Source organism: Chenopodium album, chromosome 6, assembly GCF_948465745.1.
Source record: "Chenopodium album chromosome 6, dcCheAlbu1.1, whole genome shotgun sequence".
NCBI lineage: Eukaryota > Viridiplantae > Streptophyta > Magnoliopsida > Caryophyllales > Amaranthaceae > Chenopodium > Chenopodium album.
The window spans coordinates 8,173,774-8,245,862 of NC_137839.1; the positions used below are offsets into that span (position 1 = coordinate 8,173,774).

A 72,089-nucleotide genomic window follows, 5' to 3' on the forward strand; every position below is an offset into this window, starting at 1 on the left:
GGCACGAAAAGAGGAAAATAAGTTATGGTTTGGAGAAATGGGCTAGGAATTGGGTTGGTTTATGAAATGAAAATATGGATTTAATCACTCCAAGATTAAATACTCAACCCGACCAATAATGGCAGTGAAAGGTTGTTCATCATCGGGTTTGGTTTTGGGGAGACATTTTTAGGTGTCTACAGTAACATTAATAAGAAAAAAATCTGAGTTTATGCAGGTTATATATGATAAAATGACTGGAAGGAGAAGAGGGTTTGGATTTGTGACCATGTCCGATCCTCAGTTGAAGAAGTTGAAGCAACTGCTCAACAATTCAATGGCTATGTAAAATTCTTAACTATTTGAGCTTGAATTTTCTGATTATTTGTTTGAGAAATTTGTGTTTTACCTGTATGTTGTTTGAAGCTAATTGTATAAGATGTGTGTTTGTTTACATTACTTATGTAGGTAAATAGGGTGGTCATGTACTTCCTCTGTCCGGAATTAATTGTCACATTGATGGCGTAATTCGAACTATTGATGTGAAAACTAAATTTGGACGGAGGGTGTATATTGTACAATTACAAATACACCCTTTTGTGTGTCCTCTGTTTCTTGAACAATATGTGTATATCCTTCTTTGTTTAATGAAACCATGTAAAAGAGTAGTGAGTGCTGGACTACTAAGTTGTACAAGATATTACTCACTAGAATGGCCTTGTCCACTTCACCTTTAAGAAAGTAAAATTAAGGTTTAACAGTTTTAGATAGATTCATAAAGATAAGATGGGTTTAGATAAGGTTTATTAAGTTTGGTCTATCTCTTGGATTCCTATTTATGGACTTCTTTGTAAATATATTATCTCATCTTTAACTACTTAAGTTTTTTTATTTCAACTAATCTAAACTAACATGAGAACTTGTATTATTGTTTCCATTGTTACCGTACCGTCTGTGAAGTAAGACAAATTTTATTTGGAATGGCTAATGACATTCCACTTTCTTGCTTTTGTGGGTTAAGTATCTTTGTCAAAGTTATCAATCCTTCCATGAGAACCACATACTCTTGTTACGAATACAGTAGATATACATATTTTAAATTTCATATAATGGAACTCTTAAATTAAAAGATTGAAATGCTGTTATTGAAGGGATCATTTAAGTAGTAAAATGATTTTTTTTGTGATATGTATTTTATCTTGCTGGTTTATTATATGATGCTTTTGCCTTTTTTTGGGTTTTAATAATGGGTAAATTAACAATGATAGGTGTCGAGACTACTTGCTTTGGTTTATGTGGTTTCGGCTTCCAAGAAGAACTTCTCTTCTCTTATATCTTGCAAAGTGCTTTCAGAAAGTTATTGGGGCTGCTTGTTTTCATCAAGCCTCATGATTTGCAGCTACTTTCAGCCATTTCTTTGAAGTATAAATCGTAGTTGGTATCTAAAAATGAGGTATGTTGTCCTGTAGTGACTCCTTAAGGTATTACAGGTGTTTGGCTATTCGGGTGCTATAAACTGACAACTTATTTTCAATGAATGTGATGATGGGTTTACAAGTAACCATTGTTGTAGCTTAAAGCCTTAAAATGCAGCAGTTTGTAGGTTCAAAACCTAGGTACTTAATTGATAGGTTAGGTCTTTGTGGATAAAGTAATCTGACAATATGTTAGTGTCCTAGTTTTTTCCAAAATAGGTTCCTATGTCAAAAATGAATAGTGGTGGTACTTTTGATACTTCTGAACTTGAGTTAGTGAATTTCTGAACTTGAGTAATATATGTTGAGTTTATGCCTAAGGCTTATTGAACCCTCTTTGGATGCCTCTTCTTCAGAGGGAATTCCAGTGAAGTAAGTGGATGGAGTACTAGAATCTAGAGCATGTTGTGCACCAGATTTTATCTTATGCATTATGTGTATTTTATTATTAATTATTTTGCCCTCAACTTTACTTTTTTTTTTCCTTTCTATTTTGTTACTAATTGGAGCATGTTATTCAATGCATATACAGATTAGTCTGTTGAGATGTTGGCCTGGTGGCCTTTGTTTATCTCGATCCCTTGGAGATAGGGATGTTGGCGAGTTTATAATTCTAGTTCCTTATGTGAAACAAGTGAGGGTATATTGACTATTTACCAATATTCTTCTTTTGCTTGATTATCATTAGTGTCAATGCATTTTAAAAAAGCTTGCAGATCCTTATGTTTTTAATTACACTTTTACGAACTGCATATCCTTGACCTCTTTGAATTTTGATTAATAATTTACTTGTCTTATGTTGAAGTTTCTGAGATTTGGTCACATTTCCTTTTCTTTGCATATATCTTAGACATGGCTAAATTAGACCTTTCTTGACTACCTTGAGATGATTTCAATCATATATTAGAGCAAAGTTAATGATATGTAAATTTAGAGAAGTTAAGTCCACTGAAATTTTCCTTAAAAAAAAAAAAAGTCCACTGAAATCTTGTTATCTTGTTAGATGCCTTTTTATATGAAGTGTGAGTAGAAACGAAGACATTCAGTTAAGTTAAAGTTTTAGATAATGGCCTTATTTAGGTTTTGATGGGCAGTTGGAACTGACACTCATCTTGCTTAGTATGATATTATAGGCTTTCAAAGAGTCACTAAGGCAATGATGCAACTTTTTAGATATTTTGTGATACTATACCCTCTTACTATCGGAAGAAAAATAGTTTCTCTTATTGAGTTTGTAGTTGGTTAATGGAAAGGAAGCCCACTTGTAATGTATCCTTTGATTATACTGCCTGGACATAACACTTAACATACCCGTTGACTGCTTGTTGATGTTGTAAAAATGTTCTTTGAATTATAGGAACTTGGCATCATTGCTCTCCACATTCAGCTCCGTGCTACTGGAGGAAACAAGGCTAAGACTCTTGGAGCAGGTGCTTTGTCCGCAGACTAGATGTTGCTATATCCCTGCTGCTATTCTGCTCTACAGCTACTGCTGCGTTGCTACTAGGCTGCTGCTGTTCGGCTATTTTGGTCATTCTATATAATAATTTTTAAAAAAAAAATTGGATGAAAAGTGTAAAACTACAAGTTATTAATAAAAAAATATGTGTTTTAGGTATAATATGATTATATACAACTGTGTGCTGTTATATAAATGAAAATAAAGCAAAAAAAAATTTATTTTTTTTTGGCATTATTAGCACCGGTTCTGTTAATAACCGGTGCAAATAACTTTTTTTTTTAAAAAAATTGTATGCATTATTGGCACCGGTTAACCGGTGCTAATAACTATTTTTTGCACCAGTTCTGAACCGGTGCCAAAAACTGCATCCCTCAAATAAGCAACGGCTCAAAACCGGTGTGCAAAGCCGATTTTGAACCGGTGCGCATTTCTCTTTTTCTACTAGTGGAGGTAGCGACCTCACAAGGATTACCTAAAATGTCATAATCAACTGTTTCAGTAAACAAACTCAACGCATCCTCAAAAGCTTGACCAAGACCCACAATACCAGTACGACGCAGAAGTTGCGTCTGCAACCCAGCAAACTGCAACCGAGAAGCAAGAAAAGCATAATGACGAACATCACCTGCGGAATAAACACCAAGCCCTCCAAACGAAAATGGTAAGGTGGCAAGCCGCCACTGCCAATCACCAAACCCGGGCCCCGAAGCAATAACAATACGCTCCAAGGAAGATCGAAGAGCCTCGTCGAAAACGTGCTGAGCTGCCTCGAAAGCACCAGGAGGACAAGTACGCAAGGCAAAGTAGAGTTTAGAAACTCCAGTACATGCCCTAAGTAACAACAGCTCACACTGAGGATCATCCAGCATAACAACCTTATCCATAAGCGCAATGGTCTTGGACACCCTCTGCATCACAAGCTCGCCACTAAACCTGGAATCAGAACTAACGGGACCACCAAGCAGCTTAACACCTGTAGGGAATAGTTTCAAGCCTTTAAAAATCTCACTAGCTTGAACCCCACTGTGATCATACACTAAAGTACGGTGGCGTCCAAAAGGGAAGAAGATAGAGCAAAAGAGTCGCCAACAAGTTTTTAAGGAACTTGTAAACCGTTCATAGGATGAAGGTTACACCCCTTAACGATCCAAGAGATCGTCAACTCCATAAGGTCATGAACCAAATAAGGGTTCAGGGATGATGGTACAAATCCAACCTAAAAGAGATTGAACCTGCCCTAATAATAGGCCTCTACTTTATTTTGCTCGTATTCATGTGCGCTTTCTGACTAACATGCAATCAATAGGATTAACCCTAAACCTGTTTAATCTATGTTGGTTGAATTTAATGCACAAATAAACTATTATTGGTGATCACTTGAATTATAATCACAATTAACCTAACAAGATTATTAATTATCTTATTAAGCGTGATTACAAGTACCAATTCCCTTTAAACATGCATAAAGGTGATCAAGCAATAAAGAATATAAAATAATATGCATATCAAGCAACATAATAAATAATCAACAATAATCAATCATAATCATAATCATAAATATTAGGAAGAACATAGGAAGCATCATACTTTTAATCATACTTAATATTAAAGATACCCTAGACATGATACTAGGAATCATAAATAACAATCTAAGCATGATATCTACATCATGAAATCAATTAAACCATCAAAGTACTTACTTGGATGCCTCGTACCTCTTTCTAATAACAAAATACACACGTTAGTAACTTCAAGGAAAAATAATAATCAAAACAATTAAATTAAATAATTGAAATAGAGATTTGGGACCAAACCCTCAGAAATTAAAACCTTTCACGTCTAGGGCGAAGGCAACTTCGAATATGGCTAGGTGTTTCTAGATCTTGTGAATGCGGAATTTTGTGTGAAAAAGTAAAGTTTAGAACAGAATGCTAAAAGATTAATGTTATTGAAAATTGATGAATGAATGATGAATGAATGAAGAGAGTTGATGAATAATTTTGTGAATGAAGAGAGTTGATGAATAAAGAGAATTGATTATTGGTAATTCATAAAGTGATTGTTGATCCCTGAAAATGGAGTTTTTGATACGATATTTATAGAGAAAATCATCCAAAAAAGATAATTTATCAAAACAGAGTCTGAAGACCGCAAAACCACCTTGGCGCCAGCCCTGGCTCATTGGCGCCAGGACCAGTGGCTAGCGCCAGGCGCCAATGCTGGCGTCTGGCGCCAATCCTGATTCCAGGCGCCAAGGCCTGGGGTTGGACGCCAATTCGGAATTCAACGCGTTTTCGAAAATCTGATAATTTTACCGTACTGGAAGATAAAATAATATAATTTCAGTCGAAAATGCTATTTGATCTAATTAAAACTCTGACGAGTCCTAATTGAATTAAGAATGATAAGACCTTCTAGAATGTTCTAGAAGACCAAAACCATTCCTAATTACATTAGGAATGATAAATCATATTAGGCCCTCCCCTAGATCATTGGGCCGTACTTAAAGCTCAAACCGGGCCCAGTTTAGTAAATTGGCCATAACTTCCTCAATATTCATCGGAATTGGGCTTATAATATATCGTTGGAAAGGTCTTTGCAAGCCCCATCCAACTACACCACTATTGGACCCATATCATGGACCAACCAAACTGGATTGGTTGTTTTCTTAAAATAAAGTTTTCAAAAACTGAGAGAAGAGAAAAGAAAAGAAATAAAACTTTCCGCAACACCAGACCTTTCCACACTTTCGTTTCATTCGATTATGATTCGACGTGAAAGACACTCATCACCGGGTTTGGTTTTGGGGAGACTCAAATGGGTGTCTACAACACCATGCAATGGTCGAGCAATAGAAGGGGGAAAAACACCCACAAGCCTGCTTCGAGGGTCTTCTGTAGGCCAGAAAACTTAAGTTTTTTCCACATTGAGATGCAACCCAAAACGAGGTCCTTCCTCCATAATCAACTGTAGAACCTTTCCTACCACCAAAGTACAGTGTCTCCAATAATAGTGCCGTCATCTAAATACCACGCCTGAAGACATACCTCAAAAGCATCTTTGATTTTACACACAAGAGGTTGTAAAACCAAAGAAAAAAGGAGAGGACCAAGGGGATCACCCTGCTGCACCCCCTGAGACGACCATAAGGTGTGGTCCCCATAATACAATCTGGCTGGATTAGAGTAGCAGAAATCAACCCATCGCGAAATACCCGGTCAACGACGATGGACTTCACGTAACATGACCATACGATCAACTAGATTGAAAGCATTTTGAAAATCCACCAACAACATAGAAAGACCAACGTTAGAACCACGATCCCCAATCAATTGATTTACAGCATGAAGAATAGCCTCACCCCCTTAAGAAACCCCAACGCCAAATTGAAAACCATCAAAGTAACTGCCCAAAGACTGGCCAACCATAACAGCACCGACCTTCGAAACCAAACGTCGCCAAATAGTAACCACAGCTATAGGATGTATACCACCACCGGGCTTGATAAGTGGTGTGAGAAGAGCACTAGCAATATACTCTCCTAGTTCCATAGGACATCTGCCAGCAAGAAATAGATTAACTACCCCGGAAATAGAGGCAACCAACTCATCTGAGACAGCCACAACAGCACCACTCAAGCAATCCATAAGGTGTTGAGCACGTAAACCGTCCCTACCACATGAAGTACCACGCGGAAAACTCTTAATCCGATCCAAAACAACAGCAGAAGTAGCAACGAGATGAAAATCCCCATACGGGAAAAAGTAACGTCCGCCTCAGTATAAACGACCAAGTTAGAAGTAAGAGAATGCCCTGTGATATCCCGCGCACCAATACAACAATGGTGATCATGAAGATGCTTGATTAAAGAACTTTTAGTAAGGCCATTTATGTTTCCATCTTGACAGCCACTAAGACCCAAAAGGACAATGAAACTACACCATAGCAGTTGTCAAAGCTACACATAACCAACCACAAATTTGAAAGCAAGAACCCTAACAAAAACCCACAATCTGGTGGCACAAACCCGCCACAAACAAAGAGCACCAACACCCACCACTAGCCAAGAACAAGCCACACCAAAACAAAGAGCATCAAAACTATGCAAAAACCCCGAATACAGCCACACAGAGAAGCACAACAATATATAGCAACACCAAACACAAACTGAACAGTGCAAGAGAATAACAAAGCAATGCGATAAAGTAATACCTGATCGCATAAAAAGACCGAACACTACAACTAGAAGCACCAAGCACAAGCAGTTCGAACCAACTGATTGCAAAAAAAGCACCCGCGCTAGAACAAAAACTGACCACAACAACCCATAACAGAACACCAACAAGAAGCACCCAAAACTGCTACAGAATTGCACCTAAACTGCTACTGAAGTGCATCGAAATTGCTACTGAATTGCACCCCAAAACTGCTACTGAATTGCACCCCAAAACTGCACCAAAATGCGCCCTTAAAACTCTAGAAACTGCCACAAAATACGGCCAATAACACCAGAAAACTGAACACTGCCGCAGCCTGAGAAAACCCCTTGAATAGATGCCAGAAATAGCCTAAAAATTCGCCCATAAAACGCCTGAATTTCTGCCTGAAACCGCCTGAAAAAAGAACCACCGTCGAGTGACCTTCGCGGGACCTTTAAGGACGATGAAACCACCGCCTGAAAACCGCCAGAAGCTGCCTGAATTTCTGCTGGCAAACCGCCTGAAAATGAACGTGAAAGCGCCCTATTCGCCCCGTACCTAGAGAGAATATTACTACTACTACTACTACTACTACTACTACTACTACTACTACTACTACTACTACTACCCCCCACCGCACTTCCCACCCTAGCACCACCAACACCCACATTCTCCACCAGAAAACATCACCTTCGACACATCCGACCACCCTACCACCGCCAACACCCACATACTCCAGCAGCACGACCACCGCATGCCACCTTCGACCCATTCGACCACCCTCTCACCACTACAAGATCTGAACCATGCCTAAAACCCACCATACCCAACTCACAACCACCAAAAACCCACCGTGTAACTACCTTCTCAAGCACCACCACAAGATCCAAAACCACCAAAAACCCATCACGTTCTCACGCACCACCACCAAGATCCGAAACCACCAAAAACCCACCACACGTTCTCACGCACCATCACCAAGATTCGAAACCCCCACGCACCATAAACACCAAAACCCCACCCCACCTAAGTCGCAGCCACCAAAAACCCCACTCCACCTAAGTCATAGCCACAAAAAACCCCACCCAACCTAACTACCCTGATCCGAAACCCCATCACCATTTTCGCTTAGATATGAATTTCAAGGAGCACCGGCGACTTTGATAAGGAAAGCAAGTCCAAAACCCCATCACAATTTTCGCTTAGATCTGAATTTCAAGGAGGACCGACGACTTTGATAAGGGAAGCAAGAAGCCGGCGACTTTGATCAGGGGAGGAGAAAATGCCGGTGATTGTCATGAGTAAGAGGCGGCGAGTGTCACGAGTAAGGGGCGGCGACTGTCACGAGTAAGAGGTGGCGCTGGATCTGGATCTGAGTGGTGCTGGTGGAGTGTGTTGCTAGTGGTTGAGATTCTTGAGAGGGATGAGAGAGAAAAGTGTGTTGCTGGTGGTTGAGAGGGAGGAGAGAAAAGATGGTGATGTTGGTGGTGGATGTGGGCTATGAGGGAGGAGAGAGAATATGGGTTAGGGTTTAATTATGAATACATTAATTTAGGTTAATAAGTTAATATGTGGTTTATTGAAGTTAAGTTAGAGTTTGTTGGTAAATTTATACAAAATTTTTTTACTATATTAGGATTTTTTTTTTTTTTTTTTTGTTGCACATAATTTGTAGTTTCTGTTTTGGGAAATTGTTGCAGATTTTATTAAACGGAGATAGTACTATAAAAACAGACAAATTCATACAACCTATAAAATATAAATATAGATGAGAAGTCGAGATACAATCTGGACCCCACTCCTCTAGCTGTAGGAAAACATATCCTAGTGAAAATATGAGCAACACCATGATCCGCTTCAGCAACGCAACAACATCCTTATATAACTCCCCAAGAGAAGAGAAAGAGAAAGGAAGGAAGCCATATCCAATTGCTCGACAACTGGATTCGTACTTGACCTGCTTCCGATTGGTTGCATCAGTCACTACCCGTCCGGGAACAAAGTCAGAAAGCCCAGACTGTGTCAATGGAGAAGTCCTTGTCAAGTCAACACAGACATCGCGACCACAATTTCGTGAATAAATTAGTCGTCGAATTATTATTATTATTATTATTATTATTATTATTATTATTATTATTATTATTATTATTATTATTATTATTATTATTATTATTATTATTATAAAATTAGTCGTCAAATTATTTAATACTTCGTTTATTGTTGTTAAAATTTTCGATACAATTGACCTAATTCGCAATCCGACCAATTTGATCCGACATTTAAGATATTCAGTATGATTTTTTGTGTTTCGGATATTTTTGATCTGATTCGAATCTAATTTTTGAATTTCGTAAATCTGAAATATCCAAGTTTTGTATTTTTTTTAAAGTATTTATTAAAAATAAAATATTTTAAAAAATACTTATTAAAATTTTCGGATATTCGAAAAAACCTAGATCTTTGATCCGAAATATTATTGGATATCCGATCTAGTTTTTTTAGGTTTGGATATCCATATCCAAATTATTTTCAGATCAAATTTTTCTTGATTCGAAAATTTCAGAACGGGTATCCAATTTTGCCACCTCGTTTATAACTTATTACTTTATTAGGCTATGATTTGGCCCATTTGCGCATTACTTAAGGCTGGTGACTTGGTGAGGGTCGTTGTCCAAATATTTATGTGAATGAATTAGGGATGTCAATTCGGATGATCGGATCGGGTCTGACATAGTTAGGTGGGGTAAATTTTTAAAGTTAAGTCATATTAATTTGTTATGTCCACTCGAGTTCAAATCTGAATTGGATATTTTTTGGATCGGTTTTGGATCGGGTCGGATCGGGTGTGCTTTTGACAACTCTAGAATGAACCATTCAAGTTCAAATTCAAGTTCAAGTTTAAGTGTTGAGGTTCAAGTTGACGTATTCTTCCCGGCAAAACTCCGCCAATGTTATTTCGCTAGTACCGTCGTTTCTCTCTCTTACATTGTTGGAATTTCTCCTGCAATTTTAGGTTTGCGATTCTTTCACCTTTTCTCTTTCCTTCATGATCGAAATTTGTTGTTTTCGAACGACGACGACCTCATTTTATAGCTCAAATCATCGTTCAATTAATTCTAAAATTGTTGATTATTATTATCTAAAATCTATCTTTGATTCCCTAATTCATGTTTTTTGTTTCAATGCATTTTGAATTTTGATGTTAATTCTTTGTATCTTAGTTATTGCTGGATTAATTGTTTGTTTAATCTGCGTATATTGCTTTAATTTAGGTAACTGGCGTTATAATGGTTGATTTTTTTTTTTTTTTTGATATTGATACTCTAATTGCGTCTAGGTCACTTTTACTCTACATGCCTTTTAGCAATTTGTATCGAAATTTCGGAACTTTTTGCAGTTTCAATGCCATTGTTTGGTGTAATGGCCTTGTTGATTATGTTGTATATTTATCTTTTAATGTTTATTTACTACCTCCGTTTCTTATGTACTACCTCCATTTCTTATTATGTTTTCTTATTATGTGGAACAAAGGAGTATTATTTGTGATACATAAAATATTCCTTTGTTGCACATAATAAGAAACAGGCGTCATCCCTTTCACTCTTTCTTGTGATTTTTATGTCTGATTTGTGACACCAATGCTGATTTTATTTGGATGCTACCCTCTTAACGTTCTTTTGGTTTGTAAATTTGAAATTGAAGTTGGTAGTTAATTACTGGAGTTATGACATTCGTATAATCTTATGCCTTAAAGAGTCAGATTGTCATCCATAGTGCATAATAATTGTTGGACTTGTTATCAATCAATTTAGTTTAAACGCTTGGGACTAAGAAGTTTGATAAGTAAATATGTGGTAGAATTGGATGAGTTGGTTTGTAGTTTCTGTTTGGTGCAGTTTGTTTTTGCTGGTGATGCATTCCTTTCAATTCAATTTGCTCCTTTATCGTTTTCTATGCTTCTTCTGAAAACCTTTTTCTGATCAGTTCAAAACGTGTAACTTTTTTATTCACTTACTGGCCTACTGGGTCTTGTAGGTAGTTTTTGTTAATAGCTAATAGTGATCAATGCTGTGAAATCTTTGAACCTCTGAATACCAACAAATAACTGGTTACCCAAGTAAACTCCCGGAGTAGGTTATTCTGGTAAAATTATAGTACCATTAAGTTTCCCTATTTATAAATAATTCTCCATGATGTTTTGTATTGAAGGGTTCGAATCCCAGAATTAAAATGAAGAAATCACCATTACCTGTGCAAAATATATGCGGGACACCAAAGAATAAATATGGGAAGGAAGCTTTGGTCAAAATATTGAGATGGCATTTTGGGCATTCTGAATTTCGAGGCAAGCAGCTAGAGGCCATCGAAGCTGTTTTATCAGGTTTTAATCTTCCAGTTCAGTGTTGCTAATTGTGTTATGCTACTGAAGTACTGTATGCAATTTGACGATATATGATGCTCTAAGCATCAATTTGATGTACTGGTTACGACTTTTGATCCTTGTATACAGGAAGGGATTGTTTTTGTCTTATGCCCACTGGAGGGGGGAAGTCAATGTGTTATCAGATTCCTGCCCTTGCAAATAATGGCATTGTCCTTGTTGTTTGCCCTTTAATAGGTGAATGTCATTTGTCTTGTTTAATTGTTTTATCTTGAGGAGTATTGTATACCATATTTGATTTATGGCTGAATTGCAATTCTAGGACTAAAATTGATCACTTCCATTTTCGTGGTCAGCTTTGATGGTAAGGGCATTGTATTTGTTATAGAATTATCTATTTCTCTTTTATTATGATTGTCTTTATTACCATTTACCAGGCTCTGGTGTAACATACACATGAAAATTATCTTATTTAGGAAAACCAAGTGAAGGCCTTGAAGGAGAAGGGCATTGGAGCTGAGTTTCTCTCCTCAACTCAGACATCTGCTGTCAGAGAGAGGGTATGTTTTTGAGTTCTGTCATTCCATGTTGCCATTTGCGAAAGGTTGATTACAACTGAAAGTTAGAAACCAAACATTTCATCAGTGTAGGCACAATTGAATTTTGGCGTTGTCTCTATAATTATTGTATATCTGATTATCTGACACAAATTTTATATGCTTGAGGGTCAACTTCATAAGGGACTTTGTTGTTTCCAATATAAGCTCTATTCTTAGTGTTCTTAAACTGTGGTGGTGCTGTTCATTCCCGTACAGATTCTGTTGGACTAAGCTTAATGTATTATTTGGTATAAATTGATAGAGGTAACTCTAGGCATCCATTGGCGATTTATTTAAACACTGATGAATTAAAAAAAAAAACTTATGGCAAGTATTACTTTTAGACATTGCATTTGATCCAATTTCTGATCTCAATGCATTGAGTTCCTAGTGTTGTTCTAAGAAGTAAATATTTGTGGATTTTATGCGGTTCCCTTCTACTTGTGAAAGTTGTATTTGGTAGACCATTTGTATTTTTAGAAATTTACATGGTACCCTTGTAATTTTTACCAGATGTTATGTCATGACCGTTTATCATGCTCACCTCCTCTTTCTGTTATGAAAATGCTAGTCAGATTTTGTTAAAAATTGTCATTTGAAACAAATTGTTGGATGTAGCCTTCTTCATTAATGAGATGTTATGTTTGATTATAAATACTTGGATTATTTGTCTTATATCCAGTTTATCTTTAATTTCAACCATTAGAATTTTACATCTTCATTAACTACCCTTTAATTATCAGAAATGTCTTATTTTGAATGCTAAATAATACCCATTAATGGTACGTGATGCACCCCAATTAATAGTTGGTGGTGTTCCAGCTACTAGTCAAAGTTGGGTGCACCCAAGCTATGGTATAGGGTGTTAAGGCCAATTTTGCCTATATATACACATACATATATATATATATATATATATATACATATATATATATATATACATATATATATACATACATATATATATATATATATGTATGTAATATATATTATGTATGTATGTAATATATATATGTATGTATGTAATATATATATGTATGTATGTAATATATATATATGTGTATATATATATATATATATATATATATATGTATGTATGTATGTGTATATATATATTTCCCCCCTTATATACTAATACTATTATATGTATGTATGTAATATATATATGTATGTATGTAATATATATATATATATATATATATATATATATATATATATATATATATATATATATATATATATATATATGTATATATATATATATATGTATGTGTATATATATATTTCCCCCCTTATATACTAATACTATTTCTGTTTCATATTATGTGCAACAAAGGCCTTGACACGGACGCATAGAAAGATAGAGATGCACATGATAAGAAGAGAGGTTGTGGGAAACGACAACTTAAAAAGGGAAGAAGACATTTGTTGTACATAATGTTTAGCAATTGTTTTTAGTGAATGTTACACATAATATGAAACGGAGGTAGTAATAAATTAAAATTATCAACATGTATTATCTTCTCAAAAAATTCATTAGGAAAAGTAATATTTGATGAATAGGTTACAAAAGTAGTATTTTCCACTTGTGAAGGCTCTTATTGCTGGACAGTATCAGTTTGACTGTTTTTGGGGTGGTGGCCCTCCAAATGGTAACTAAGGAGTGCAAAGATTTTTTTGGGGAAACATGGATATTGGCAAAAGTATTGACTGCAAAACTCACCAGTTGATCAGGGTTGAAAGTCAGGTGTATATACCCAGATTACAAAAAGCCTAGCCACTTCAGAGGCTTTCTTCATGTGGATCACCAATCAATGTGTAATGAAGATAGAATAAATTTTAGATGATGATGGACTGATGGTAGTGGCTTGTATATGCTCTGAAATGGTCACTTGTTGGATATAATTATTATTCTGTCAATTTGGTGATTAGACCAAAGCAACCTTTTCCGTTAGGATACAATCAGGAGCTCACATGTGTGTGGGATCATTCAATCACTATTATGCACTTTGTGGATTCCAAACTGAACTACTCTTCTTATGTTTTTGCCTTACTATGTTTTCCTTAGCTTTGCTGTGCCAAATTATGATCAATCTTACCAGTTTTGTCTCTTTTATTCTGTTCTCTCCTTTTCCCTATAGCTTCCCATTTGCATTGATCTTGTTGTCTTTTTTCTAGATTTACGAGGACCTGAGCTCTGGAAAACCTTCCCTGAAGCTGCTGTATGTGACTCCGGAGTTGATAGCTACATCGGGTTTCAGCGTTAAGTTGTCAAAAATTCATGGCAGGGGGCTGTTGCATTTGATTGCCATAGATGAGGTGTGCTGTAATCTCTGTGTAGTGATTGGAATTCAAGAATTAATTACCTTGAAGTATTAACTGTGTGTGTGTGTTTTTTTTTTCCCTTTTTTTCTGTTCAAATGTTTCAGGCGCATTGTATATCATCATGGGGTCATGACTTCAGGTTTGTGCTATAATATGGGTTCACCTCAAGCAAATGACTTCACAAATGCGCTAGTTTAATTGTTTTTTCATTAACAGTTAATTTATCTTATAGACCAAGCTACCGGAAACTGTCTTCTTTAAGAGACATCCTTCCAGATGTCCCAATTTTGGCATTGACAGCAACGGCTGCACCAAAGTAAGCTGCACATATTACTCTTATTCATCACTTCTTTCAAAGTCCTCCAGTGGTGGCTAGACTTGCTACAATAAATCATAGTATTTCTGTATAATAATACAATACTCACACATGATGCATTTTTACAATAATACATGAATAAATAAATCAATACTGAAGGTTATAAATAAATAAATTCCCAAACATGGCTCGATTTTAAAATCAATAGCAATTGAAATATGTAAGTCTCTAGAGAAATTTAACTTTATAGTCAATTACATTAAATACATGAATAAATAGATAATGAAGTTCCTAGGCCAACTAATGATTCAGCCGGAAAAAAAATCCCTCCAAAAACTCCACTTTAGTATAGGTGTTAGTTGAGACGAACACTACAAGAGGGGTGGGGGTGAATTGTATGTGAGTTCATAGTGACTACTTTTGCGGAATGTAAAACAAAATGTAAAGGAACTTGCAATGCACATAATATTTTACGAGGAAACCTTCCGGGGCCAACTGGAAGTAAAACCTCGATCCTTCTAAGGGATTTCCAAAGCCAAATCAATTCACTATAATAGGAAAAACACACAAGTTACAACCTATTATAATCAGACCTACACAGTAGGACCCTATCCTACCAACCTAAGTCCCTGACTTAGATTCACTCGTACTCCCTGAGTGTGTACATCAACCTAGAAGCCTACAATACTGTATGCAAAGATTGATTACACACACACCCAAGAACCCAACCAATACAAAATATAGATCTTTAGTATATGATAGGTAAGCTACGCGTGAAACCCGAAACAAATATGACAAAGTTATGGACTTGGCAAACTTACACAATTAAGCACACTTCGATTTCTTCACGCATAATCTCACACAAAATAATGAAATGAGATTCTACAATTTATACAAGACTTGCTCATATAGAAACTAGAGTTTTCAAAAAATAAAAATATGTTATTTTACCAAAATCCCAAAACACGGATTTAAGTAAATCTATTTGAAAGAAAATCTTTTAGAAAACTTATCAAAGATAAATTATCAAAAAGAATAATATCTTTTTGATAATCAGTTTTTAAGAAGTAAATCATTTAGAAAATCTTTTCCTAAAAACTTATCTTTTTTAAACTTTCCTATTTTAAGAAGCTTGCCAAGCTTTTTGTCACGTTTCTAATAAGTCTCACGCGTAAACCTAACAATCATATTTTCAGCAAATCTACAAGATAAAAACTTAACAAAACTAATTTGCTACGCTGATATTCTGTAATGTAGGATACTTGGGCTTCACGTAGTCCAGGACTAAGTTCCTGCTGTCACTTGCACTCCAGTTCTACACTGGAACTTCGCAGGCCTAGTTCTTCCAGAACTTGCTGTCTTCAACGCAGACCTAGTCAACACTTTTAACTTGCTGTCTTCAACGCAGACCTAGTCAACACTTTTAACTTGCTGTCTTCAAGTTCTTGTTAGGGAACTCAGTTAGTTCCTGTTAGAGAACTCTTCTTCTATCTTGATTAACCTTTCCTTGGAATCTCTTCATGTCTTCTTAGATTAGGCTACTCTTCTACTTCTAAAGTCTACTTCACCTGTTCTAACTACAACACTTAGAAAAACCTTTATTAGTTGAAGTTTGCTTAGTTTGAGTTCATCATCATCAAAACCTTTAAGCTTCAACAATAGGTATATAGATACTTGAGTACTTCAACTGTTTGCTACATTGTAATCTATGATATTCGTCAAATGTATGCTGTATCAATTAATATATGTGGCCATCAGATCATGTTATTATGGGTTTCAGAGAAGCATTCTAGTAACAAAATCATGGTGGATAGATGCATTCAGATTAGAATAATTACTGATTAATGATAAAGTAAGGCATATGTACCTGTAAATCAAACATAGCTGCAAAATTAGATTGCTTGTAGAATTAATGGGATTGAATTTTCGTCGTGTTAAGAATTGTGTTGAACTTCTATCTATTCCTGACTACTACCTTTGTTTTATCCTTTATTTATATTGTTTCTCTTTCTTCTTTCGAGTGCAGGGTTCAGACTGATGTCATTCAATCATTGTGCTTGCAAAATCCTTTAGTCCTAAAATCATCCTTCAATCGCCCTAACATACATTATGAAGGTGAATTCCTTAAAATTTTGTTATTTAGTTTCTCATTCATTTGCTGGTTTTATCATCTGTATATCAGCAAAAGTAAGTATTATGAATTTATATTATTTCATTCAGAGAATAAGATTTTGAAAAAAGATAGAAAAGGGGAAAACTTAGAATCTGTTCCATGTGTGCTATCGGCCTTTTTAGAAAATTTAAAAAGCATACGGTGGTGAGGGGTATTATGGTTTTATGTATTTGGATTCCAGGTAGACCATATCACCATAGACTCTTAGTCCAGAGATCAAATACTTTCAAAGTTTTTATTAGTCATAGTTTTTGTGTATTTGTAAAGCATGTAGTTTAATTTAGTCTTAACTCGAAGTGATGCACATGATCATATATTCAAATACTTATTGGATTGTTGCTGATGGTTGTCAATATATTTTTTTAAACCTGTCACTTGTTGTGGTACTACTTCTTCCTTTAGGCTCGTGTATATCAGCATTATGTTTCTTCGTTTGTCGATATAAAACTTCTTTGAGTGTTAGAAGTTTTCCGTACATTTTGAAATTTTTGAATACAAACACGAAGTCACTATCACAATTTTATTTAAGTGCTTGTTAACCTTGAACCTTCTGGTGGATTTTATATCAGAGAAAAAATTGTGAGTGCTCATGTAATGATCTGAGAAGATAGTAATAAATTGATGTTCTCTTGAGTTGATGGCTATGGCACTATGCAGCCTATGCTTATTGAAATAATTAGTGTTTATGAGATGCTTCACAACAATCACAAGTTCAAAGTTTACGTGGTAATGTATCTGTACTTGAAACAGAAAATTTCTCCCATTTCTTATTTTTTTCTTCCCTCCTTACATACTTTGTTTTCCCCTTATTTTCTTTCTTTTAATTTTATCCAGATATTCTGATTGCAGCATCTGTCAGTTATTTTGTATGAGATACTCCCTCCATCCCTTTTTGCTCGTCCCATATTTCTTGTTTGGATGTCCCAATGTTAGCTTTATTTCCTAATATGGTTACTTTTTTTCTCTAATGTCGGAGCCCGCACACAACCATTATCCTTTTCTCTCTACTTTATACTTTCATTAAAAAAAACAAACAAAGATAGAGGGATTAGGTTATTGTTACTCTTGTATTTTGTATGTCATTGATTTGGTCATACTGTTGAGTAAGCTTTTATTGATGCAGTTCGATATAAAGATCTTCTAGATGATAGCTATGCTGATTTATGTGGGGTAATGAAATCCTGTGGAGATGTCTGTGGAATTATTTACTGCCTTGAGAGATCAGCTTGTGATGCTCTGGCTGTTCACTTGTCAAGTAATGGCATATCATGCGCTGGTAACTAATATGGTCTTTCTTGTGATGTTTTTCAATATATATCTTCTTATGATGTTTTCTATACACTTAAATTGTGATGTTTCTTTTGCCCTTTCCTTAGCTTACCATGCTGGTTTGAACAATAAATTACGAAGCTCTGTCTTAGATGATTGGATTTCTTCGAAGATACAAGTTGTTGTGGCCACAGTTGCTTTTGGGTATGATTTTCTTAGATACAAATATAGCATTGCACTTCAATGATTTCTGGGTTGGTGCTTATAAAAAAAATCAAATACGAATGTAAGCTGATATCAAGTGAGATTGAACCAATATAGTGTAACTATAGCAGCAATAGAGAAAGACGATTGGCTGAATATGCATTTGTTAACTAGAACAATAAAATTGGACAATAAAAAAAGAAACTACGCCACTTTCTTCTTTATAGTAGTATTTCAAATGGTGTCTGCCTACTTCTACATTTATATCATTTTTATTTTTACATGTATATTTATCTTTGGGCCTTATGGACGGCTTATTAGGCATTGTATGAACTGCTGCGGGGGTTTAGCACAACCTAGCTATCTTGGCACTTTTGTTCTTATCATCTCTACATGTACGTATTTGGCAAACTGATTTGATCTATGTTGGTGAATTTCATATAATTAAGAAGTGATGACTTAACTTAAAATCATTTACACTTGCATTATTGGACTATTCTGATTAATTTATGTCAATGTCCTCGCAAGAATTAAGTTGTGCTGTGTTTTCTTTTCTCATTTTGGCACAGCGTAGCTGTTAATATTTTAATACTTCAACGCTGAAACTTAAAGATAATTTTTTTATGCATTCACTGTATTACTTGCTGCAATTTGGGACGGAGCTCTGTAAGAGACTTTAAAGTGATAGAAGATGACATGTTTCACGCAGAATGGTACGTGTTTCTGTAAATATTAAGCAGGGGAATCACAACTATTGACACTTTACTATATTGTTAAAATGAACTCTAGCAGTAAGTAATTTGTGACTCTTTTGGCTGAACTTTAGGGAATAGATAGAAAGGATGTTCGAATTGTATGTCACTTCAATATCCCAAAGTCAATGGAAGCATTTTATCAAGAGTCTGGTAGAGCTGGACGTGATCAGTTGCCATGTCGAAGTGTTTTATATTATAGCATTGATGATCGCAAGAGGATGGTTGGATTTTATGTCCTGATTTTTTTTTTCAGGCTACAATAAGGCTACATAATTGCTGAAATCTTAACTGCAATAATTTCAATATTGCAGGAATTTATTCTGAAGAATCCTCAAAACAAAAAATTGAAGTCCTCAAGTTTGGAAGATGCATCGTCAAAGAAGTCATTTGATGATTTTAGACAGGTGGTTTTTTTCACAAAGGCAAGACGAGGTGAGGGGAAATAATGGAATAGTGAACTGATTTTGGCTGGTCGTGATTACAGATGGTTGAGTACTGTGAAGGTTCTGATTGCCGTAGGAAGAAAATTCTTCAGAGCTTTGGGGAACAGGTGTGCTGGGCATTTTTTTTTTTAATTAATTTATGCAGTTTGTACTTTATGTATATCATCCTTTTCACAACAAAGAAAAATTATTAAATTCTATATAGACTTCATAGTTTTTTTTGCTCCATTTAAACTGAACTCTTATTTCCTTTTGTTCTTTTCTACTCAAACTGTAGGCCCCTGCATCTCTCTGTAGAAAAACATGTGATGCCTGCAAACAGCCAAATTTAGTGGCCAAGAACCTGGAGCAGTTAAGTTCCTCAGCAGCTCGACAGAAAAACATGCTTGCCAGAGTTGTTATAAACAGGTAGTATGGTTTGTATTATTTGATAAATTTATCATGATATTGTCATTGACTAAATATTGTGGAGTCAGAGAGTTACTGAGTTTATATGGAAATTCCTTGAAGACACTACTGCTTTATCTGTGGTACTTAACCTGGGTTAATTCATTTACGAAGTATATTTTATCCATTAACAATTCTTTTAACTCCTAAACATCTTGCACATCTTTCTCTCATCTCTTTGCTGGTGTTTTGTAAGGCTTATGAGTTATGATAAAGTGCTAACTTTGTCAGTAGGAATCAGTCATCCAGTCATGTTGGAATATTTTTATTCTTTATTATATGTTGTCCTCTTTTTGCAATGTTCTTATTTGCTTCTTTTTGTGCTAATATTAATATGTTCCTATTTTTCTGTGAAGTTCTTCAAACAATGTTGATGGAGAAAGGTATAGTGAATTCTGGAATCGTAGTGATGATAAATCTTGTGATTCTGAAGAAGAAATATCAGATTCTGATGGTAATAACCTATCTGGTTTATTGGTTGAAGTTCACTATAGAGCCTTATGAGCTGGCAGTTTTTTGTGATTGAATTTTGATTGAGCTTGGTACAAATATACAATAGCCTTTTTTTTAGTTATATCACCATCTCATTATCATCACTGAATACTTTCTTAATTCAGAGGAAGGGGAAGCATTAAAAAGCCTGAGCTACTCAGGCTTGCCATCAAGATCTCGGTTAAGTGAAAAACTTGATATATTGCAGCGAGCAGAAGAAAAGTATTATCAGAACCAAGGCTCTCAGAAAGAGGTCTGTTTCTCTTTTATATATTATATTCTTATGCCTTTGCCAATGCATGTAGTCATATGCATTTAGTTGGCCTTGTGTCTCCCTTTCTTTTCTTTATTGTACATTCTTATATCCTATGTAATTTTATCACACTAATTACAGACTAGTAGAAAAGACAAAAATTTGATATCCAACACATTAAGAGAATCATGCAAGCAACGACTGGCAAATGCTTTAAAGGAAAATCAACAACGACTTGGCAGGTTTCATTTGTAGCTTACCCTCGATTTCAAACCATATGCTTAATTCTTAGTCTCTTTCGTTTAATCTTTTTTTGCCGGTTCCTTTCTCCTATAATTATTTTAAACTAATTTTGTGTCTCAAAATAACTTTCATGTGAACATTCCTGCTATATTCACATTATACCTATGAAGCGACAGGGTTTTGTTTGGTTCTTTGTCTTTTTAATTGAAGGATTGAGTCAGGAATGGGTGATACTCATGTGGCATAATGTGAGTCTAGGCAACTGAAGCCTTTATACTAAGATGTTTCTTTCATGTCCCTTCAAAAAAAGATTTGCCTTTCAACTGATACAAATGTTTTTCAATATATCTGCCCCAAATCCTTTGCTCTTTAACTTGAGGGCAGTGGTCACATTACTGTATTTTTTTCACTCCCTCGAGAGAAGCTACCTATTGCTTGTTTATTTCCATACCTTTGATAGAATGAACAGGAGGGGATAATATTAGCTACTTCTGTGTGGTTTTTTTTAATACTCGGGTATTACATCTTATTGATGAGGCCGATTCCTTCTTTTTCTGTAATACTATGAAGTAGTTATTTTCTAGTGGAATCTTGGCCAACTCTTTTCCTTGATTACCATTTTACAGTGTTGACATTGAATCAGCGGTCACAATCCTTGAAAAGGAATGCTACAAGAAATGTGAAAAAGGCGGGAAAACGTTTTATCTATCACAGATGGCTAGTACAGCAAGGTGGCTTTCAACTGCAAGTGTAAATGATTTAACTAACAAGCTGCAGTCCAGCACCCCAAATACAGATAACTTGAAGAAAAAGGACGTTTCCATTCTGGAACCAACTTCCTCAAATAATTCCAGTAAACCTGTGAAAGAAATTATCTATGAAAAAACTAGAATTGGTCCATCCGCAACTGCTCAAACATCGGAAAGCATAGCACAAAGAATAGTGCTACCGCCTGTTCCTTCCTTCTCTGACTTTGTGAGAAGCAACAAAGCGAAAGATGGTCAAGCCACTCATCATTCTAACTCAAAAAGGAATTCAGCAGATATTTCTGGTACTGCCGATAAGAGGATGAGGTCGCAGTAGTCTTACATTAGTAGTTCATTTTTCTCTTCATTTGCCTTCTTAAATACTGTACTTTATTTCTTCAATACCTCCGGTCATTGAGAATAAGTATTTATCTGATCTTCAGGCTGCCCTTCTATGAACTGAACTAAACTGAACTGAACTGAAATGAATATTTTATAAAGAAGGAAATTAGGAGCTGAGTTGAACTGAGCTGACTGAACTGAACTGAACTGAATTTCAACGTAAGAGAACATGTCCTTAAGTCATGTTAATGTTAATTCAAGTATACTCTGTCAAAAAAAAATGTTAATTCAAGTATTAGGGTCGGATCAAATTGGATTGATTCTGAATTAGGGCATCACCTCATTCTATACTTCTACATGTTGTCTAAGTCATTTGAGTTGAGATAGTTTTGTTATGTCTAGGCAAAGTTAATGGTTATAAAAACAATTCGAGTCACTTGAGCTGGGATATTAACTACTACTTTGTATTTGTTAATACCTTTAGCTATCATGGGTATTAGAGCTTGAATTCTACATGGTTAAGGGAAGAGGATACGATACTTTTTTTTATCATTTTTCAATTGAACAATCAATCCTAAAAATTATCAGGTGGAAGATGCTTATTTACTAATTTAGCCCTCAAAACCAAAATTACAATCAAGTGAAAGAAATGTGTTTTATTTTCACAACATTATAGATTACAAAGTGGTTATTCTTCAAAATTGACAAACATTCATGTTATAGGTACAGACCGGCCTACATGCTGTAGCCACTGCTCTCTAGAAGGCAGTAGCGTATCCAGGATTTCCGAACAGTGGGTTCGGAATAAAAAAAAAAAAAAAGGAACGCGAATACATTAATTAAATATTCAGTACATTAGTTCAAATTTCGGATTACAAATGAATTACACTTAGAAAAATGAAAAAAAAAATCTAAAAAAGCATTCTTCGAGTTTTCCTACTTTGGAAACGTATCAATACATCATCATCACTCACTCTAGCAAATAAGTCTCTCTCAAGAAAAGTGACTAAACTATCATTCAATAATTGATCGCCCATACTATTCCGCAACTTATTTTTTACATAAGTCATTGATGAAAACACTCGTTCCACACTTGCAGTCGCCACCGGAAGGATCAATGCTAGTATTGAACTATATAGAATTGTTTCCAAAAAGACTCTAAACTCATTTGCAAACTGAAATCAAACAACAATCATACAATAAATTAACTACACACTTACACTAAACACACAATTAAAATGGCTAAGAATAATCATCAATTTATCAATTATAAACCCCAACAATCTAAGTATTCAATATTTCAATCAATAAATCAATTATAAACACCACAAATTTACAATCTAATAAATGAATTAACATTTAAGTATTGAACTATATAGAATTGTAGAATACCTAAAAAAAAAATAGAATTGTAGAGTACCTTACTCCTTTACTCGCTGGGCTGTTGGGAAGGTGGTGGAGCCGTCAGGAGGAACCGTGAGTGGTGTGACTGGTGTCGGCGTGTCGCGGTGGCCGGTGGGGTGGAGGTGAGGAGACGAGGAGAGGTAAAGGCGCGCAAGGGAAATCACCACTAGGCTGAACATTGTTTTGTTGATATTTAGTGTAAAGATATTGTATTTAACCTTTTTTTTTTTTTTTTTTTTAAAAAAAAAAAAAAATTTAATTTTTTTTCAAAAATTCAGTGGGTTCAATGAACCCACTTGAACCCAACTTGTATCCGCTCCTGGCTCAGCTCAATTTAGTTCAGATGAGTTAAGTCAATGAGAACAGACCCTAATATAAGCAAAAATCAAATATTAATTGGACTTATTAAACCACAACTTCAATCTAATCCAATTTTGACACACAATTAAATCCAATTTAAACGACTACACAATAGTCAATACTCACTAAAAACACTCAACCAAACAACTCATTTACCACCTCTATTCTCGTCGATACTAAAATCACAAGGGCGGTATCGGTAATTAGCAACGGCATAAAAGCAAAGACGAGGCTGGCTTGCGCAAAAAGGCACCAAAAGCGCTACTACTTCCCCACTTTAAACCCCCAAAATTCTTTTCCTCATTTCCCAAACTCACTCTCTCCCTATTTTCTCTCTCCTAAATTTACACTTGATTCAGCAGAACAACAACAAACAAGCATGAGTAGAGGCAGCGGAGCAGGCTATGATCGACACATTACGATCTTCTCTCCTGAAGGTCGTCTCTTCCAAGTTGGTATGCTCAATTTCATCCTCAAGATCTATCATTTTAATCTCAATTTTTCATATATATTAGATCAATTTTTAGGGTTTATCGCTGATTTTATTTTTGTTTTTGGGTATCAGAATATGCGTTTAAGGCAGTGAAATCTGGTGGAATTACATCGATTGCTGTTCGTGGGAAAGATTCAGTTTGTGTCGTTACCCAGAAGAAAGTTCCTGTTAGTAATTTTTCTTTTTAATTTGATTTTTTTCCATTAATTTTTAATGTTTTGGGGGTGATTTTTTGATTGTTTTTGGTTGATGTTTGGATTACAGGACAAGCTTTTGGATCAAACTAGTGTTTCACACCTTTTCAAAATCACCAAGTTTATAGGGTTGCTTGCCACTGGAATGACAGGTGGGTGATTTGTTGTTCTTAATGATTTTGGTTTTCCAATTATTAAAATGGAGAACAAATGATTGAAAAATGTTGGGATGACAATATGTAAGTAGAAATTTGAAGGCTTGAGTCATGTTAACTTGAACTCATAGTGTTTATGGATTGAAGATAGTTTTAATTGAAATATTTTAAAAGTCTGGAATTGTTCTCGGTTCGAGTTCTTGGATGATGTTGTTGTGATGGGTTAGTCATGGTCATTGCTATATGAGCTTTGTTTTCGATGAGTGAATAGAGAAGCTATTGTGGATCATGTGTCTAATATTGTTTTTACTATAGAGTATTTATAATTAAATTTGATTGCTCAATGGAATTGGTTGAGGGAATTATTGATTTGACAATATTAGATTTAATGAATCGATTGTTTCAAAAGCTTCTACCATTAATGAGGTGGATTCTTTGATCAGCTGATTCTAGGAATTTGGTTCAACAAGCAAGGAATGAAGCAGCTGAGTTTCGTCATAAATATGGATACGAAATGCCAGTGGATTCATTGGCTAGATGGTATGTATTTTTTATTTCCTAATTTCTCTGGATATGGATGATCGATTTTTCATTAGGTGAGAAATTCTTGTTGAAATTTATAGGTTGCCTTTGTATTGTGTTTGCTGTTAAGGCTTGTAATTTGTAAGAATGTACTTATAAAAGAGGCTTTGAATAGAAAGTTGGAGGTTTCTGGTTTCATTGGTTACTTGGGTAAACTATATTTTCAAAATTATAGCACTGTACTTTGTTAGCTGAGGTGCAACATCTTTTTTTAGACCCTGGTTCTGTTCACTTGTCCTCCAGTTGTGCCACATGTTGCACAGAATCACTGAAATGAGAAATTATTTAACCTTAAATTGAACATAATTAAAAATGTGGTTACATGATGCATTTGTTCTGCTTCATGTCCAATGACTAATGGTGTGTGCTGGATATGTTTTCCTTGTCTATTAGCATGTTTATTTGAAATTTGTGTATTATAATCAAAATATTGTTGCCGGGTCGTTGCTTTTGGTTGATGACTTTCTGAATTTGTTAAATTTTTTGAAAAAGCCTAATGATGGAAAATCTATATGATTTTATTGATTTCATATAAGCCTCCTTTTCATGAGCTGCAGCTTTGGTTCTTGGCAATTTGGCAATGTAAACTACCACCACCTCCACCACAATTACCACCTTCTTCATTGTCGTCTTCGTCTTCTTTCTCATTACAATTATTATTACGGAGTATTATTGTTATTGTTGTTATTATTATTATTATTGCCATTGTCATCTTGTCAGTATTGCTGCTGCTCTGGAAGGGACTGGCTTTAGTGAAATGTGTAAACATAAGACCAGTTTGAACAAGTTCAATAAGAGCAAGTTCAATAAGAGCTGAGGGCTTGATTTTTGATAAACTTTACATATTTATCTTTTAGGATTCTTATTGTTGATCTTTTTTTGATCTTTAACTTTGCTAGAATTGTGATTTTAAAAAATAATTATTTATCTATTTTTCAAAGAAATAAGAAAAAATTTATTTACCCCCGTGTGCTCCCGTGCCTGCGTTCAAGCAAGATGCTTTACTTTCCTTGACTTACTGAGCCATGCAACTAAGTACAGTAATGAATTAATATACGGGTTCTGTTGATGTTAAGTCCCCCCACCCCTCCTGTTTTGGTTAATTGTTATTTTCTGGTGACACAATAGTTTTTTTGACTATTCAACTTTTGCTATGTGATTTTGATGTTATAACTCGTTTGTTGTTTGTGTATAGGATTGCAGATAAGTCTCAAGTATATACTCAGCATGCCTACATGAGACCTCTTGGAGTAGGTGTGTGCCAAGTCTGCTTCTGCTTGTCATAATAAATCTTTTTCCTCTGAGCTTTATTTTGTGATTTTACATTTGGCCTTTCCTAAATGCCTTTATATTTTCCTATACATGTAGTGGCTATTGTTATTGGAATTGATGAAGAGAATGGACCTCAACTATTTAAATGTGATCCCGCTGGACACTTTTATGGTCACAAGGTATTCTTTTTGGATAAATTAATCTGCGATATGCTCCTCTCATATAGAGATTTTTAATATCTATTGGTGAGTCATGACAACTTAGAATAGAGCTCATATGGTGTGGTCATTGCTTGGTGTTGGTGTTAACTTGAGCTGCAAAGTTTAAGTTAAAATAAACTTATAAGTAAGGTTGGAAAAAGGCTAGAATCTTTATGTTGCATTGAATTGAAGGCTCCCTCAAACCTATTGTGATTTTCATACATCAAAACGTCTACTTTCGAGTTTCTACTTGATGCAAGATTCTTAAACAATAACTACCTTTTGTTGAGGGGATTATTCTCATAACCATCCTTAAGGCCTTAAGTCCTCATTTGAATTCTCAAAGCCACATTTCACCATCAATCACCAAGTCTGTAATTAAAATCCCTTCTTCAACCCTAAATCCCTTTATTGAAGTCTGGTACTTGTATGATTTTGCAGTTTTGACTTAATTCGGAATGGATACAAAGCCCATGATTTCAAAAAGAGAGAAATATAAACATCATTTAGTAACAATCTAAGTTCTTCTATCCTCCCCTTTCTCTTAATTTCTTTCATTCAATTCATCAACATTTTGTGAATTACTCTTAAACAATTGTTCTCAATTTGCAATTTATCTCTCTTTTTAAGCCTGGCAATTTCCTTTTTCATCCGCTTCTGAATTTGCAACGTTACCTTATTTGATAATGAACCATTACTATTTTATTATTTTTCTTTCCCACCAACCCCTTTACACATTTTTTAGAAAAAATTTCTCACTATTAATTAAATATACCCCCACTATGGTGCTAACTATACTTCATATTACCTTTAAAAAAACCTAATCTTATGTTATAAAATTCACACTTTTAATTAAAGGGTCCAAACCCTTTAATTTTCCTAAACCTCTGTGCAACGCTTATTATTACAATTAATATGAAACGGAAGGAGTAAATTCTAATTGTTCTCATAGAAAGGAAAGTGGTGACTGGTTTGAGTGATCAATAACTGTCCTTCTTGGTGATCATAGATGCACACCATCATTTCTATCTGCCATATGACAGAGAGAGACTGAGATCAGGTTGTGTTATGTATTGTTCTTTAGATTTTTTGTTCACTTGGGTGGTCATTGTGTTTGATTTGGACTTTTGGTGGTTGAAGATGGTGATTGCAGCCTAAATTAAAGAGTAATGTTTCTAGTTTGATCAACATGATTACTTGATAGATAAAATGGGGCTCTTAAGGATTTTTATCTAGAGAAATTCGATCAGATTCCAATATAGGGTTTGTAGCCATTTAGTGGTTATTTAGTTGCTAATTGTTTGATTAGTGGTAGTTGGTGGGTATGAGAATACAATTAAAGACTTGAGGGTAGCGAATCTATGTTGGTTGGTTTTTTATTCCAAGTTAGGGATGATTTTGTGAATTGTGTCTAAAACTGGCACTTTTTTTTTTTGGTAGAAATTAGCCAGGTATAACTTATGTCAGTTTTATTGTAGCAATACTGCAAAAGTTTGGAAACAATTTTGATTATATGCTTGTTTATTATAGGCCACAAGCGCTGGAGCTAAAGATCAAGAAGCCATTAATTTTCTGGAGAAAAAAATGAAAAATGATCCTGCTTTCTCCTTTGAGGAAACTGTGCAGGTATGCAATCTAGCCTGCTTTTCTTTTGTATCCTCAATTGCTGCAACAATATGCGTCTTCTCTTTCTTACATTCTAGTGTGAAGGGAAATATGGAAGGGGGGAAGTGATTGTCAAATGTGAAATCAGCAGTGCTATACTGATTAATTATTTATTTGGAGGATCCACTTCTTTTACTTGCAGATTTTGTGTAAAATATGTCTTTGCATTGGGGCCTTGAGGCTAAGAAAATGTTTATTTCAACTAATAGTTGTTAGTGTTATGTTATTGCTTTGTTTTGTAAATTCTTATTTATAAGAGGGTGTTGTGCCATTGCATTCTTACTGCTTCATGCCATGCGCTGGGAAATTCCCGAGTTATATTGTTAAGTTGGTGAAAAGCTTGAATCTGTCCTGTATATATATGTTATGGTACTTGTAAACGTGGTAATTTATGTTTATGAAAATTTACCTACAAAAAGTATTTGTCACCAATCACCATTTGGTGCTGTTGACATTTACGGTGTTTACTAGTTAACGTCTGTGATCAGCCATTACTCATTACTAAATTTTTATTTGTAGATATGTTGATGGATACATCTTGTGCTAATAATAGACTATTTTTTGACGAAAACAATAGATCTTGATGTGACTGAAAGTTGTGTGTTTTTCTTCCTTGCAGACTGCGATCTCTGCTCTTCAGTCTGTTCTGCAAGAGGATTTTAAGGCCACTGAGATTGAGGTACATCTCATGAAGTTTGCTTTGTATTTATTGAGTTTGTTATGTCTGTTTATACTTTTGTTCTTAATGCAATACGTATCTTGGAAACAATGTTGGACATGGTTAACTAGTAGACTTGTAAACTGTCTTCATGGGTGCCCTTTGGGAAACAAAAATTCGAATTTTCATTGCAGAAACTTATTGCATTGGGAACTTCTGATGCAAAATCAGCTCATGAAATATGCTAGTCTGTTTAATTTTTAAAAAATTATGATTTTACTAGGGTTATAATCATAACAGAATGAGTTGCCAATTGTTTCCAGGTGGGAGTTGTTCAAGTTGGGAATCCAGTTTTCAGGTCGCTTGCAACCGAGGAGATTGATGAGCACTTGACAGCCATTAGTGAGCGTGATTGATTTGGATGTGTTTAACTAGGTGGCTGGCATAGTTTGCCAAGTGTGCTAGTACTGCTGATGTGAAAGATGTTCTCAACCTCCTAACCTGAAATTGCAGTAGCCGTTGGTAGAACTCTTTGCCTTTTATATTTACTGTAGCATCAGATAATTGTTGATGTTTCAAACTTAAAGGGATTATTATTGCAAAGAGCTTCTGTGCAAGTTGATGAAAATGGTTTAGATGCTTGGTAGCTTTGCACTAGTTTGCTTCCTTCTCGGCTGTCTCTATTTGGCAGTCAAGGCAGGTCATGCAGTAGGTCGTCCCCTTGGGTTTTACTTCGACAATCTTATTGTGCAATCTTTTGTATGAAACTTGAAGCTGCATCTTAGAGGTTGATTTTTCAATGTGTGAGATCATTTACCTCACTGTCCAAAATGCCTATTTTTCTAGCACTGTATTATAAGTAATTTCTCAACAGTTTTTCTTTTCTCTGTCTAGGGGCATTTGATTAAGTTAATCCATGTTATTTTTTTAGGAATTAATACAGCCTAGGAGTTAAAAAATTCTATACCTAAAACATTTCAATTGTCACAAACTAAATAACTCCCTAATTATTAAAGAAACCCATAAAGGGGCAACTTGCTAGTTCTTGTTCTTTTGGACTGAATAGAGTAATAAGATAATAATAAATAGTAAATATGTTAAGATGAGTTGAACTTAATTAAAACTGATTTGAGTTGAATTTAACTGATTATGATAAATAAGCCTAAAGGCTAAAAGAGTAGTATACTTTTACGTATACAAAAGCTTATACGTTGGGTATACTTTGGAGTCGTACAACAATTTCTCAAGAGGCATGTGAATCTTGTAATGTTTAATGCCCAACGTAAAACACTAAAACTACCATCTCGATGCGTGGTCGGAATCTAGAATGTGAGCCCTTCGTTTCAAACACCATCATTTCTGAAAAATGTTGGACCATCCCAACCAAAATCTGCTTCGTAGAAGGTATCCTACTCCAAGAATTTATCTAAAGATTTGGACTGGTAACATCGTCTGCCCCAAGAAGAAGAACCATAGGATTCGAATGCGATGCTAAGTAATCAACCAAGTTTTCGACATCTTGTATTCTTTCTAGTGTCTCATGTATTTTATTTGTAGTGTACCACAGCGGCTTGCTTTGCTTACAATGTCTCCTACTTTGGCAATACAAGCTGTGAAGAAGACTAAGTTGCTGTAATACCCTTTTGGTAGGGTTAATCGGTTGATCTTGCATCAATTTCTAACTTGCTAATCCACGCGCCATACATGCACTCCGACACACGTCTTGCTAACCTTGATCAGTTGATCTACTGATTTGTGCGATGTTGCTTCTAGTTTCAATGCATTAATTTGAGGTTTAGAAAGACCGAAGAGATCCTTAATAGTGATTGCCGCATCACCTGATACATGTAGTAATGCTAAAACTCCTCACCAAAAGTCCAAAACTATGAGTATGTGTTAGAATATATGGATATATATTCTTTGACTTTGTATATATTAGTTTAGCTACTGTAATTATCCTAGCGTGATATTAGTCTTGATCCTAGCATGATCTCAGCCTAACTTGTAGCAAATCAATCATGATCTTAGCCTAACTTGTAGCTAATCAATACCGAGTATATCTCGGATACTTTGTATATATAAACTCAAGAAAATCAATGACAAAGCATCGATCATATTACTTTCATGGTATCAGATTAAAGGTTTCGATCCTAACCTTCTTCTTTCCCTCTTACTCCCGGCCCATCTCCTCCTCCTTCCTCAAATTTTCTTCGTCTTCCGCTGCAACATTCCATGGCAGACACTCCAAAATATCACCCTGCTTTTGCTATCACAAATGTAAAATCTCTCCTCCCGATCACTTTGGACACCGCTGGAATGTACCACTCCTGGGCCGCCCTCTTCAAGGTGCTTTGTAGGGTTCACGACCTTACATATCACATCATACCTCCTACGAAGGCGACGGAACTCGCTACATATGAGAAAAACAAAACGGCAGACTTGGCCTATTGGAAACGCCTTGATGCCGCGGTCCTTAATTGGATCTACGGTTCTATTTCTCACAACCTCCTCACTGCCATCCTTCTCAAAGATGACACCGCTCAAGGAGCTTGGGCTCGTCTCGAGTCTATGTTCCAAGACAACAAAGCAGCCCGAGCTTCCCATCTCGAACAAGAACTTGCTGACCTTGATTTCGAGAATTTCACCTCCATTGACGACTATTGCAATCACATCAAATCCCTTGCTGATCGTCTTGCGGATGTTGATGCTCCGATTCCCGATACTCGTCTAATCCTAAAAATGATCGCCGGTCTTCCTGAAGCCTATGCCGGCACAGTTGATTTTATACAAAATCAAGAGCCACTTCCTTCCTTCGAGAGCTTCCGTTCCCGACTCAAGCTCGCCGAGCGCACCATCAAGAACCGCCTCGCCAAGGAGGGTGGTGCCACCAGCCGCCAGCAGGCCGCCCTCATCTCCTCCACCGGAAGTCAGAACCAAGCAGACACCTCTGGGAACTCATCTCGGGGGAACACCAGAAACAAGCAACAAAAGAAGTCTAATTCTAAGACTTCTAATAAAGGCCGCACGAATGGGCCAGCCCATCAGCAATCAGGCCCAAACCCAGGGCAGCCTTGGCCAATTTCCTCAAGGACCCTATTCATGGCCACCGTGGCTGGGCCAGTGGCCCAGTCCTCCATGCCCCTATCCAACTCAGTCGTGGGCTCCACGATCTGCTTCTTCTTCAACTGGTTCAAGGCCTAATGGGCCTGGTATATTGGGCCCACCTCCTCAAGCGTACAGTGCTCAAGAAAATGGTCCGAATCCTACCCCTACTCATATTGAAGCTGCTATGCAAATGCTTGCTAATCTTAACCGTCCGGATCCCAATTATTACATGGACACTGGCGCCACATCTCATATGACGGTCGATCAAGGTATTCTCTCTACCTATGTCAATTCGAGCATTAAAAATCATAACATTGTTGTTGGTAGTGGTGATTTAGTTCCAATTATTGGTCATGGTAGTGCTACTTTGCCCTCCCCATACCCTCCATTTACCCTAAACCATGTTTTGCATTCTCCTAAAATAATAAAGAACTTGATATCCGTCCGTAAATTCACGACTGACAATATGGTTTCTATTTCCTTTGATCCTTATGGGTTTTCTGTGAATGATTTACAGACGGGGGCCCAACTAATGAGATGTGACAGTACTGGTGACCTATATCCAATAGTTCCAACAAGTCAAGCCAACTCTTCCGTCACACATTCCAATTTTTCTGCTCTTTCTTCCGATCTTTGGCATAATCGTTTAGGACACCCCGGCGATGTCGTTCTTAGATCTTTAAGTAATCAGAAACTAATTAAATGTGATAAGGCTTGTAATTCTTTTTGTTCTTCGTGTCCTTTAGGGAAACAAGTTAAACTACCTTTTTCTAATTCTATGTCGCACACTTCTTTTCCGTTTGATATTATTCATAGTGATATATGGACTTCGCCTATTCTTAGTTCATCCGGTCATGGTTATTATCTCTTGTTTCTTGATGATTACAACAAATTTTTGTGGACTTATCCTATTGCAAGGAAATCCCAGGTTAAACATCTCTTTCAATCTTTTCATAAGATAGTCCAACTCAATTTGAACGTAACATTTAGACTTTTCAATGTGATAATGGCACCGAGTATGTTAATGGTACTCTTAAAACTTTTTTTGAAAATCATGGCATGCTCTTTCGTCTCTCTTGTCCTCACACATCTCCTCAAAATGGAAAAGCTGAACGCCACATAAAATCAATTAATAATATTATTCGGACCCTTCTTGCTCATGCTTCCTTGCCACATTCTTTTTGGCATCATGCTCTAGCCATGGCTACTTATCTTCTAAACATTTTACCAACCAAGGTCTTAGGCTATAAGTCTCCTACTCAAGTTTTATACCAATGTGATCCAATTTATTCGGCATTACGAGTCTTTGGTTGCTTATGTTTTCCTCTCTTCCCTTCCACTTCTATCAACAAATTGCAAGAACGGTCCACTCCTTGTGTCTATCTTGGCCCTGAACCTAATCATTGTGGTTCGAAGTGCTATAATCTATCAAATGGGAAAATCATAATTTGTAGGCATGTGAAATTTATTGAATACGAATTTCCGTTCTCAAAATATCACCAACCGAAAATTAGTGATTATGATTTTTTGGACTACAATCCATTAAATCACCTACACCATTTGCGCACCACTCAACCCCCTAATCCTCCCTCTCCAACCCAATTCGAGCCACTCCATGGGCTTTCTCCAGCCCAGTCCGTCCCATCTCATGGGCAGCCAAGTTTTCCCACATCTTCTGGGCCATTTCCCCCCTCTAGCCCATTATCCCACACTTTTGTCACAACTCTAAATGCGGGCTCCCAGCAAACCCAACAGCATACACCGGTTTTGCACCTACCCCATTTTGACAGCCCATTTCCCAATTCCTCACAATGTGAGGAACCCACCTCCCCACTGACTGCCAACAGCCACACCACCCACGCTGCCATTGACAGCCCCGCCTCCACCACCCACACTCTCGGCCAGCAACCCACCCAATCCCATCCTATGACCCACTACCCGAGCCAAAGATGGCATTGTCAAGCCTAACCCAAAATATTTTTCCAACCTAAACACGATGACCACTACCACCATTTCTCCTATCCCAAAGGACCCGGTTAGTGCTATCCGTGACCCTAATTGGAAAAATGCAATGTTAGACGAATATAATGCTCTTATTGATAATCATACATGGGATTTGGTTCCTCGGCCACCTAATGTGAATGTTATTCGTTCTATGTGGATATTTCGTCATAAACGAAATTCTGATGGTTCTTTTGAGCGGTATAAGGCTCGTCTTGTAGCTGATGGTAAGACTCAGCAGCAGGGTATTGATTGTGATGAGACTTTCAGTCCGATTGTCAAACCGGCTACCATTCGTACAGTTCTTAGCATTGCTATTCCTCACTCTTGGCCGATCCATCAACTGGATGTCAAGAATGCTTTTCTGCATGGTCATCTCAATGAAACAGTTTATATGCATCAGCCCATGGGTTTTCGCGACAAAAGTCGTCCTGATCATGTGTGTCTACTACGAGGATCCCTATATGGTCTCAAACAGGCTCCTCGAGCCTGATATCAGCGGTTTGCAGATTTTGTCATCTCTATTGGATTTTCTAACAGTAAATCTGATAATTCTCAATTTATTTATAGGCAGGGATCTGATACTGCTTATATTCTGTTATATGTTGATGATATCATTCTTACAGCATCTTCTAACCGTCTCCGGACCCGTATTATGGATCTTTTGAGCTCCGAATTTGCAATGAAGGATTTAGGTCCTTTGAGTTTCTTTTTGGGCATCGTTGTAACTCGTGATGATAATGGTCTGTTCTTGTCTCAGACACAGTATGCTTCTTCTATCATTGACAAGGCCGGCATGTCTAACTGTAGTCCTTGTCCAACACCTGTTGACACGAAATCAAAGCTTAGTGCTTCTCATGATGCTCCATATGAGGATCCTACTAAGTACAGGAGTCTTGCAGGTGCTCTTCAGTATCTGACTTTTACTAGACCTGACATTTCTTATGCAGTTCAACAGGTGTGTCTCCATATGCATGATCCGCGCAATGCGCACATGTGAGCTCTGAAGCGTATCATACGCTACTTACAGGGTACTCTGTCTTATGGTTTGCATTTGTATAAGTCCTCTATTAATAAACTTGTGGCTTATACTGATGCGGATTGGGGGGGATGCCCCGACACCAGGCGATCTACTTCAGGTTATTGTGTATTTTAGGCGATAATTTGATTTCCTGGTCTTCTAAACGGCAACCAACATTATCTAAGTCTAGTGTAGAGGCCGGATATCGTGGGGTTGCTAATGTGGTATCTGATTCTTGTTGGATCAGAAATTTGTTACTTGAGCTCTATTTTCCTATTCGAACAACAACTATTGTTTATTGTGACAATGTGAGTGCCATCTACCTCTCTGGAAATCCAGTGCAACATCAACGCACAAAACACATTGAGATGGACATTCATTTTGTTCGTGAGAAAGTCGCAAAGGGCGAGGTACGCGTATTACATGTCCCTTCCCGTTACCAAATTGCAGATATTTTTACGAAAGGGATTCCACGGGTATTATTTGATGACTTTCGTTCCAGTCTTAGCGTCCGTGATGCTCCCGCTACGACTGCGGGGGAGTGTTAGAATATATGGATGTATATTCTTTGACTTTGTATATATTAGTTTAGCTACTGTAATTATCCTAGCGTGATATTAGCCTTGATCCTAGCATGATCTCAGCGTAACTTGTAGCAAATCAATCATGATCTTAGCCTAACTTGTAGCTAATCAGATCAATATCGAGTATATCTCGGATACTTTGTATATATATACTCAAGAAAATCAATGACAAAGCATCGATCATATTACTTTCAGAATGTGTGGCATTCTATGTACACTTTTTATTGTGTAGAGATAGCTACAATGGATAAATGACATAGATGAGAATTGATTTTGACTTTAAATATATTCATGTAGGGAGAGAACTATATTTCAAGTGGTTTTATCTACTTCTATGCAGGAGAGTATTATGAAATGTAAAGAATGTGTGATAATGTCATAATATGTTTTTTTTTTTTTGGATAATTTTTCGGAAATTATACGGTTATTTCACCAAATGCCACTGACTACTTTAAAAATTCACCAAATGCCATCAGGTTTTTCAAAATTCACCAAATGCCACTGACAAACATTATATTATCATGGCGTGCCATTAATGAGGTATGGCCGTTAACTTTCCGTTACTACAATTCTTAATTCACCAAATGCCACCGACTACTTTTAAATTTTCATGAAATGCCATTAATTATATAAATTATTTATATATATTTTTCGTTAATTTTGTTAGCTTTCTTTATGATCCTTGTTTGAACACAAAATCCCCAACAAACAATGTGCTGTGTTTTTTGGTATCTTTTTTATGGACAGATTCTCTGTTATGTTTTGGGCATTTTGATGTAAACGATAAAGCAATTTTTCCAGCACTTGATTTAAACATTAAGCAATTATGCTTAAATGAATGTTCAATTTCCCACTTTATTCAATTTAATTGCAATTACAATAGTTTACTTTAACATTACGGTCACAACCATTACACACATCAGTACACCTAATTTAAAAACAGAATTGAGAATTTTTTGTTGGTGCACTAGTAGAAAAACCTCATTGGTAACGGGCACAATTAAATTCGTTACAAAAGAGTTTTTGTAACGGGCAATACTCATGATTATGCAAATAGAGGGCTACTTACTATGTGTGTTCTAAGTATCAAATTTATACAACAAATTGGGTGTAACGGCTAGTTTACCCCAAATAAATTCAAAAAAGTTGAAACTAACTGGTCGTTATAACTCATTAGGTCATAGTTATATTGTGTAATTATTTATATAAATAATGGCATTTCATGAAAAATCAAAAGTAGTCCGTGGCATTTGGTAAATTAAGAATTGTAGTAACGGAAAATTGACGGCCATACATCATTAATGACACGTCATGACAATATAATGTTTGTCAGTTGTATTTGGTGAAATTTGAAAAACCCGATGGCATTTGGTGAATTTTAAAATTATTTAGTGGCATTTGGTGAAATAGCCATATTAAGTCTTGGACAAACCCTATTTTTAAAATTGAATATTTATTTTTATAATCGTAATAGGCGCTAAAAATTAATGTATTTTTAGGATTTTTAGATCGGATCCAAATGACCGATTTTTTATTTATTCGGATTGGATCTAATAGGAAAATTGAAAACCCAATTATATTTTGATGCATCTTAACATGACTGAAAATTGTGTGCTTTTTGCTTGCAGACTGCGCTCTCTTCTCTTCAGTCTGTTCTGCAAGAGGATTTTAAGGCCACTGAGATTGGGGTACATCTCATGAACTTGCTTCGTATTTATTGAGTATATTATGTCAGTTTATACTTTTGTTCCTAATGCAATACGAGTCTTGGAAACAATGTTGAACTTGGTTAACTAATAGTCTTAGAAACTGCTGTCTTCAAGGGTGCCCTTCATATGAAACTTGAAGCTGTATCTTAGAGGAACTCGGTCTATAAATAGTAGGAACAAGGGTAGATGAGATTCGAATCCATGACCTCTATGTCACGTTGGCTCTGATACCATATTAAAAGATCATCTCAACCAAAAGCTTAAGCTAATGATTAAGGTACAAGAATATGTTTTATACTCTCTCAAGTTGAATTGAACTGATTATGAAAAATAAGCCTGAAAGAACTGAACAGGGTATTTGTACATATTATACAAAACCCTATACCTTGGGTGTACTCTGGAAGTCATACAAGTATTTCTCGAAGAGAGGCATATGAATCTTGTAAAGATTAATGCTCAATGTAAAACTACCATCTCCATGCGTGGTTGGAATCAAGAATGCTAGCCCCTCGTATCGAACACCACCATTTCCGAAAAACGTTGGACAACCCCAACCAAAATCTGCTTCATAGGAAGGTATCCTACCCCAAGAATTTATCAAAAGGTTTGGACTAGTAACACTGTCTGCCCCACGAAGAACAACCAATGGATCCGATTGCATTTCTAAGTAATCAACGGCTGATTTCAAGTATTCTACATCTTGCATTCTTACTAATGTCTCATGTATCATACTTGCTGTATACCAAAGCGGCTTGCTCACAATGTCTCCTGCTTTGGCAATACAAGCCGCGAAGAAGACCAAGTTTCCGTAATACCCTTTTAATAGTAGGGTTGGATCCTTTAATCTTGTTCTTGCATCGATTGGTATGTAGAGTTTTACTTGTTGCTCATTTGCTAATCCGCGCGCCATACATGCACTTCGCCACACATGCCCTGCTACCACCTCGAATGTACTTAGTGTGTAACCTTGGTCTACTACTTTGTGTGATACTGCTTTTAGTTTTAATGCATTAATTTGAGGTTTAGAAAGACTGAAGAGACCCTCCATATTCATTGCCGCATCACCTGATACATGTAGTAATGTTGGTTATTTTTCATCAAAATTGTGAGTTTGCGTATCATTTTATGTGCACTTTTTATAGTGTAGAAATAGATACAAAAGATAAATGACATAAATAAGATTTGATTTCGACTTTAAGTTTAATTTTACTATATAGGAGGTGAGCCATATTTCAAATGGTCTTTGCTACTTCTATTCGGGAGGAGAGTATTATAACAAATATGTTGATAATGTTGTTATTAATTCTCAATCTTGTATTGTACCTCGATTTTTATTACTTGTATTATAATTAATCATCACTCCCCATCTCACACTCTAACCTAGAAACTTTAAACTTTCTTTCTCACTTACTTCGTATCAAGCACCTAATCGTTTATTAATACAAAGTTACTTGTAAGCGAAGCATAAAGCATTGAAGAAACTTAATTAAGTCTCATATGGAATACTAAGTATCTCTGTTATTACTTAAGTGCCCTACTTTGACTTTTGTACTGTTTACATGCATCGCTTTGATCAATATTTGTTCATTATATATATAAGATAAACATAATCAATGAGTACTTGTTAATTGTCTCAAAGCATAGTTTCCAACTATCAACTTTTTATAAATTATACTTACTGATAATTCAAAATACCGTTTTTCAAACTTGTGCATTGACAAGTGTTAAAGTGGAGCACTTAAATATATAAAACTAGAGGGAGTACGATCGAATAGACAAAAGGTTATAATATGTGTTGATAAAAAATAAATTAAAGAAATTAAATCTCCAAGTATGAAATTGTTGCTAGCTAGTTCTTTCACACGAATTAATTTGGAATCCATATCTTAGTACTAGCAATCATACTAGTATTATATATGAGCATATGAGCACGCATATTCTCATATTGAATAAGCAAATGTGTGATATGGTGCAAATTTACAAGGAGATGAGTACTCCCTCCGTTCTTTTCTAAGTGCCCTAGCTATTTTGACTTAGCTATTCATTTGCATCACTTTAGCCAATGTTTTTACCTTATAAGTAAGATAAATTATAATCAATGAATACTTGTTGGAATCGTCTTGAAGCATTGTTTGCAAATATCAACTTTTTATAATTATAAATTTAAAGATATTATTAGTTAAAGTTGTCCATTGACAAATGTACTGAACAAACCAGGACACTTAAATAAAAATAGAGGGAGTAGATAACTATTATCGTCTACTTACCTGATGAACAGCCGTTTGGTGGTAAGGGTGGTAAACGTGGCTCAAACTCCAAGTGCCTAAACTTGACCTGTGGCGGGTTGCGAGGAGCAAGGTGGTGGATCAACGACCTCTCATGAACAGGAAAGACGGCGAGGTCAAGACCACGGGAAAGCCGTGCCCAAGAGCTAATGAAGTACGCATAAGCAATTCCATCACCAATATGATGATGCATGGCTACACCCATGCATACACTACCGCATTTGAAGCGGGTAAATTGCACCATTATTAAGGGGATTGAAGAGAGCCCTTTGGTGTAATCCCATGTAGGATTCACCATTTTACGAAACTTACCATTAGGCTTAAAGACTCCATCTTTATCTCCATCTACGAAATCATGAAGGGCATAGGGTGTTTCGACCTCTATGAATAGCACCCCTTCCGCATTGCAATCTACTTCAATTTCATCATTACCCTCATTCTTCCTTAACCTACCCGCTAACGGATAGAATGACACTAAGGCTCTACTTAGAGCCTCTTTCAACACGGCCGTGTTGAAAAAATTTGAGGAATTATTGTTTAGGTTATCTTGTGGCCGGTAAATGTATATAAAAGAGCTATGTGAAAAAGGTATACGTACCAGCATATCTAGGCGTGTGAGCCTAACAATTTGATTTGGGGTCTCCCCTGCCGGGCAAACCATGCTGCATTCTTGCACTTTCAAGCTCATATTTTTTTTTTCCTCTCTTCATTTTTTGTGGCTTAGGAACAACTTTAATTAGGAATGGAGTGATGATGATTCAGATCTAGTTTGGAAAATAACGCTATTATAGTATTATCTATACTTCGTACATCAAAACTTGGGCTACCTTTTTAAACTCATTTTAACATAATTAGATCTATTTATTAATTAAAATGTTTGATGCATCATTGAATTACGGAGTATACAAACTATGCATATTGTATAGCCTCTTATTTTGGACTCACTAAACTTATTGAACCCACGGAACATCATCATGTGATTTAATCCCGTTTAAATGCCTTCGAAAATCTTATCGAAAGAAGGAATATGATTTTGTAACAAAACAAAATTAGTCTATCAATTATTATTTTGTAAGTGTTTTGCTTGTCTTAAGCATAGTCCATATTGCTTAAAGTGTTACATTCACATTAATTACAAAGATTAGCTAACCATAGTTTCACTAATTAAAGGGTTATACCCTTTAACTCATCTTCCTTGACTAGACCACGGAACTCCACCACCAACACTGCATACAACAGATTCCACCACCTCAACCACTAGCACAAAGCACCTATTGTAACTTCTCTTTTTTTTTTCGACCAGAAGAAATAATATCATTAATGAATTGAATAACCATACATCTGGCATCCACAATAATAATAAAGATTTGTAAACTATAAATTTAGAGAAATTAACAAACTTTTCAATTAAAATCAAAGCACCTATTGTAACCTTATCATACTTAAAAGATGAACATTATAACATTATGAATATTGAATACTTATGAACATTATGCATACTTGTGAACATTATGAATAGTTGAAAGAAAAACATCATATCTGAATGTATCAATTCAGATGAAAATTATGAACATTATAAATACTTGAAAGAAAGCCATCAATAATTCAGCTGCCAAACTTAACCTCAAGAGTTGTCATAACTTGAACCAATCCAACTAATCCATATTGACTCATACCAATATTCGATCCACATGAACACATAGGATGAACATAGGATGAATCAAATTCGAGATGACCCAATTCGATCCACCTCTACACATCCAATTCATCAACATCCCAACATCGCCTCGACATTAAAAATAATTAACACAATCATAACCTGGCCATACTCCCCACATATGATTTTCATATTTTGGGAATAATTTTAAGCTCATTCAAACATTTCTCAAAGTGAGGCTTGTGAACTTTAAAAAGATTAATGCTCAATAAAAAGCTACCATCCATATTTGGGTTTGGACCCAAGAAGCCTAGACCCTCATATTTGATCCCACCATTTCCCAAAAATTTGGGCTGACCCCAACCAAAATCTGCTTTAGAAAAAGGAATATGAACCCAAGAGTTTATTAAAAGATTTGGACTTGTAACACTCTCGGGTCCACTAAGGACCACCACAGGTTCTGATTGCGATTCCAAGTAATCAACGGCTGATTTCAAGTATTCAATGTCTTTTGCTTTTTCTAAAGCCTCGTGAATCTTACTCGCAACATACCATAACGGCTTGTATATGATGTCTCCTGCTTTTGCAATACAAGCCGTAAAAAAAACTAAGTTCCCAAAATACCATTTTGGCATGGTTGGATCATCCTTTATTCTCGACCTTGCATCAATTGGTATGTAGAGCTTCACCGGTTGATCCCTTGTTAATCCGCGCACCTTACATGAACTTCGCCACACATGCGCAGCTACCACCTCGAACGTACTTAGCATGTAGCCATTTGCTTTTGCTACCGGCATTGTCGCTTCGAGTTTTAAGGCTTCGATTAGAGATTTTGTGAGACTGAAGTGACCCTCGATAGTAGTTACCATATCACCTGGTTCAGAGTAATTAGTTAATTTTACTTGTTATGTCACAGCAATATACCAATGTTTAACTACGTATTTGTAGTTAACATAAGACTATAAGTACCAACTTTGTTTCAATTAAACAGTTGCATAACACTTATCGATGACTATTAATTTCTTTGTTTATAAATTTATTAATACATTGTTTTACAGTGATTCAAATATTTCAATTCTTGAGATAAATTAAACAAAACCCTTGCCTCATTTATGGTGACAATACCATACTCCTTTTTGTTTTTTTTTTTTAAATGTTACACTTTGACCGCGACATGATTAATTAGGTAGTTTAATTTAATTGATGACTTTACTGATATAATACTACTCCCTCTATTTGTGCAAAGTTTTATGATTTGACCAAATAAGTATGGCGACACATAACTTTGATCATGAATGTATCTAATAATCTATTAATAAGACTATAGAAATTTGATATATATTATAAAAGTATACATTGTGAGTTTGTGACATGCTTCATCCTTAACTCTTACTAGGATGGCTAAAGCGCGCGATGCGCGCAAATAGCTAGCCTTGTTCGGGAATCTACTTCAATTTGGGTTTATATCACAACTTTAAAAGGTATGATTGTCCAAACACTCTTTATAAGAGTTATCTTAAACTTTTTAAAAGGTAGAGAAAAAAAGGCCAAAAAAAAAGTATAGAGCTACGCTGGTAAAAACAAAAGGAAAAAATAAATACCACGCACGTGATTTGCCCAATGGTTGGTTCGTACACCCGGGTGTACCATGTGCATGGTACACTCGGATTAAAGCAGAAAGAACATAGCTTATAAATGTAAAGAACATCATTAAATTATAAAAGAACACATCATTGAAATATAAAGAACATGGTAAGTTATGAGAATCTAATTTTAAAAAAATGTAATAGATAGTTACTAATTGATTTTTACCACGCATTTAATGTTAAATCATTTCAAAATATTGAGTTTTCTAGAATTTCTTTATCTAAAATTATTTTCTACCAAAAATAATTCAAGATTTCATTTTCAAATTTCAAAAATTCAAAATTTAAAATTTCATTTTCAATATACTTTATTTCAATTTTTTTTTAAAAAATATATACAAAAATTAATTATATTTTCACCATTACCAAAAAAACATAAGGGATAAAACAAGAGGGCGCAATGAAAAAAAAAAAAAGACATAATACCCGAAATAATACGAGGTTTAAAGAAAATGCATATTAAGAAGAACATACTATCTAAGTTAAAGAACATTATTTGTATTAAGGAAACCCAACAAAGAACATTTTTAATCTACATAAATTAAAGCACAATGTTTATAATGTAAAGAACATATAGTTCATATACAAAGAACATTGATCAGATTTAATGAACATATTACATTCCAATAAAAAAGAATATGTATCAAGAAATGATAACAGAACATTTATCATAATACGAAGAACATCATCTTCAACCTCGGAAAATAGCACGAAAACAATGATTTTTTTTTTTTAAAAAATACCTTTTCTCTCGACAATGAATTAATCAATTACATCATTAAGAGATTATATTGGAACGATAAAATCAACTCTATTATAACATTGAATCACTTAGAAATACAAAATTTACTATGGTTTCTCTCTCTTAACAAAATAAATGAACTTCTATTCATCAAAAGTATTCTATTAATATATAAAATATAAATAATAAATCAATTTTATGAATCAAAGAATATAAATAACAAATCAATACCTTAAATTAAGGAGGGAATCGTTTTGATTTTTTTTTTTTTTTTTTTACTCATGTACTTTAATTTGTATGCAATGTTCTTTCCGCGATTTTTAATAACCTTGTATTATAACTGAGTGTACCATACTTGTGGTACACCTGGGTGTATGGTGAAATTTTCAGATTTGCATGCATGCTTAAATAAGAATATTTATGTAAATAGCACTTTCAGGGATATAATTGACATAACACTATTCATAAGTGTTTGGTTAAACTTTTAATAAAGTAAGATAAGAAGAAATGCAACCATTTAATCTTTGCACTATTCATCTCTACTTATTAATAGTGAAAAAATCCAATTAAGTGATGTATTTAATAAAAAAAAAAAAAAAAAAGAATGAATAACACATGCTATAATTGCAAATATTAATAGCCAAATTTATGTCATCTTGTCAATGTCAATTACAGTATCATGTGAGACATTTAGATTCATATTCAAACGACAGATTTTCATGTACCACAAAATACAAAACAAATTATAGCTAATTAGAGGTGTCAATCGGGTTAACGGTTCGGTTTATAAGTTTTCGGTTTGTAATGGGTCGGTTTATAACGGGTTTAAATAAGTTAGGGGCCGATTCAGTTCAATTTTAAATAAAATCGGGTAAGTTCGGTTTGGGTTTTTTTAACTACGGTTTCTATTCGGGTCCGGTTCTAATCAGATCGGTTTGTAATCAGTTCGGGTTGAACTCAACAGTTTGAAAACGGATTTTTTCGGTTTTAAGCGGGTTTCGGGTCAAAACATATCGGGTCCTAATCGGTTCGAGTTGTAATCAGTTCAGGTCATAATCGGATCAGGTTTAACTTGGTCAGTTTGAAAACGGGGTTTTCCAATTTAGAACGGTTTTCGGGTCAAAACAGATCGAGTCCTAATCGGGTCGGATTATAATCGGTTCGGGTCATAATCGGTTCATTTGAACTCGGTCGATTTAAAAACGAGTTTTGGTTCAAAACAAATTGGATTAAATCCTACCTCACAAAGTTACAATTAATTAATAAGGGTCATAAAACAAGTTGGGTTGATTGAATAGTGAGTTAAACAAATCAAGTGAGTTAGGATATAATTGAAAAGGTTATGAAGAATTGGGTAAAATCCTAACTCACAAAGTCACAATTAATTAATAAGGGTCACAAAACAATCTGGGTTGATTGAATAGTGAGTTAAACAAATCAAGTGAATTAGGATATAATTGAGCAGGTTATAAAGAACTAGGTTTATTAGGTCATATTGTACGTATAACAAGTTATGACTCATACACGAATTCAAATCAAATGACTTAGATTACGACTCATACACGAATTCAAATCAGATCAACTTAAAATCGAGTTATGAGTTAAACAAGTTAGGTTAAATAGGTAACGAAAATTATTAGAACAAGTTGAAATTTGGTTCCAGTCATAAATATGCTCGGTTAATTAATATGAGTTATAAATAAGTTGGGTTAATCGAATAATGAGTTGAAACTAGTCAATTGACTCAAGTCATAATCAAGTCGGGTCATATAGATAATGGACTTATCAGGTAATAAAATATTAAAATGTATTAAACATGTCAAAATTGAATAAAGGTTTAAAGACTTTAAACAAATTACACTGATCGAGTAATGAATTAGAACGAATTGAGTTGTAAACTTGCAATTGGTCAGATTTTAAACACGTTATATACTTATAGTAAAAATTATAATTTATACTTTAATTTTATTAGTTGTAGACTTGAATTTATATTTTGTTTTAACTAGCAAGTTAGTAAGTTACAAATAACAGTAAGCTAGTAATGGTTAGTTAGTTATAATCTCTTTAATAGTATTAACTATTGAGTTATATTTCTCATTGGCCACTCGAAAAAATCACGGATTAGAATCCATTCCCCTCATCAAAACACCCTCACAACTGCTAATTAAACCCATCTTTAATCCAATGGCCTTATTCATCTTCCCAAAATACCTGTCCAAAAAAAAAACAAAAAAAAAAAAAAAAAAAAAAAAAAACCTTCCCAAAATCACCAATAATGAAACCTAATCAAAATCGGCAAACTTCAACTCTGCTTCAATTTTTTTCATTCAAACCCTATAATCACGGTCATAACCGGTTACAGGTTGTAAACGGTTCGGTCGTAACTGGTTACGGGTTGTAAACGGTTCGGTCATAACCGATTACGGGTTATAAACGGTTCGAGTTAATCGGGTTTTTGTCGGATTTTAACAGTTTCGGTTTACACTAGGTCGGGTTACTATCGGGTTCGGCAGTACTCGGTTCGGGTTGTTCTCGGTTTCGGGTTGCATTGGTTCGCTGGAAAATGGGTACGGTTTCTTAACAGTTTTCAAACATTTGGATCGGTTCAGTTTCAGGTTTTAAAAAATCGGGTCGGGTCAGTTTACGGTTATAACATAACGGGTTGTTAACAGTTCGGTTCCTTTTCGAAACAGTTCGGAGTCACCAGTTCGGATCGGTTTTTGACAACTCTATAGCTAATATATACAAGTACATTTTTTGTACCAATATATATATATATATATATATATATATATATATATATATATATATATATATATATATATATATATATATATATATATATATATATATATATATACATACAATTTAATTTAACACATAATTAATAATAAAAATATTTATGGTTAACAAACCTGTCGAACCGTTTGGTGGCAAGGGTGGTAAACTTGGCTCATACTCCAAGTGTCGGAACTTGACCTGTGGCGGGTTACGCGGTGCAAGCTGACGGACAGCCGACCTATCGAAAACGGGTGCTACCGGGATGTCACGTCCCTGTATAAACCTAAGAAAATAGTTGATAATATAGGTATGTGCAATACCATCAGCAACATGGTGATGTGAAGCAACACCCATGGCTACACCCCCACACTCGAAGCGAGTGAATTGCACCATAAACAAAGGGAATGAGGACAACCCCTTGGAGTAATCACACGTAGGAATCACCATCTTTCGTAGCTCACCGTAGTTAGGCTTACCTTCCTCAAGGTCAGTAAGCTTATGGGTTGTTTCGGCGTAGATGAACAAGGCCCCCTTCGCATTGCAATCGATTACAATCTCATCGACACCATTCATCTTTAACCTACCCGCCAACGGGTAGAATTGAACTAAAATTTGACTTAGACCCCATTTTAAAAAATCCGGATCAAGAAATGAGGCGAAATTGTTTTTAATGTTTTGTGCAGGGTAAACGTATAAAACAGAAGTGTGTGAATAAGGCATACGTACCACCATATCTAGGCGTGAGAGCCTAATACTTTGACTAGGTGTCTCGCTTTCGGGACACACCATGGTGCGTTCATTCACTTTCACGCTCATTTTTCTTCTGTTGTATTTTAAGTTTTCTGGTTGATGGGTGTTATAGTGTATGATGTGGTACTAAGCAAGAAGTTTAGGTGTTTAAAAGGTTGGCTATTTGCATTGCCTTTTATAATATTCCATTCGTCTTTAAAAGATTTTGCTCTTTACGAGCTCTCATTAATATATACATGCAGTTGCTTGAAAGAAAGCACATAGATTGAGTTGTCGTTTTATTTTTGTGGCCTGACCCTTGTGATGAAAAGACACTTAATAAATTATTTGTGTAAACCCTAATTTTTCCATAACTAGTAACATTGTCATCAATCTTTCTTTTTTTTTCTTTTTTGAGCCGTCATTAATGCATTTTTTTTTCACCATCATTAATGCATTTTTAATGACAGGATTTGACTTATACTCCCTCCGTCCCTTATTAATAGTCTCTTATGGCCAATTTTAAGTCTCAAAATAATCGTCCTATTTGCTTTTTTTCAAGTACCATTAATATTAATTTTTACCAAAATCCCCTCCAATTTTCAACAATATTTGTGTAAGTTAGTTTTTCCATGTAAATTTTGTTTTTTCATATACTTTTATTACTTTCACTCTCTACTTTTTTGCATACCCAATGTAAATTTACCTTTTCAATGTACTATACTTTTACTAGTTACTATTTATGTTTATTAATTTCCGTGAAAATTGTCCATAAAGGACTATCAATAAGGGAAATAAGGAGCATTGGAAAACTCCTATCGTATAGGGCCTATTTACAAGCAATGCATATAGGATGTCATTGTTGTAAATAATGGGAACATGAGGGTTGAAAATATGATGCATGGCAAAATTTACTATTACATGCATAATAGTACACAAAAAAAACTATTCAAATAACTTATGCTCTAATGGTACATTATACATGCATAGTAGTACACAAATTTGTACCACTGTACCATTATTAAGAGAGAAAAAAAAAAACTATTCAAACAACTTATGCTTTAATGGTACATTATACATGCATAGTAGTACACAAATTTGTACCACTGTACCATTATTAAGAGAGAAAAAAAATTTACCATCAGATCCCAAATTGCCTTCCTATTTACAAGCCAAACAAATAGGCCCTATGCGCCTAGGAGGACTCAGGAGTATTATATTAGGCTCTCATATCTATGAAAACAATTATGTGATTTGAAAAGAAAGGTGTACATGTGATGCACATTAATTAAGAAGGCAAAAGCTAACGATCGCCCCGGGGGCGTTGGATAAGTAGGTAAAAATAGAAAGATTACATTAAAATGAACATTAATTACACCGATCGACGCGAAATTTTGTCATGTTTTGCCAAATTAATATCATTTTAGGTAATATTTTAAATGCTTATCCAACGCCCCGGAGATGTTCGTTAGCAAGATCCAATTAAGAATACTTTTTTTAGAATTATTACTATTTTCCCTTAGCTTTCTCCTAAAAATGGAGGTATTGTTTGATTACAAATTTACAATAATATTTGTTGGTGGAAGTCTTATACGAAGTATCTTAAAAATTTAAAACAAGAGATGTTTGGTTGACAAATGAGCTTAGGATCAGTGGAACATCATCAGCCATAGCAAGTACAACGAGCCAATCGATCGACCACATATTCTCCGATCTCCATTATATATTATTAGAAAATTAAGAAAATTTTAATAGAGCTTATGTATATAAGCATACATAATCCGATCCGTCTGGCTCATATAGCTTGTTGGAAATTAATTAAATTTTATATGAAAATTTGCCTATTACAGCCATTTAATTAAAGTTTGTCTTTTACAAATTGCAGCCAAAAAGTTCTTATAAATTGTAAATTACATCCCGATTTAATTTTTTCATCGGTTTACGTATCGAAAAATATTCGTTTAAGGTTTTAGGGGTCATTTTAGTTGTTAAGGGTCCGAATTGAGTTCAAAATTAGCAAAAAAAAAAAGTAATAAGTGCCTCATTTTGTGTAACAAAAATGTATTGATTTGTAGGCAACTATTTTTTTGCAGTAAAAACGAGGCACTTATATTATTTTTTTACTAATTTCGAGCTCAATTCAGATCCTTAAGACCTACAATGGCCCCTAAAACCTTAATCAAATATTTTTTGACACGTAAACTAACAAAAAAAAGATGAATCGACCTTTAATTTACAATTTCTAAGAACTTTTGGGCTACAATTTGCAATTTTTTTAAAAAAAATGGTTGGAATTTACAAAGTACTAAATTAAAATATATGGCTGTAATTTGCACATTTTCCAATTTATTCTATATTCAGAATTACTTTATCAACAAAAGAATTGTCAGTGATTAATTTACTTCTAATGTAAAAATTAAAAATTTACTTCTAATGTAAACCAATGTGCTCTCCTAACTTCCTAAGTGATTAGTTTGTGCTAGTATATAATGATAGTGGGTTTAATGGGTTAATAGTAATTAGCTAGGCAAATGATTATCAGATCATGGGATCTTGTTTCCTACTTTTAGCTTAGTTTTGCATTTTATATACTTCCTCTGCTCTTTTTTATTGCACCGTAAGCGGTTTCACGCTTGTCAATGCATTACTTTGACTATTAATATCTTTAATTATACTTTTGTAAAAATTATAAAAAATTAATCTTTGAAAATTAGCTTTCAAGACGAATCTAACGAGATTTCACAGGACTATATATTTCCTAATTGATAAATCACAAAAGATGGTCAAAGAAGATTAAGTGAATAGTTGTAGTACTTTTTTCATTAAATTGAATACAAGTTTGGTTTTCTTTCCTCAATTTATAATTTCTAACTATTCTAGCCAGGAGTAGTTATCTACAAAAGGATGAAAAAGTACTAAGTAAAAAGTGAAAATGAAGCATAAAAAAGAACCGAAGATCTGCTTGTTTTGGTGGAAAACATGTTCTTGAAAAATGCTTAGTTTCAAATTAGCTTATTGACTATTAAATAAGCTAATTCAGGGTATTTGGTGGGAAGCTTATTTTAAGAGTTTATTCCACTAAATAAGTTCTTTTTCAAAAAGCTTCTTTTAAGAGCTTTTTTAATTAGATTTATTTTTTATGGTGAAATGACACTTATACCCCCATTTAATTTAAAATCCTATATGAACTACCTACCCCACAATTATCTTATTGGTCATTTCACATAATCATCCATCAGCTTTAAACAATCAGCTATTTACCAAACACTTTTATAGAATAAGCTAATAAAATATAAGTTAGTCAAATCAATTAATACAATCAGCTAGTTAAAATCAGCTAACACAATCAGCTTCAGTTTTCAGTTTTTCCCCAAATACAAACAATACAATCAGCTAGTTAAAATCAGCTAACACAATCAGCTTCAGTTTTCAGTTTTTCCCCAAATACGAACAAAGTATTTTCTTTTTTTAAGAAAAGTATGTTACCCTCGCTTTTCTATTTTCTCTTCTCTATCCTTTACCTTCATTTACTCCATCCCATTAACCTTTTTCTTTAAATATTCCACATGAAAGTAGGGGTGGATGAGTTCTTAACCTCTGACCTTTGTGTCATGTTGGTTTCGATACCATGTTAGTGGACCATTTCAATCAAAAGCTAAACTGATAATTGAGGGCCAGTGATATGTTTTATACTCTATCATTTTCTATCATAATAAACGGAGTCAAAGTATTGGTTATGTTTTCTACTTACACACACGGCATAATAATATAATATCACAAGCTAAGACTGCTTAAATGATGTGTTGCTGGGACAGTTCAAATTAATTGGAGCTCTAATAACTAGTTAGGGCGTATAAAATTAAAATTTGTAAAGTGACGAATTCACAAATTTTAAGCTACTATACAACTACCTCTATATCTCTCTATATGTGGTGTAACGAAATCGACTTTACCATATGCGTTGTCATTAGCTCACTATAGACAAAAAAAAAAACCTTACCAACCAATATATTGTATCTTCCAAATTATTAATCTTGTCAGAAGCTCCTCAATTGGATAACTGTCATTATCAAAATATTTGTTTCCAAAAAAAAAAAAAATAATGAATTACTCCCCCGTATTTAAATACTTGTTTCATTTCTATTTTTTGCATTTTTCATTTATACTACTTTGACTAATGTTTGTGATTTATACATAAGAAAACAAATATAGCCTTGTGGGTATTTGTTGGAATCATATCGTCTCAATGAATATATTATTAATTTTCAATTGTTATAATATATATGTTTATTGCAAAATTAAAAATATTATTGATCAAGGATTGGCACCAGCATACGTGCCCAGGAGAAATGTAGCAAGTATTTTAAAACATGATTATAATGATGAAGTGATGATAAGAGTCACGAATTTATTTTTTTATTTTTTCTTTCAAAGCCATTGAAAGGTTTGAACTTACAAGTTCATTAGTTCATTGTACTTCCTCCATTTTTTATTAGATGCATCATTTTTAAATTTATGGACTTCTAGGGAATTTTAGATAAAAGAGATAGAGAGAAAGGAAAAAAAAAAATGATGCATATAAATTGAAACTCTCATACATAGAATGTGATGCATCTAAAAAAAACAAAAGAAAGTACGGAGTATAAGTATTAAGTAGATTGGGCTTAGTTCTATTCACTAAAAATATAATTTTCAAGAGTGTATTTCATGCTTATATATAGTCTTTAGGTCTACATATAGCATTATAAGCATTACCCTTAATTTTTAAAATATGATTAGGTTTGATATTTTATGAATATTTTTAATTTAGATTGATCTGATCTGATTGGCTCATTTGTTTGAACTTTAGCCTTAGGTGTAGGTTAATTAATGTATGAGAAAAATTTATCAAGTTTAATTTTGTTGTTTTTGTCTTAACTAATGTGTAACTTTCAAGAATTTAAGTTTCATTATATTCACAAATACAAAATTAAATACTTGTATATGGCAATAAGCAAATGAAAAATAGATGAATTGATTTTATAATTGTTAATTTAACCTTGAATTTTTCTAGTTTGGTTTAATTTGATCTAATTATAAAAGGAATAAGTAACGAGTACAAAGTAATACAAATACTTCGTAACTTGTAAGATTAAACGGTTAAACCTTCCTCATATAGATGACTCTCGCGGCAAGTTAGTGAGTTGGAGATTGGGATCAAGGTTTATTTTATTCGATGTATGATTGAAATCTTTTCTTATTACAAAAAAATTAAAATAAAGTATAATTGAACTCTTTAATTTTTTTATTTTATTTTTTTTTTCAGTGAAGGTGAACTCTTTAATTTTTACATGAACATGTAACGTGAACCTAAAATGGCGTTGTGTTTAATTTATTTGAAACCTACCCAAACAAAATATATTGATAGATTTGCTAAAACTTGTCATATAAACTAGCACTAAAAAAATCAATTCACTAGCAAAACCTACAAGTTGAATTGAATGATCTTACCATTAAATTGTAGGCCACATTCATCATTAAGAGACAGCCTACTTCACAAATGCTGAATTAAAAAGATTAGTAAAGTGATTAACTCCCTCTTCGATCTTTATACTACCTCCGGTCCAAATTACTCGCAACTTTGGAATATTTTATATCTCACAAATAATACCCCAAAATTGCGAGTAATTTGGACCGGATGTAGTATATATATATCCACCGTGACACCCAATTGTGTCGTTTGGGAAGTTTATCATTCAATATTAACAAACGACACCACCCTTTTCAGACTTGTTTAGTGTTCACTAAACATTTATGAAGAAAGCCTCGAAGTCTCTCAAGAGTCTTCACTATCACAAATCTTCAACTACCTGAAAGCTCACATGATTAAAGCTGCAACTTGGATATATCTTGTTCCCTAATATGAATAATGCCTTTGAATCGGCTAGGTTGTTTATAATGTATAGTCTTTAGGTTTACGCCTGACTTTGGTCATTACTCAATAGGTCCAATCTTTATGTTCATTTACCCGGGAAACCTTTAATTTGCACTACCAACAAGAAGAGCCTTCACACGTATATAACAAATACTTCCTCTATTTTTTTTTAGTTGCATCGCCCTTTATATATTTAAACTAACCAATAATTATGACTTAACTTATACTAAGTATAACTAGTTAAATTGTTAATATAACTAAACAGGAAAAATGACAAATTTATCGTTATACTCTTACACGAAAATATCACTAGCAATGTTTTGTTAAGAGCTAAAAGCGTGCCTAATCTCTTGTATGAGTCATACAATTTTATCAAGCTGAATTATACTAGTATTAATTATACAGTTTCTACAAGTTGTTTAATGATAATTTACCAACAAAATTGGAATTTAAGCTTCCTAGGTAGAGGTTTCCCTCATACTCCACAGCTGAAGTCACGAAAGACACGACCGTGCCCTCAGCGTCGTCGAACCTCTTCAATATCTTACCGTCTTCTGATACCTTCATCACAGTAGCTTTGTTGTGAGAAGCTTGGACAAACTTTATCAATTTGGGAAATGTTGCTAGCAAATGTTTCACAATCTTGGAGGTGTGCACAAACTTCATTTCTTTGTTCGACAACTGCATTGAGTACCAAGGCAACATTATAAGCATTAGTTGCTAGTACGTTAACATGGTTTAGTACAAATTGTACTATCAAATATCTATACTAATTTATTAAAAGATCGATGTCACGTTTCACAAAATTAACACAATGTTTGTGCCTTCATTGATTGTTTTCCTATCATTTTAACACGACTAAAAACTTGTACATGGCATTTAACAACAATATTAAGGGTCCGTTCTCTTCAAATTATTTTCAGTTTCAATAAGTTCAGTTCAGTTATTAATTTTCTTCTCTCATAAAATATTCAATTCAATTCAGCTCTAATAAGTTCAGCTCAGTTCAGTCAATCAAAATAGACCCTAAGTTCATGCTTTAAACTTGTTTTTGTTGGCCTTATAATACTAACTCACATTACAAACAAGTTCATGTTTGGTAAGCATCATATATGATGAGTACGTACCTCGATCAATGCAATCCAAAACGACCCGTCTGGAGCAAGATTGATATTATCTGGTGCACCTGGAAGATTATCTATGAATATCTCAGTCGTTCCTTGAAGATCGCCTTGTAACCAATGTTTTAAGCATCTTGACCTGAAAATATTTAGTAGCATAGGCCACCATAATTAAGTTTAAATGATAGTTATTCTCAAAACTCCTCATTTAAATGATATTGTTAGGACAAAATATAAGGCAGGTTAGGACAATGTGACAGCTGACAAGAAGTAACTGATTCCAAACAAAGAGAATAATAAACAATATCGATAAACATTGATTTATCATGTATACTCACTTCCACGTTTCGCATACCAAAAGGTAGCGTTGGTCACTTGAGAGGGCTACTCCATTTGCAAAGTAAAGATTATCTAGCAATAATGATGTTTCTTTAGTTTGGGGATCAAACTTGAGAAGCTGGCCATTAGGTCTGGCTTCTAATAGATCAAAGTACCAATTGTGGAGACCAAATTTGGTGCTTGCTATGCTAAAATACAAGCTTCCATCTTCCCCTTCTATCACATCATCTGCAAACCTGTTTTCATTTGATAATTGCTTGGTTACATAAAAACAAATTAAATTCAGGATTTTCTTAAAGAGGTAATGATGGTAAAATAGTATTTAACAGTAAATATTTTATGTAAAAGCTTAATTTTAACACAAATTCTTATGTGTGGTTGGCCACACCGTGTAGCCGGTCATTATAAGGGTTAGTTCGTCAATGTAATAGAGATTAGTTGATCAGTGTTAAAGTGTCATCACGGTCCACACACAAGACACGGTGTTATGAAATAAACTATCTTAAAAATAAAAGAAAGCAACTTTTAAGGGTAATCATTGGTTGATCCGTTGATATCTAATTGGTTTTGCAATTGTATATAAGAAACATTTTAATTGGATAATTATTTGACGCGAATTCTAAGCCTTTTTAGGTATGCAAGGACCATGGGTGTTAAATAAGTCTTTTCTCCCATGCCATAGCCCATGGGCTTTGCGTATCAATATTTGTATTGGTTGTGCATCCTTTTCTTGATTTTAATAAATATACTAAAATAAATTATGCAAATCTACTTGTATTATCACAACATTATGTTGTTGAATTGTTTTGCTGTTATATGCATGATGTAACTAATGAGAGTTTTGTTATGAATTTACTTTTTCTATTCCAACATAGTTATCTAATTGAAGTCTTGACAATCATTTAGATTAAAACTAACAAACCTATTAATTAGACATCATTATCTATTTTCATTGTGCTTTAACCAACAACTTACTTTGTCTCTTTCCTAAGGAGGGATTAGTGGGCGGTAGTTCTTGTGTACAACTTGTATATATATAATATGTATCTTAATTAGAGTTATTTACCTCAAATTTGATAAAAGTCAACTTTTATCTATAAAAGAGTCTTTTTTATGTAATTTGAAGTGATTAGATTTAATGTATAAACCAAATTAATTTCAATATTCAATTATTGTATTGTGTATTCAAAACATATTCAGTTAGTAGACATACTGTATCTTCGAGCCGTTGAAGTGTGAAACTAGAGTTGTTACTCCATCTTCATCAACCTTAAGCAAACCCTACAATTAAAACATACATAGTATAAAGTAAGTTTATTGAATTCAACATTGACAATTAAATTCATACTAAGATAGAAGACCCTAGCTATATTTAGTAAATCAACCTCTTCTGTGTCACAAACAACAATACCACCCTTAGCCAAGTTAGCCAGTCCAAGTAATGTGGTACTATTAACCCACTTCCAATTTTGCAATGAACCATTATTTTTTAGCATTCTTTTGATCCAACCATCTCTACCAGCTGTGTATAGAGTCCCATCCTTATCCACGCACACATCTTCTGCATTCTTCAATTGCCCTTCTCCTATCTTTGTCACATCCTACATTATTGGCCCATATATACATGTCAAACACACATATTATCTTTAAATTTTTTAAGCTTGCACTTATTTTTTTGTAGTAACTTTACTTTATGTTTTTATACAAACAGTAAAATTTCAAGTATGCATACTATACAAATATAATACTCTGTATATAAAATGAATATTATCCTAGAGCTTATGAGATTTACGAGATTTAATTATAAACGAAGTATTGTTTACAAAAAAAAAAATAATAATAATAATAAAATAAAATATGTAGGTTTGATTGTTGGTTCAATGTTTTATAGAGGGATACCCAGTCAATTCCCCAGATAAACAAATTGACTGGAGGGGTATATGCGTCTTTTCATGTACTAGTTGAGGGGTACATGCGTAATTTCCTCACCAAACAGTAAAAGCAAAAGGCAAACAGTAATTGGACAGCTCACCAAAAGTACTGAATAAATGACCTTTAATTAAGAAATAAATTTTAGTTTAATTAATAAAATATGATTTTCAACAATTTTATTCAATAAAAATGACAAACTCACATTGTATAGTCATATACTCATACAAGTATAACAAAGCAAAACTATTGATTAAGTGCTTTATACTTAGTTTAATTGTATAAAATTATGTCTCAATCATTAAAAATCAATGTTAATTATTAAAATATAATTTAATATGGAATGTAAATTAATTCTTAACTTAATTACTAATAAAAGTCAAATGATTTGAAGTGTACGTACACCGTACAAGATAGCCCTACCTTATATTTGTAGTCAAATACCTTATAATTTTATTTTAACTATAGCATCCACAATGGTTGCATAAAAGGACATGCTTGCAATTTTTAAATAATGTAGAGTTATATGCTATCCATTGTGGAGCTATAGAGCTACATAAGTTGTAGCTAAGCCAAACTACATATCTCTATTACTATTAGAGCTGCTATCTAGTTTCACTCCGCCCGACACATATATATTGATTTGTTTAATATTTTTTTTTATGTATTTATTTGTTTGATTTTTTTTAATGGTTTATTTATTACAAAAGGACGTAGCTTATCATTGTAAAGGTTGTAGCTTAACTCATGTAATTTGAGGATTAATGATGTGACAATGCAAAACTACATGTACATGTAGCTAACCACTGTGGATGCTCTTACCGCCTTTGTCTTTTTTTTCTTTTGGAACTTGAAACGAAACATATGATAATATAAAGAACAAAGAGATCTAGAAACGGATGAAGTAATATCAAAACTTTAGGCATTAAAATGTTCCCAAACATAATAAGTTTTTTTTTTTTTTGCTATTTGCCAACGAGAAAAATAAAAAACAAACTGTTACCAAAGAGAATTTCTCTACATTAAAATCCATAATATCTTAGATAGCTACTTTTTGTCAATTCTCGTGGTTGGACAATAAAATATAAACTCCATTAATTCAGTTAATTATAAACTAACCTGTAAATGGTTGTTGGGAGGAAAGAGGGAATTAACTATAGATGGTGAAGGCACATCAAGTATTTGAGGTGATATGGGTGAAAAAAAGTAGATTTGAAGAGCCAATGCTACCACAATTCCTACGAAGAAAAATGATAGAAAGGTGAAAGAGTTTTTTGAATCCATTGTTAAAGAGAAAAATATGATTAAGTGATAGAAATCAATACAATGTATTCGTTGAATAATCGTGATCTAAAAATCTGTGGTGCACAATGAGATAAAGATAGTACGTAGTAATATAACATAAGAGGTTCAAGACACGAGCTAATTTGAAAGGTATAAATTTTTATGGGACCCATTTAAGTGTGTGTCATTTCAACCTTATAGTCAATATATTAGTATTTGGGCTTGGGCAATGCCTTGGTTCATTACATATGATTGATTATAAATAAACGTTTTAATTTATGACTTAATTTTCTTGTATTTAAATTTGTTATTCATGTTAATAATTTGGATTCAAAATATAACACAGAGTAATAAATATTACAAACCTTGATGGTAAAATAATCAATTCTAAAATTAGAGGTTACATGTTCAAATCCTTAAATTAGCATAAATGTCCATAATTATATATTAATTATAACATCACCTCTCGATCCTTCATTTTAATTTTATATGAACTCGCTGTAACTGCATATACCATACCCTTTTGTAGTGTTTTTCTTCCTCTATCCATCTTATCGACTGGATGACCGGTAATTAGGGAATGCTTTCAAATTTATGTCATCAAACCATTCTATATTTAAAATTGCATTATGTTCAAAAATTTGAAGGAAAAAATAAAACATACTTTGCAATGTCTACATACATACATATCCGCCAAAAAAAATATATACTATTTCCGTTACACATTATTTGCAACGATTTGACATAAAATAGAGAGGAAAAATGTCTAATCGTTGCAAATAATGTGTAACGGAGGTAGTATCGATCTAGCTATGCTATACTTGCCTGTAAAGGCGCAATCTTTCAAGAGACTATGTCAAGACTCTCCTTACTTAACAATGGTCAACGTGGCAGCTTAACACAAGCAAGTATTGACTTGATTTTCATGAATTGAATTATATCTTTTATGCTTAAATTAAAAACCATCAAGACAATCCATTATAAATAAAAAATAAATAAATAAGCTGAAGTGCACAGGACCTTAGTTATCGAATTATTCACATAAATAGACATGAGTGACATATTAAATACAAAATAGAAAAATAGATAAGTAATGCACGGAAACACACCCCTTAACGCTAGCATTGCACCAGCCACCAGGACCAGGCCATATTTAAACATGCATGCACTTTGTCCTCACCATGAGTCTATGATTTTAAAATTTGTGCACACAAATGAATTATAGTTTATTAACAGTCAATTTTCATAGTCCATACTTAGTTGAGTCACATTTATAATGTTGTACGAATTATACATAATGTCATTGATAGTAAGACAAGAATGGGGTCACACATGTTTGTGATGATCTTCCTTAAATTCAAGTAACGAAGCTTCAAGTGTTCACGAGACAATGATGAAAAACTAACGTACTAGTAGTATTATTGTTACTTAAGGATAGTCCAAATTATATATGTCTCATTTTTGGTGACATTATTCCTTAGAATTTAGCTACATAACCAACTAATTAATTAATCAGATGGACGTTTATTGTTTACAAAATACGTCACCCGAACAGTAAATAGTAAAGAGGGAATTTCCAGGATATTGCTCCAAAGCTTGGTAGTACAGTACTACTATGTTGCATGACCTTACATCCATGCATGCATGCATGACCAAGGTTCCAATGTTCCATCTATATAAAGGGACTCGTACTATAGCAAATTGGAAAATTTTAATTAACCATGCTAATGTACGAGAATATGGGGGATAGGTAATTATTAGTATTTTTGTATAATTAAAAATAAAATAAAAATAAATGCATAGAATTTGAGTATTGATGTTTTGGAGGATTGTGGTGAAGTGTTGTAAAAATGAACCTGTAATTATTAATTATATGGATTAGACCTTGTTTAGCTCATCTTATTTTTACTTATTTTAGAAAAAATAAGTTCAGATCAGAACAAATAGATTCAGATCAGATCATCATTTTATGTGCAATTTTTTTTTATCGCTAAATATCTTTAATTTTGTAATGAAAAAAACTATAAAAATCACATATTAATAAAATACACATTATTACGAATCTAACAAGATCTCACTTGATATATTTTTTCCGTATAGATTATCGTATATTTAAGGTCAAAGTTTAGTCAAATATGACATTTAGATTAGATCAAATCAAACCAGACCAGATCAGTGATAAGTTCAAATAAGCAAAACTAAGGTGAACCAAACAAGCCCTTACTTAATACTCCCTAGCTAGCTCTGTCCCATAATACATGACATAGGCAAAAGCTGCATACATGTCAATGCTCTAGTTTGACTTTACTTTTATATAATCAAATATTAATGAAATATATTTTAAAAAATATATTCTGAAACTTTATACCACCTCCGTTAATGGTTATCTGTAACTTTTGGAATTTTTTATATCTCCCAAATAATACCCCCAAAGTTTCAAATAATCATTAACGGAGGTAGTATTACGTATTAAAACCTATCTAACAACATATCTTATGATAAAATATATTGTTATTATGTTAGTAAAAAATTATGGTCAAACCTAATGCATTAATAGTGAAAAAAAAAAAAATCAAAGTCTCGTGTATTATGGGATGGAGGGAGTACATTATATTTAATACAGAGTACAACGCGTTTTGTGTGCTACTAACCACTTCATGTGAATATGTGATCGCTTGTAAAAGAATAAAATAATCCCTATAACACTGACTAAATAACCCTTGTAATACAAATGAGTAACCCCTGTAACTCTGCTAAGTTACCCTTGTAATATTGGTTGAATAACCCCTTGGCTCAGTGTGACCAACCACACATAAAAGTTGGTATTTCACGTATTCTTTCAACCCTAAGCTGTTATCATGCACGTACTTAACGCATTCCCATAATATTTTGAATAGTATCATTGAAGATAAGAAATTACTCAGAAGCTCACTTTTCTGTACTTATTCCAATCATCATGATTCAGTGATTCACTCACCCTTTACTTAAATTTTGTCAATTTTCTACGACAAAGTAGTACTTCATAAATTTTTTCTGGGGTTTTTTTTTGTTTTGGGTTTTTAAGAATTTTGAAATTTTGATGATGAACAACACTCAATTTCGAATTCTTTTTAATGGAATTTCAACTGTTGTGTTTCTAATTTTCATGTATAATTCAAACATTGCTAAAAAATGGAATTTGGGTAGTGGGGTTTATGATGGTGCAATTATTGCAGAAATTCATGGGGTTTCATCAAATGTTAGTAAAATTACTTTATCTGATTACCAAACTTGTTCCCAGATTTTTAATCATAAGGGTTATGAAAACAGCTGTGATTATGTTTTTGCTCACCCAGAATGTAATTCAGGTGGTTATTTCAATTACATCAAATTTATTTACTGTGATTGCAATAATTACACCATTTTTGGGTACTTAATTCTTGCTTCTTGGCTTGCTGTACTATTCTATATGTTGGGAAATACTGCTGCAAATTATTTTTGTTGTTCAGTAGAAAAACTTTCAGAACTTCTGAAAATGTCTCCTACTGTTGCTGGTGTTACCTTGCTTCCTTTTGGTAATGGGGCAAATGATGTTTTTTCTAGCATTGCTGCCTTCATGGGCCAGGGTTCCGGTGACGATGTCGGAATTAATAGTGTGTTGGGTGGTGCTATGTTTATTTCTTGTGTTGTTGCAGGGGTTGTTTCATTTTGTGTTGCAGATAAGAGGGTGCAAATTGATAAAACATGTTTTATAAGGGACTTATGTTTTTTTCTTTTTGGTGTAAGTTGCCTTACATTGATTTTGATTATTGGTGAACTTCGTATTTGGGGTGCTTTGGCTTATGTGTCAATATATGTGGTTTATGGTATTTATGTTGCTGTAACTGAGATTATTAACAAGAAGGGTAGGGGTTCGAAATTGGGCCAATTGACTCCGTTGCTTCCTGTAGTAGGGAGATTCTTCTCGCCGTGTAATGTTGAAGAGGAGAGCGATCAATCTGAAATGCCCTCGAAATTGCCACATTGGATATGGAATATTAATGTTGCAATCTATTCAGATTCTAAAAAGTCTGCTGTAGAAGATAGCTCTAGGCCTTTGTGGGGTTGGAATGATGATGGGGAGACAAATGTGGAATCACCATATTCGATTTCCAAATTATGTTCAATTTTGGAGATACCCTTAAGTATTCCTAGACGTTTAACAATTCCTATAGTAGAGGAGGAAAGATGGTCTAAGGTGTATGCTATTGCCAGCGCGTTTTTAGCCCCAATTCTTCTAGCTGTTCTGTGGAATACACAGGAAGGGCATGTTTCTTTGAGTGGTAAAATTGCTTATATAATCGGTTTTTCTGTTGGTTTCATCTTTGGTGTACTAGCCTTTTTATACACAAGCCCTGATCACCCACCTCGTAGCTTCTTGTTCCCTTGGGTTTTAGGTGGATTCGTCATGAGCATAACATGGTTTTACATTATAGCAAACGAGCTTGTTGCTCTGCTTGTTTCGTTGGGTGCTATATTTGGTGTCAACCCATCAATACTCGCCTTGACCATATTGGCTTGGGGGAATTCAATGGGTGATCTAATGTCAAACACTGCTTTCGCAATGAATGACAGAAATGGTGTGCAGATCGCGATGTCAGGGAGCTATGCAGGTCCTATGTTTAATACACTAATTGGTTTAGGAGTTTCATTGGTGCTTGCAACATGGTACAAGGGTCCAGAACCTTATGTAATTGAACAAGAAAGTGGTTTGTTCATAACAGTTGGATTCCTTGCAACAGGTCTTATATGGTCTCTAATCGTTTTGCCTCGAAATGATATGCGGCCTAATAAGATTTTAGGTGCTGGCCTCATAGCCATTTACTGTGTATTTCTGTCTCTTCAAGTCAGCATGGCCTTGGTTTCACGCTCTCATTCAATCTGAGAGTAAAACTCGCTCTAACCACTTGAGCTATCTCTTGTACTTCTGTGTTGCTGTTACATATAATTAGATAGTCTTAGCTATAATGTTTATCGCCACTTGTACAGTTACAATACTCACTATGTATTTTTTTGGACTTGGCTCTTCAGTTTCTGATACCAAGCCATTTAAATAAAAGGGATAAGTTGATTGGTTGTGAATTTGGGTTAATGATTCTACTATTTAAGTATCGTATTATATAAGCTCTAATAATGCCTCTAAATTCAATAAGTGACTGCCCTTTTCTTTGCAGTGAGAAGTTTCTTGACTATCAAAGTAAGGAACATGTTTGGAGTTTGTCATAAAAAAATTCATAATACTCAGTATGTCCAAAATAATTTGGCTTGGCCATCAACAATTTAGCCTTTGGTGGAGATTAAAGTGGCATAATAAAATCCAATGTGGGCCTATGGGTTCGTACATCATGGAGTATGAAGTATAATCCAAAACTAGTGGTTAGCCCGGGCGATGTACCGGATCTATAAGTTAAATATTCTTTATTTTGCGTTATAGTTTTCATTTACTATAATAGTCCTAAATACTTTTATTATAGATTTAGTTGAAGAAAATAAATTGTAATAAACTTTAAATTTAAAAAAAAAAAAAAAAAAAAAAAACATGGCCCAAATTAAAGATGGTATGACTTTTTATTCATTTCCTAAAGGAACCCGGGTTCAATTCTTGACTAAACATTTTTTAATTGACATGTACGTTAACGTAAACATTTTTCAATTGACATGTACGTTAATGTATGATTCTCCTTGGTGACATGGACACATGGCAAGGGCGTAGCCAAAGGGGGGGCTGGTGGAGGCCCGGCCCCCTGTGGCCCAATTGCTAGCTCTTATTTTTCAAAAGCTGGCCCCCTTAATATTAGTATAGATATTATTAAAGTGTCACATGTATATTACTATACATGTTATAGCTCAATGGTAGAATAATTATATTTGCATTTTGGGCTAGAGTGTAGTTCGATCCCTGATACAAGCTTTAATCCTTTCATTTTTGTAAATCTTACCTATTTCTTTTAATCCAATCATTCTTTTATTAATACTTTGGCTTCTTCTTTTTTTTTTTTTTTTTTTTTTTTTTTTTTTTTGCCAAACTACTTTTGCTTCTAATCCAATCTTTCTTTTATAAATTTTTTTAATATATGGTTTATGTTATATAGGGAGTAGAATAATACAGTTCAATCATCTTCGACCATTTTTTTATAATCGCAACATATTAAATTTTACACTATTTTACGCACTTTTTTTTTTTTTTTTTTTTACCTTTTTTGTGATTTGTATATTGGGAAACAATAGTCATGTAAGACGTTGTTAGAATTGTCTTGATATTAGTAAAATTTACTAATATATAAGTAAGGTAACATATTAACGCCAACGGTATATATATAAGATACATTATTGACAATCATGAAATTCCTAAAGTAATTTTTTTATTAAAAAAAATTAAATTTATATATTAGTAAAAAACTTATGGTCAAAGCTAATTTATAACAATCTTAAAGTTATTGTGTTGTGAAAAAAAACGTAGGAGATACAATACGAGTATTGTACTATTTTGTTTAATATAAACTTCGGCCCCCCTGAGTCTTAATTCCTGGCTTCGCCCCTGCACATGGTATATTCTTGGTGGAAGATAGAGATGGGTGACACGTGACGTGTATCCTTGATTAGGATCCTCTTTTAATATATAGTGTAGATAATTGGTCCAGCATCAACCTGAAAAATGATTTTAGCACATCTATTATGACTTTATGAGAGCAATGTTTTTTATACTCTTCACGTCTTCATACATGAAGGCAGAGGTACTTTAATCATGAAACAAGTTTTGGCTAAACAATTTTTCTCATCTCGGGCTGGGATAGACCCCACTTAAGGCCTAGAATATGTGGCCAAACTCACTATTTTGAACCAAAGTAACGGGCTATATGGGTCAAGCTGTCCAATACCAAGAAATAATAAAGTCTGGATAGAATTACAATTTGGGCCCAAAATTCCCAAACCCGGCCTATTTCAAGCCAGTTTTGTTTTTATCAAATACTAGGTTAAGTCCCGTGCCATGCACGGTCATAATTAAACCTTACATCAAAAACTATATAGAATGATGTTAATTCAACAATATTTTAACCAAAAAAAATATATGTAACAAAATAGTAGTGTCTAATTAAAGGTATTGATGGTCAAAGTTGTGTCTCGACAAATGTGCAAATCCAACTACTCTTATAACATATAAAAAAAAAACGGAGGAGTATAATATAGTAAAATGACTTTGTTCATTTTTTCTTATAAACGTTATGTACAATTTTAAGATTTATACAAAGTATACACCAAAGTAATTTTTTCTACTTTTAATGAAAATAAATTTTAAGTTGGAGGAAAAAAAATTGATGATATTATAATAATCTTGAATAATGATATATTTCAATACCTTAATTATAATCTATGTTAGTATATTTGTAACTAAAAAATTTCTAGTATGTAAAATATATATTAAAATAATAATAATAAAAAAATTAATTGAGTATGATTGGATTACATGTGTTGTCAAAATGGAAATAAGTATTATTATAGGATATATAATGAAAGTCATTAAAATTTGGCAAAAAAAAAAAGGCGGGAAAATTTTTAATGGCATCGTGACAAGTGTCATTTTAGGTTCGCTTTTAGTATAGGTTAATTGATAAGTAGAGGTGTGCCAAAATCAATGTCAATCGGTTTTCGTCTCATACTGCCATACTAGTGAGTTTATACTTGATACTTTAGGGGTGTATTGGTAAACAATGATTGTACATAACTACATACTAGTGAGTAGTGACTTAGTGAGTTTCCATCATATTTTTTATTTTTCTGAGCTAAATAATTCACTGTATTTTATAAACAACTTTTTTTTAATAAAATACAACTAAAGTACTCGGTATTGTTAGAGGACTAATTCAATCAAAAGCTTAATCTTTGTTGAAGCTAATAAGTGTGGGATTGGTTTATATACACTATGAGCATGTTGTCTTCAGCTTATTTTCAGTTCAGCTCAGGTTCAGTTCAGTTCAGTTCATCTCTAATAAGTTCATTTCAATCCAGTTCTTAATTTCCTTCTCTCATAAAATATTCAGTTCAGCTCCAATAAGTTCAGTTTAGTTCAGTTCAGCTCAGTTCAATCAATAAGAACAGGCTCTATATCATGCACCTACACGACTACACCCTCATATGAGAGTCTGTTGAGCTTGAAATGTGATGCACTGATGAAACAGGGGCATTTTCATACCCAACACAAAATATTCCACTTGATGATAGGAGGGGAAGATAAGAGATGAGATTTGAACCTGTAGTTAACCTCTTTGTCATATTGGCTCTTAATACCATGTTAGAGGACCAAATTTCCACCTAAAGTTTCGACTAGTTTTTGAAACTCGTGATTGATTTAATTCTACTCCGTATATCACATTCTTCTTATTACGTAGTATGTAAGAAGATGACAAAAAATTTGAATTATTCATGCATATTTCCTTTTAAATATACATCACCGTCCCATAAATATTTGGGTTAGTTGGTTTAATACAGATTTGGAATACAAACCTCAATCTACAGCTACGTCATAGCTAGATTAAACTAAGCGAGTAAAGAAAGCATGAGTAAGAGAAAACGAGTTATGAGAGCAAATTAAATTTAGGAAAATTTGATAAATACCACCATCTATTGTTGCCAAAATTAGAAATACCACCTCAAGTTTTGTTTTTGATATTTTACCACCTAGTTTTTTCCTAAACTTTTGAAACTCCCACCATGACGTCATTGTGGGTCCCACATTTGCGTTTTCCCTAACTTTCCCTCTCTCTTCCCTCGATTTCCCCTGTGCCTCATCTTCTTCTTCCCTCTCTTCCAATTTCGTTTCTTGAATTTGATGGCATGTACAAAAATTTGCGCAAATTAGGTTATAATTTATGCAATCTAACCTAAAACGAAGTGTATTGATTAGATTAATTAGGGTTTGGGTAATTAATTTGGGGGTTTTGCTAAATTGGACAAACTAGGGTTTATGAAGTTAAAATTGAATGAATAAGTGGACAATTAAACAAGTAATTACCACGAAAACACAATTAAACATGCAATTGGGGGCGAAAACACTAACATTGTTGAATAGAAAAGGAGAAAACAAATAATTACCACGAAAACACAATTAAACATGATTCTTTCAGATAGAAAAGGAGAGAGAGTGAAAAATGAGTGTTGAATGTTAGGGTTTAACAATAATTTGGGTGGGTGAGAGTATAGTAATGGGTATTGAAGAGGAAAGAGATGAAATTGAAAGAGGGAACTTGAGGAACAGGGAAAATCGAGGGAAGAGAGAGGGAAAGAGAAGGAAAACGCAAATGTGGGACCCACAGTGATGTCATCTAAGAAAAGAGGTGGGAGTTTCAAAAGTTTAGGAAAAAACTAGGTGGTAATTTAAAAAAAAAAAAAAAAAAAAAAAAAAAAAAAACTTGAGGTGGTATTTCCAATTTTGGCAACAATAGATGGTGGTATTTATCAAAATTTCCTTAAATTTATTATAACTAAGATTTATCTTTAAAATAAGTCATATAATAATTAAGATTTATCTTTAAAATAAGTCATATAATAATTAAGATTTACCTATAAAATAAGTCATTCAGTAATCTTCAAGAAACCATTAACTTTTGCATAACAATGTAAGAGCTTGTTCTCTTACGTTGAAATACAGTTCAGTTAAGTTCAGTTCAGTTCAACTCCTAATTTCCTTCTCTTATAAAATATTCATTTAAGTTCAGTTCAGTTCAGTTCAGCGCAGCTCAGTTCAGTTCAGTTCAGTTCAGTTCAGCTCAATTCAGTTCAGTTCAGTTCAGTTCAGTTCAACTCCTAATTTCCTTCTCTTATAAAATATTCATTTAAGTTCAGTTCAGTTCAGTTCATCTCAGCTCAGTTCAGTTCAGTTCAGCTCAATTCAGTTCAGTTCAGCTGAGTTCAGTCAATGAGAACAGGCCCTAAGTTCGAATTTTAGGTTTAACCTTTTGAATTAAGAATTGGTAAGGATTTAAAATAAAAATAAAAAATTGGGTTATTAGTCTAGGATATATTTCAAAAAAATAATAATTGTTTTTTTACAACATACACCACAAGTACACAACACATAATTATGTAATAAGCACATTTAATGTCCATTGATCAATAACAGTACATCTATACTTAGTATTTAAAAAAGCAAACCAAAAAAGACATATGTCATCTTTCTATTACACTTCTCTGTTATTTTCTTCAACTTAATGTGCCACATGTCGTTTTATATTTTTTATTTTTAATTATACAATTCTTCTTAACTCTTTCATTAAATACTTTATCTTCATCTCCCCTTTTTAATTTAACCTTTTTATTTTCTCTCTTTGATTTTAGTCCCTCCATCTTCTTTCTATTAAGTCTCATTTTAAATTAAAGTCCCAAGATTTTTATTTATTTAATTATGTTTTCAGTTACATATTACACTCATAATTATTTATTGGTATTTCCTCACTCATCTCTCAATGCAATTTTCTATGAACAAGTCGTGCATTGCACGGGCCAGAAAGCTAGTTTATAGTAAATAACTTACTAAATTTCTCGACCGTAAACTTACCATGCTAGTTATAGCATACAATGATACAAGTATGTATATATGCAAGAATGCAGAAGACTGGGTTGCATGATACAACTTCAAATTTATAGTATACTATAACAACGAATTAAAGCTTTAGTATAATTAAAAAATAATTCAAAATGACGTGGGTCCGATAACTTGATCAACAATAACGTATTTTTCAAATCGATCCACAAACATGACCAAGAAATGTATAGTAAGGACAAACATGACCTAATACTCTAATAGCCTATGATAATACTTGGCCACTTGAGTGTTTGTTTTATTGGGAGATATTAGAAATAGCATGCAATATCTTCTTGATTATGTGGTGAATAACATCTCTCCTGCATATGGTCATTATTTGAACCGTTTTTCTTATTTGGAGCAATTGGTATGGTATAAGATATACGAAATATAAATATGAATAAAAATATCAAATAGCTAGATAATAGAACAAAATAAGTAATGTATGGTCAACAATAAATGATGAAACATATTGGACATTGTCCACATTGAGGGAATTTTAATATTGTGAAAAAAGTGACGATCTCAATTAAATTACGATAAAACAATACAACTTACTTGTATTGTAGATTTGTAGTATTGGTACCAGTTAGTAGTTTAGTTTCTAACATCAATTTAGTAGGTGTCAAATCCGAACCGATCTGCGTCCGCTTTTAACTGTAACCGATCCGATTTGATCCGATGGATTCAAGATCCAAACCCGATCTGTAACTGAACTGAACTTAACCCGAATTCGATTTTGACCTGATTTGAACTTAACCCGGCATCGATTTGACCTGACTTGAACTCGACCCGAAACCGATTTGACCCGACTTGCACTCAAACCGAACCGATTTGACCTGATTGAGGAAATTTTAATATTGTAAAAAAAGTGATGATCTCAATTAAATTACGATAAAACAATACAACTTGCTTGTATTGTAGATGTGTAGTATTGGTACCAATTAGAAGTTTATTTTCTAACATCACTTTAGTAGGTGTCAAAACCTAACCGACCTGAAGAAACCATCCGCTTTTAACTGTAACCGATCCGATTTGATCCGATAGATTCAAGATCCAAACCCGATCTGTAACTGAACTGAACTTAACCCGAATTCGTTTTTGACCTGATTTGAACTTAACTTGGCATCGATTTGACCTGACTTGAACTCGACCCGAAACCGATTCGACCCGACTTGAATTGCACTCAAACCGAACGGATTTGACCTGATCTAAACTTAATCCGAACTGAAATTGACCCGACAATTAAATATTTGATTCAATCCGAACTGTTTTTTATTCGAATTGATATTAACTCAACCCGATTTTAACCCGACCTGATTTTGACTTGACATGATTTTAAACCAATTATAGTTTTAACGGCTATTTCACTAAATGCCACTGAGCACTTTAAAAATTCACCAAATGCCATCGGACTTTTCAGAATTCACCAAATGCCACCGAGTTTTTAAAAAATTCACCGAGTGCCATTAATGACTAACGGCAGTTAACTCCGTTAGTCATTAAGGCTAATTATGCCACGTGGTGGCTTATTATTGGTTGCTTATTAAATTAGTATATTAATTACTTAATAAAAAACTAAAAAAAAAAATAATAACCACCCACCCACCATGACTCAACCCGACCACCGTCTATCACTGCCACCACCATATCCCCACCTCCAACCAATCCCCACCGCGGCGGCGACCCACCCCTGAACAACCGAGCCGGCGACCCAGCCTTGAACAACCGCACCGCCGGCAACCCAGCGTAGCCAGCCCGCATTGACAACGCACCCAGCCGATTCACAAACTCTCCTTCTCCCTCGAAAATCCCTCCCCTCACCACCGCCGACGACCAAAGCCCCCCTCCCCACGCCGGAGAACCCAAATCAGTTCAGCCCCTCCGAGCTCCACCCTTTCAACCACCACGCCGGAACCCTAAATTAAAATCCCCAAAAATCGAAATCTAGGGTTTCGACACCTTAAACCCCAATATCGATTTCCCTAAATTCGTAACCCCCTCCACTCCATCCCTCCTGCTCCGACGAACCCAAACCACCTCTTTCCCTCCCATCTCCACCCCCTGAACCACCTTGCTTAAAATCGAAAACCAAATTTGGTTTTCGATTTTGGAGATTTCGTTTTTGGGGTTTTATTAGGGTGTCGAAGATGGGTGTTTAGGGGGGGAGTGGATGCAGATGGTAGGGGGCATAGGGTCAGGGGGAAGGGTGGTCGCCGACGATGTTGGTCGCCGGTGGGGGTGGAGGCAAGGGGTTGGGTTGTCGTAGGGGCGGTGGTGCGGTGGGAAGATTGGACGGGGTTCATTTTTTATTTAATTTTTTTTTAATTTTTTTGATAAATAAAATAATAATAAAATGAACCAATTAGAATATGCCACGTGGCATAATTAGCCTTAATGACTAACGGAGTTAATTACCGTTAGTCATTAATGGCACTCGGTGAATTTTTCAAAAACTCGGTGGCATTTGGTGAATTCTGAAAAGTCCGATGGCATTTGGTGAATTTTTAAATTACTCAATGGCATTTGGTGAAATAGCCGTAGTTTTAAACTCAACCTATTATTTACTTCTATAATTATTACTTAAACATATATTAATGACACGATATGGAACAAGACACGTGAATGAATTGATATCAACATAATAACAAAAAAAAAACCTCAATATTTACTCTAGTTTTAAAAATCTATATATTCAAAATATTAAATTTAGTCAACCCAACCAGATTAAGCCAAACATGAAGAGTATCTGAATCACAATTGGTCGAATACTAAATCAACCTTAATAATTAAATCAAGATAATGTATTGTGTCAGTCCGGACTGACGAAATGTTTCGTCAGTCCGGAGGGACAAGATGTAGATTTTTGATATATTCAATTGGCGGGATGATAACCTCTATTGGCTGGATGGTATCCTCTATTAATATCCTTTATTGGTTATATGATATCCTTTATTGGCAAGATGATATTTCTACTGGCTAGATGATATCCTCTATTGGCTGCATGATATCCTCTACTAACTGAATGATATCTTTTATTGTCTATATGATATTCTTTATTGGCTGGATGATATTTCTACTAGGTGGATGATATCCTCTATTGGCGGGATGATATCCTCTATTGGCGGGATGATATCCTTTATTGACTATATGGTATCCTTTATTGACTGGATGACATTTATACTAGCTAGATGATATCCTCTATTGGCTGGATGATATCATTTACTGGCTGTATGATAAAGCCAGTAGAGGATATCATCCAGCCAATAAATTAAGGATATCATAGACACAATCATAAACGATATCATATAGCTAATAGAGGATATCATCCAACCAAGATATCATATAACCAATAAAGGATATCATCCAGCCAATAAAGGATATCATAGACATAATCATAAACAATATTATATAGCTAATAGATCGAGGATATCATCCAACCATGATATCATATAGACAATAGAGGATATCATCCAGCAAATGGAGGATATGTATAACTTGTTTGAAGATATGTATAATTTGTTTGTATAACAATGGTGGAACCTCCATTGAAGTGCTC

General features: G+C 34.2%; 3 protein-coding genes, 1 long non-coding RNA gene and 3 pseudogenes across 4 annotated transcripts in view; 4 read left to right on the forward strand and 3 right to left on the reverse strand.

Moving 5' to 3' along the window:
- LOC145634485 (uncharacterized) overlaps positions 1–3,114 on the forward strand; it is a 5,233-nt gene extending 2,119 nt beyond the window's left edge. Inside the window, exons 2-4 of the long non-coding RNA XR_014113422.1 lie at positions 218–938; positions 1,248–1,432; positions 2,812–3,114. This is a non-coding gene — a long non-coding RNA (uncharacterized LOC145634485). The remainder of the gene's footprint in view (positions 1–217; positions 939–1,247; positions 1,433–2,811) is intronic.
- Positions 3,115–10,042: 6,928 nt separating this feature from the next.
- Positions 10,043–22,267, forward strand: LOC145634486 (ATP-dependent DNA helicase Q-like 3). Its single transcript, XM_081685912.1, has 20 exons — positions 10,043–10,128; positions 11,325–11,496; positions 11,626–11,733; positions 11,819–11,860; positions 11,973–12,056; positions 14,274–14,414; positions 14,525–14,559; positions 14,653–14,736; positions 16,763–16,851; positions 18,033–18,185; positions 18,286–18,382; positions 19,092–19,095; positions 19,209–19,358; positions 19,449–19,541; positions 19,622–19,687; positions 19,858–19,988; positions 20,384–20,481; positions 20,645–20,772; positions 20,914–21,014; positions 21,642–22,267. Exons 4-20 carry the CDS (start codon positions 11,858–11,860, stop codon positions 22,096–22,098), a joined length of 1,914 nt encoding a protein of 637 aa, XP_081542038.1. The 5' UTR covers positions 10,043–10,128; positions 11,325–11,496; positions 11,626–11,733; positions 11,819–11,857; the 3' UTR covers positions 22,099–22,267.
- A 1,845-nt stretch (positions 22,268–24,112) lies between these two features.
- LOC145635804 (proteasome subunit alpha type-6-like) lies at positions 24,113–29,907 on the forward strand. The gene is made up of 9 exons (XM_081687162.1): positions 24,113–24,322; positions 24,433–24,527; positions 24,625–24,706; positions 25,153–25,249; positions 26,487–26,545; positions 26,660–26,742; positions 28,294–28,389; positions 29,048–29,107; positions 29,410–29,907. The coding sequence occupies exons 1-9, from the start codon at positions 24,247–24,249 to the stop codon at positions 29,500–29,502; spliced, it is 741 nt and encodes a 246-aa protein (XP_081543288.1). The 5' UTR covers positions 24,113–24,246; the 3' UTR covers positions 29,503–29,907.
- Positions 29,908–37,885: 7,978 nt separating this feature from the next.
- On the reverse strand, positions 37,886–40,479 carry LOC145636616 (anthranilate N-benzoyltransferase protein 2 pseudogene; annotated as a pseudogene).
- A 1,157-nt stretch (positions 40,480–41,636) lies between these two features.
- LOC145636617 (anthranilate N-benzoyltransferase protein 1 pseudogene) lies at positions 41,637–47,433 on the reverse strand (annotated as a pseudogene).
- A 6,091-nt stretch (positions 47,434–53,524) lies between these two features.
- LOC145634487 (protein STRICTOSIDINE SYNTHASE-LIKE 4-like) lies at positions 53,525–58,016 on the reverse strand. Its single transcript, XM_081685913.1, has 6 exons — positions 57,769–58,016; positions 56,106–56,321; positions 55,934–56,001; positions 54,720–54,956; positions 54,388–54,520; positions 53,525–53,941 (listed from the first exon to the last, which is right to left on the reverse strand). Exons 1-6 carry the CDS (start codon positions 57,931–57,933, stop codon positions 53,669–53,671), a joined length of 1,092 nt encoding a protein of 363 aa, XP_081542039.1. The 5' UTR covers positions 57,934–58,016; the 3' UTR covers positions 53,525–53,668.
- A 2,981-nt stretch (positions 58,017–60,997) lies between these two features.
- On the forward strand, positions 60,998–63,015 carry LOC145634488 (cation/calcium exchanger 4 pseudogene; annotated as a pseudogene).
- Positions 63,016–72,089: the final 9,074 nt, after the last annotated feature.

Coding starts and splice junctions, on each gene's coding strand:
- LOC145635804 (XM_081687162.1), top strand. CDS start 24,247: ATGAGTAGAGGCAGCGGAGCAGGCTATGATCGACACATTACGATCTTC. Junction 25,250..26,486: donor GTGGATTCATTGGCTAGATG/GTATGTATTTTT, acceptor GTTTGTGTATAG/GATTGCAGATAAGTCTCAAG. Junction 29,108..29,409: donor TTAAGGCCACTGAGATTGAG/GTACATCTCATG, acceptor AATTGTTTCCAG/GTGGGAGTTGTTCAAGTTGG.
- LOC145634487 (XM_081685913.1), bottom strand. CDS start 57,933: ATGGATTCAAAAAACTCTTTCACCTTTCTATCATTTTTCTTCGTAGGA. Junction 56,322..57,768: donor CTCCCAACAACCATTTACAG/GTTAGTTTATAA, acceptor CCAATAATGTAG/GATGTGACAAAGATAGGAGA. Junction 54,957..55,933: donor TTCAACGGCTCGAAGATACA/GTATGTCTACTA, acceptor AAATGAAAACAG/GTTTGCAGATGATGTGATAG.
- LOC145634486 (XM_081685912.1), top strand. Junction 12,057..14,273: donor CATCTGCTGTCAGAGAGAGG/GTATGTTTTTGA, acceptor TCTTTTTTCTAG/ATTTACGAGGACCTGAGCTC. Junction 14,415..14,524: donor ATTTGATTGCCATAGATGAG/GTGTGCTGTAAT, acceptor CAAATGTTTCAG/GCGCATTGTATATCATCATG.